This window comes from Cornus florida, unplaced genomic scaffold (genome assembly GCF_030987335.1).
Source record: "Cornus florida cultivar Cherokee Brave unplaced genomic scaffold, ASM3098733v1 CherokeeBrave_3.0.0_Hap2_Chr11, whole genome shotgun sequence".
NCBI lineage: Eukaryota > Viridiplantae > Streptophyta > Magnoliopsida > Cornales > Cornaceae > Cornus > Cornus florida.
In genome coordinates this window covers 78,845,217-78,917,305 of record NW_026775581.1, presented here as the reverse complement: position 1 = coordinate 78,917,305, position 72,089 = coordinate 78,845,217, and the positions used below count along the sequence as shown (strand labels likewise).

The following is a 72,089-nucleotide window of genomic DNA, read 5'->3' as shown; positions in this document are numbered from 1 at the left end:
TCAAGTGTTCATGGTATACTACATTCCGAGATAACGAGAACAATGCTTTAGGAAGTTTTGAGAGGAAGTGAGAACACTTAAGAATAGTTTGGAAGTTTTTAAGGAAGATTTTACATTTTGTCCATCTTGAACTAGTTCAAGAATAATCGAACCGGTTCAACATTAGCAGAATAGTGAAAAGTTCAAGTCTGGCCATCTTGAACCAGTTCAAGAATCACGTCGATTCTTTGCTGGCCATCTTGAACCGGTTTAGCCCATCTGAACCGGTTCAAAGCATCCTGACAGTGTTAGAAACTTTCATTTCTTTCTCTGTTTGATTTCTTTTTGGACTAGACTTCCTTCCAAGTCATGTGCACGAAATTTTCTATATTTTCAAAGGGATTAGGACATTCTAAACTTTATATAAACCATGATAGTCACCTAGGTTTAAACATGACTTTTGCATACAAAACTCAAATTATTAGAAAGCCATCTTTGAGAGATATTTTTATTCAAAAAATCAATCTGATTTTTTTGATTTTATTTTTAAGAGCACACGCATAAACACAAGAGTGATTTAGGAGTGTTGTTCTCTATCTCATCAGAATTGAAGCATAATTGAAGATTCAGAGATTCAAAAAAGCAGAATTCATTCATTCTTCATCAAATTCAGATCTAGAAGAAAAGGGGTGAAGCGATCACACTTTGAAGGGGTTAGAGAATTCATGGAGTGTTATCTGATCTACCTGCAACTCTTCTACAGAGATCAAGAGTAAGCCTGAGGTCGAGAACTGCTGGAACGGGGAATCGCAAAGTCAGGGATCGTCAGCAATTGGTTTTTGGTAGAACGATAGAGTGTGAGACTTAGTCAAAGTTAGGTATACTTTGCTTCAAACATAGTGGATCATTTATCTTAGGACTGCAAAGTCCAACAAGGTTTTTCTTGTTAAAATTGGTCTATTATACCAATTAGGGTTTCCTTACTAAAATCCTAATGTCATCTTTCAAACTCTATTTACTTTACTTGCACTTTATTTTTGTTTTGTGATTTGATTTTAGTTTTATTTCAGTAAAATTAAAATAAGTAAAAATTGGATAAAAGAACAAGTTGAATCTATTTACCATCCTCTCCAGATTATCTATCCATATTATTCCACAACCATTCCACTGTGCACAAACTCAACAAGTGGTATCAGAGCCATCCTCTATACATTGAGTTTTTCCTTGTGAAGTTTTTTTTTTAATAAAAAAAAAATCTCTGTTTTTGTTTTCAAATTTTAATATGGATAGTGTTCTTAAGGAAAATGGATCTATTCAACGTACTCTTTTGTTTAATAGTGATAACTATGCTTTTTGGAAACCTAACATGACAACTTTTCTTATGACTCTGGACTGCAATTGAAAAAGGTTATAAAAAACCTACAATCACAAAAGATGGTGTTACCATTGAAAATGAAGAGTCTGAGTGGACTCAAGCTGAGAATAATGCTCAAGAAGGAAACACCAAAGCTTTGTTTTCTTTATTCAAGTATGTTATCCAATCTGAGTTAGTTCGTATTGCTCATTGTAAAATTGCAAAGGAGGCATGGGATATACTTCAAATTACCCATGAGGGTATAGATGAAGTCAAATCTTCAAAGATTAAGATGCTTGTGTTTTAATTTGAAAATCTTATGATGGAAGAAGATGAAACCTTTTCTGAGTTTTACATAAAACTCAACCATATTATGTCTGGCCTTTGAAACTTAGAAAAGAAAGTGACTGATAAGAAAATTAATAATAAAATTCTTAGGTCTTTGCCTGAAAGGTTTAGAATCAAAGTTGAAACACTGCTAACAACTCAAAACATCACTACCATGCAAGTTGATGAGGTTGTAGTTCATATTAAGAACTATGAGATGAAGTACTATGGAAATTCCCAGAAACCTAAAGACTTAGCCTTAAAAACTTCATAGTCTGAGTCTTCTAAGTCTGAGGTTAGGTATAATAGTGAGTTTGATGAAGAAATTGCTTTTATCACTAGGAAGTTCAGAAATTTGATCAAGTCTGAAAAGATGAATTCATTTAAGAAAAGGGGAGAGTCAAGGTTTAGGAATAGAGAGTTTTCATCTTGGGAAAGTGAGAGACAAGATAAAAGGAGATAAGAAGAGTCTAAAGGAACTGAGATTAAATGTTGGGCATGTGGTGGTATAGGTCATACATCAACAGTTTGTCCAACTCCTAAAAATAGCTTTGTTGCTAGGAAAGAGTCCCAAGATAAAAAGAATGGTAAAACAATGAATATTTCAGTTTCTAAAGATAAAAATGCTTCTTTTTCTGATGATTCTTCTAATGATAATGATAATCCTGTTGATTTTATTGCTATTGTGAATAATGATACTTCTAAAAGATATTGCAAAACCTAACGATAAAGATTGTTACAAGGAAACAACAAAGGAGAATTATGATAAAGCCTTCAATGAATTGTATGTTACATATGTTCAAGCGAAGAAATGCTTTAATAAGCAAGGTAGAGAATTGAAAGAAGTTAAGAAGCAAAGAGATACTCTGAAAAAGGAAAGTGAATAGGAAAAGAAGGAGATTGAAGATCTTCATGGAAAGGTAAGATTCCTATGAGGTGAGGTAAGTCAAGTTAATTCTGTAAAAGAATCTCTTGTTTCTAAATTGGAATTTATAGAAATTGAATTGAAAAAGTCATAAGAGAAATTGATTGGATTTACTTCTGGGCAGATTAAATTTGATAAGATGATTAATGCTGGTTAGAATGTGAATGACAAAACTAGCTTAGGTTTTAATGAGGCTTCATCTAGTAGTAAGGGTAAAACTATTTTTGTGAAATCCAATAACTTGAATGTGCCTAAAAATAAATCTTAGGTTGTTGATTCATTACATGCAAATATGTCTTATGCGCCTATTATTTTGCATTGCACTTATTGTGGTAAGAATGGACATAGCCAATATTATTGTTATAGGGAGAGAAGATAATTTTTTTTGAATTTCATTGATCGGTTGATCAACTATACATCAACCTTCGCAATAGCACGAATCATTGTAAAATAGGGCTATTGGTCGGGTAAGTCGAACCACTGGGACTGCGCTAGTCTTAAGGCAACCTAAGTATCTAGAGTTATTTAAGAATGATAAGGTGTAATAAGGAGTTGTTGATTGGTTTGTCACTAAGCTAGTAATTGAAGTGTGCATAAAACAAGAATGCTAGTAAATGTAAAGGAAGGAGATCTAGGTAGAGAGGGCTAGGGAAGTGAATCCACTACCTATCCATAAGCATGTTAATACATGATTTACTTGGGGAATAATATATACACATAACCATGAAATGCAACAACATAAAATTGCTACATTACCTTCAAGAATTTTTATGAAATCAATAGGCAAGAATAACTTATCAAAGTATTGCATGTTTTGGTTACCTAAACTAGGTTGCAACCTTAGACATACTTACTAAGCATAGAGTTATCAAGCCCTTAATCACATAGTAGAAGCACATGACATTAGGAATCAAGAATAATCTATCAAAAGAGAACCCTAAGCTATAGACTATCAAATTTCCCAAGCATCATGCCAATAAAAACATTTCCATAAACTCATCTTCATTGTCACTATGAAAATGGAAGCAAAATAATCATAAGAGGAAACAATCTTAAGACAAGATCTTAAACTCAAAATGATCATTAATAGACATTGAAGCTCTTCACATCAAATAAAGCTCTAGTTCATGGAAAGGTCATATATATACATTACATCCCCAAATGTAAATAAAAAACAAGACATGCTTACAAGAAGGAGTTTCATCACCTCCCTAGAAGGGAGTTAGTTACCCATTGCCAAGCTAGAAGAAGGAAGAAGCTCCATCTTCATGGCCATTTTCGTGCAACCTCCTTAGAGCTTCAAGAACACCTTTTTTGCTCTCTTCTCTCTCCTCTAATCTTGTAGAAATGTAGCTTATGAAATGTGTGGCTCTTATCCCTCTTATCTACCACCAAACTAGGCTCTCTCTCTCCTCCAAAAACATCCCCAACCACCTCATAAAAGAGGGCCATCCAAAATTGGAAATTTCAGAGCACAAGTGGGCTGTCTCATGGAGCAAACTGCCCAAATTTCGAGTGCTCAAAATAGGGCCTCGAGCACTCGAATTTAGTGTAAAAAGCTCCATGCTTCACTTGCTCCGCCCAGACCTACTTTGATGAAATGGCCATAACTTTGCGCTCTGAACTCCGAATGACAAACCGTTTAAAGATTTGGAGAGCTGATTCAGAGCTTTAAAAACTTCATGTTTTGATAAAGACCCAAATCTCAAGTCTGGTTGGTCGAAAATGGGGAGAAAGGCAGTACTTCAGTGCTGCTAGGCAGGTCTGCTCACCTCTGGTAACAAGGCCATAACTCTCTGCTCCGAGCTCCGAATGATAAACCGTTTGAAGATTTAGAAAGCCAATTCAGAGCTCTAAATCTTTCATGTTATGATGGAAGTCCAGTTCTCGAGGTTTTTGGGTCAAAATGGCGAGCAAAGTCCTGACTCCACTGCTGATCTCGTGAAGCAATCTGCCCTAATTTCGAGCACTCGAAATAAGGCCTCGAGCACTCGAAAATTGGCCAGAATGCCCTATGCTTGGTTTGCTCCGCCCGGACCTACTTTGGTAAAACGGACATAACTTTGTGCTCTGAACTCCAAATGATGAACCGTTTGAAGATTTGGAAAGCTAATTCAGAGTGCTAAAAACTTCATGTTTTAGTGGAGATCCAATTCTCAAGGATGGTTGGTCAAAAATGAAGATCAATTCAGAATTTCATTGCTGCCAGGCAGTTCTGCACACCTCTGGTAACAAGGCCATAACTCTCTGTTCCGAGCTCCGAATGACAAACTACTTGAAGATTTGGAAAGCTGATTCAGAGCTCTAAATATGCCATTTTATAATGGAAGTCCAATTCTTGAGTTTGTAAGGTCAAAATGGTGAGCAAAGTCCTGACTCCACTGTTGCCAGAAATTCAGAATTGTGCCTTTTGATGGCCAAAACTCCACAAAGCCTTGATTTTGCTCCTTTTTTGGCAAATGGACCTAAAAATATATACATACACACAAATGAAGATAATCTACTTAAATAATCAAACGATGGACTTAACTAATGCAATTTAGGGCGCTTGAATATACAATATTTGGCGCTTATCATTCATGCCTATGGTTCTCATGCTAAGAATAGGGTTCATACTAAAAAGAAAATTTTTGTGAATCAACCCAAAAATTCTCATACTAAGAATTACTCAAATAAGAAAAATGTTGGAATTGAAAAGTCTTTTCAAAAGTTGAATATAAAAACTATGTGGATCAAAAAGGAAAACTTGGTTAATTATGTGCTTGGTAATGCTATGTGACTCGTTCCTAATAGGTCTATGGGTGCAAACCTCCTTAACTAATTCCTAAAATTTTTTTATGGTCATGGACTATGCTTTGATGAATATCTTGTTTCCATTGGACCATATATTGTAGTTTAGGATTTAGGTTTTTAGTTTTCATGAGAAAATGATGATTATATTTTTCTTGTCAATGCATGAGTGATAATTATTTCTCTTGAATTAATTATTTTTGAATGCAAATTGGGGACACATGATTATTTGATGAAAAGATTCTTGATGTGTAATCTATATGTTGAAAGACAATTTGCTTTGTTTATTTCTTTTTAGACATGAGTCTCTTGAGTTCATATTTTCATGTACACTATTCCAACTCTGAGAAATTTAATTGAAAATCATTGTAAAGTTGACTAGGTCATATTGCTCATAAAAGTTATAAAGGTTATTGTTTAAAAATAGTACATGTGTTTAAAAAAAATATTTTGCGAAATTTCAGCATGAAAAGAACAGAAAGATCAAAAGAATGTTAAAAATCTTTGCTAAGGAAATGGCTACCTATTGAGACTAGTTCGAAAGCTCTTATTAGACTTTGAAGATGAGCTATTTGAGTAAAAAGAAGGAGGAGACAAGTTGAAATAGGGAATTTCTGTCTACTCTTTAGAGTGAAAGCCGCATTGCTTAGTAAAATTTGCTCAAAACAATTTTATCTTGATGTTTTTCGATCAATATGATTTAGACAGTTGGTCAATGTGATTTAATTGAAATTTGATGAGATTGGATTGCACACACACACATGTGAACTTGTTAGGCAAATTTCTAATTTTTTATAAAAATTGCAAGTTGAATTTCATGTAGTGATTGCATGCTTGAGAATTAATTTGATTGAATAATTTGTGATGTCTAAAAATTTCGTGTTCAAATTCTCTTAAATTCTTCAGAAATTTTTGGATCTCATGTATGCTTGAAATTCATGGAAATTACAATATCATTATTTTTGTTCAAATATCAGAAAAATAAAAAAATTGAAAAACAAAAATCCAAAAAGATTTTCCTTTTAGTTTCTATTAGGAATTTTCGTTTTTGATTCGATGGAGATATCATGTGTGTGATTTTGAGCATGATTGGTTCTATATATCTTGTGGATGGAACATGTGTTATCTTAGATACTTGTCTTTGGTTCCATTGCTCCTATATATCATCATGTTTTTGTGCTTATTGCAATATCTTATACATGGATGATAGTTTTGATCTCTCTTCTTATTAATTTTCCCACGTTATTTCTTTTCCTTCTTTGATTGAGTTTTATTTGTTAATTTGTAACAAAAGGGGGAGAAGTGTGCATATTTGAGGGGGAGTTTCTAGAATTGAGGGAGATATATATATATATTGATATTTATATATGTTGATTGTTTATCTTTTTTAATTAAGCTTCACGGGTAGTTTTGTTGAGCTAATTTGTAGATTATAGGTGGCTACATGTGTTAAAACTTTACGAGGTTCAAGAAAAATTCCGTTTTATTTCTTTGACAATCATTGTAATTTGCTTTTTCTGTTTGAATAGATTACATGTTGTTTTTAGGGTTACGAATTTTCCAAAGGGGGAGATTGTGAAATATATATTTTGGGAGATTATGAAAAATATATATATTGTATAATGGCTAATTTCATTGTCAAAACAAGTCCGATCGAGTTGTAATTTTCTGGTTCACAATTTCAAGCTTGAAGATCAGATGCGGATTTGAAGAAGTTCTAGTGTTCATGGTATACTACACTCCGAGATGATGAGAACAATGCTTTAGGAAGATTTGAGAGGTAGTGAGAACATTTAGGAAGAGTTTGGAAGTTTTTAAGGAAGATTTTACATTTTATCCATCTTGAACTGGTTCAAGAATAATCGAACCGGTTTAACATTTGCAGAATAGTGAAAAGTTCAAGTTTGGCCATCTTGAACTAGTTCAAGGGGGCCGAACCTGTTCAAGAATCACGTCAATTCTTTGCTGGCTATCTTGAACCAGTTCAACCCCTCTGAACCGGTTCAAGGCATCCTAATAGTGTTAGAAACTTTCCTTTCTTGCTCTATTTGATTCCTTTTTGGACTAGACTTCCTTCCAAGTCCTATGCACGAAATTTTCTATATTTTCAGAGGGATTAGGACATTATAAACTCTATATAAACCATGATAATCATCTTGGTTTAAACATGAATTTTGCATACAAAATTCAGATTTATTAGAGAGTCATCTTTGAGAGATATTTTTATTCAGAAAAGCAATCTGGTTTTTCTAATTTTATTTTTGAGAGCACACACATAAACACAAGAGTGATTTAGGAGTGTTATTCTTTATCTCATCAGAATTGAAGCATAATTGAAGATTTAGAGATTCCGAAAAACAGAATTCATTCATTCTTCATCAAATTTCGATCTAGAAGAAAAGGGGTGAAGCGATCACACTTTGAAGGGGTTAGAGCATTCGTGGAGTGTTGTTTGATCTACCTGTAACTCTTTTACAGAGATCAAGAGTAAGTTTGAGGTCGAGAACTGTTGGACGGGGGAGTCGCAAAGTCAAAGATCGCCAGCAATTGGTTTTTTGTAGAACGATAGAGTGTGAGACTGAGTCAAAGTTCGGTATACTTTGCTTCAAACATAGTGAATTTTTATCTTAGGACTGCAAAGTCCAACGAGGTTTTTCCTGTTACAATTGGTCTATTCTACCAATTGGGGTTTCCTCGTTAAAATCCTGGTGTCATCTCTCAAATTCTATTTACTTTACTTGCACTTTATTTTTGTTTTGTGATTTGATTTTAGTTTTATTTCAGTAAAATGAAAATAAATAAAAATTGGATAAAAGAGTAAGTTGAATCTATTTACCATCCTCTCCAGATTATCTATCCATATTATTCCATAACCATTTCGCTGCGCACAAACTCAATAAGTGGTATCAGAGCCATCCTCTATATATTGAGTTTTTCCTTGTGGAAAAATTTCAACAGATCGTTATCTAAACCTTATTGACCGAACAGTGTCAAGATAAAATTGTTTTTAGCAATTTTTCTAAGCAAGGTGGTTTTCACTCTAAAGAGTAGTCAGCAATTCCCCAACTCAACTTATCTCCGTTTTTAGCTTCAATTCGCAGTCTAATAGGAGCTTTCAATCAAATCTCAATAGGTAGCCTTTTCCTTAGCAAAGTATTGAGCAACTTTGAAAATTTTCTTTCTTTTCAAGCTGAATATTTTTCACTTTTTTTTTTAATTTTTTTTTATTTAAGCTCCTATTTTTCAGACAATAACATTTATAACTTTTTTGAACAATAAACCCTAGTCATCAGATTAAAAGATTTTCAACCAAACTTGTCAAAGATAGACTAGTGCACAAAAGTCTATAAATTTAAGAGATTAAAATCTAAAAATCCCCTAATTAATGCAAATCATCTTTTATTGTATAGATTACAGACCAATAATCTATTTTTATCTAAATTATCATGTTTCTCAATTTGCATTCAAAGATAGATCATAAATTCCTTAGAAGAATTTTCACATATACATAATAAAGATTCTGTTTAGAAATTCAAAACCCTAACAAGTGATCCAATAGCAATAAAATTTTCTTTTAAACATAAGCCATGATCACTGAATTTCATAGGACTCAGTTTGAAGGCGAAGTCCTTTTGGAATCTAGTTCTATGGACTCAACAGGCACAAAATTGATCAAATCAGTCTTTTTGATCCACACGGTCTTAATTCTCACTTCCTGAAATTCTCTTTAATTCTTTACCTCTTTCTTTGGCAAATTTTCAGCTTTAGAAAACTTAGGTGGCATAAAATTCTTTTTCTTTTTAGAAAACAACTTTTTCTTAGCTTGAACATTCTAAGAATGAATTTTCGAAGACTTTTTCTTTTTCCTTTGAAAACATGAGTGATACTTATGTCCAGTCTTACCACAGAAAATGCAATGCAACAGTTTAGGCATATAAGACATATCAGAATGCAATGAATCAGATAAACATAGTTTAGGCATATCAGTAGGTTTAACAAAAATTGTTTTACCTTGACTACTAGATGAACTTCTAACAAATCCTAATCCAGTTTTATCATTCACATTATTTCCTATGTTGATTATCTTATTCAAACTGTTTTAACTCATATTGAATCTTTTTAGCTTATTTTTTTTAGATTTCAATTTAATTTCAAGATAATCATTTTTCAAAGCAAGATATTCCTTCAATGAGTTAGTAATACTTACCTTATCCTCAAAAATGGTGATCTTCTTCTCAAGGTTAGTGATGACAGAATTGCTTTCAAAAGCTTTCCTCTTGCCTCCATCAATCTGTTTCCTTAGATCTTCACTCTTTCATTCTGCTTGGATAAGCTTCTTTGCTAGCTTATTGATTGCCTGTTTGACTTCCATGGTTTTTTAGACCATCTTCTTCAATCTTTTATCGTCCTTTTCAACCTCTTATACCTGTTCATCATGAACTTCATTATCTTCATTATCTAAAATATCAGAGTCAGATAAAGTAACGACATGAGGACCTCTTTCAAGAAAAGCGACATAAGAAAAATTATTAGTATCATCATGAGGAGAATCATTATTACTCAAAGCAGAATTTTCAGACATAGAAACTTTCATTGCTTTTCCTTTATTCCTATCCTTTTGTTCTTTCCTAGGACTAGGATAAACATTGGACGCGTGACCTTTGCCACCACAATTCCAGCAAGTGAATTTAGTTTTCTTAGATTCTTCTACTTTCTTTTTACTAAACCTAAATTTTGACGTCTTGTCAAAATTTTGAGGATTGGCCATGTTGCCATTCTTTCTCCTCTGTTACCTTTGCAAGTATAATGACCCGGTCATTTTCTTCCTTTTCTTTTTTCCTCAAATTTTGCGGATAAATTTTTTCCGTTGTCTTTTCTTTTCTGTGGATGGTTTTTCGTCACTTAGTGTCGCCTTGAGTGCTCAGAAATGGTTTCTGAGACTCTTTTCCGTGGATTGACAATTTCCTTCGAAGATCGAGTCATTTTCACAATTTCGTTTTTCGACACTATTCACCTTTTTGTCCTAATTCCTATTTCGTCCATTTCCCTATTTCGTCTTTTCCCCGTTTGTCACTTTATTGGCAAAACCTCACTTCTTGTGCTCAGAGTTGGTTTTTGACTTCACGTATCTTCATCTTGAGTGGTTCTCACGAAGTACATATCTTTACTTTCTCAGAAAGGTACTCTGGTTGCTCCCGGTGTCCATAGGGGCATGATGCATAAATCTTTGGAATTAATTTCTTTTTTTGGGGTGTTTTTCGTAAATATCTTTTGAAAATATTTTATTTCAAGGGTATCTAAGAAAATATTTTTTTTCGAAGATTTTTTCATTTTGGGGTAGTTTCGTAGTTAACCTTTTTTGTAGGGGTCATTGTGCAATTAACGAAAGTTATTGCAAAATGTCTCGTCTGGAACCTGGATCCTCGTATGTGATTCATTTTCACTTTTTGTAGACTTGTAAATTCATAAAATTCTGTTCTGGTCGTTTTTCTCCAGTTTCAGAGTTTCTGGACCCGGTTGCCGCCGAACTTGTTCAGGGCATATCTCTCTACTTGGGATTCAGTTTTTGACGCCGTTTCTTCCGTTGTTCATATTTTATCATTTTGAATCTTTTTTTGTTCACGGTGTTTTTCCGTTTGAGCATGTTTCTGAAATTTTTACTATTCAAAGCGTTTTGGGGCCTTTTTGCAATTTTGTAAAGTTTTGGGGTAAGTTCACGATTATTGAAAAATTGGGAATTATAAATAGGACAAAAATTAGAAAATTCCAGAATGCTTCCTCTTCAGCCGTGGGTTCTCTTCCTCTCCCAAAATCATTTCATTTTATTTCTTTTTTTTGCCTTCAAGCTTCTCTTCCATTTTCCGGCCGATCGGCTGGTCTTTTGGACTTGGTTCCTAATGGAAAATGTTCCCCTCATCGCTCTCTACATCATACTCAAAGGCCTTAATTTTTGGAGGTATGTAGAATATTTTACGAATTTTTGAAGGTTTGAATCTAGGAAATTCAATGGGGGGTTTTGAACCATTTGTAGCTGGATTCCAGAGTGGGTCCTTTAGGGCAGAATGATCTCCTTGGCGTTGGCCATATTCCCACCGAACAGTTTTCCATTCCGCCGTTGTTGACTGGTGTTGATCGGAGTTGACCGGCGTTGACTTTCCGGCCGGGAATGCATTTGGAGGTAAGAGATGTTTACAGGCTTTTGTGCTATGTGATTTATCATTTTTTTATGTGTAGACCATGTTTTTGTATGGAATTTAGAATTTTATTTAATTATTCATTAGTTAAAAATTAATTCACATGGTTGTATATGATGAAGAATTAATTAAGAACTTGATATTTGATTAGGCCTTGTCTTAATCTATGTTATATATTAATTTGGGAATTTTTAGAGTTGTTTTGAAATCTAGAGAATTATTTAAATTTTATGTAATTAAATTTTATTTAATTACTCCATAAATGTAATTAAGCTTTTGACTTGATATTAGTGATTATCATGAATTAATCTTTGTTATAAATTAAATTTGGGACATTTTGATGAATGTTGAAATCTAAGGATTTAATTATTTATATTTAATTAAATTTTATTTTACTATTCATGGCTTAAATTAAAGTATTGATATGACATATGTAATGACCACAATGTGATCTTTGACGTGTATTAATTTGAAGCCATTTGGAATTGGATTGAAATCTAGAGAATTTAATTATTTTTATTTAATTAAATTCTATATAATTGTTCTATGAATTTAATTATATTTTGGAAGTTGTTCCTAAGTTTAAATTATGGATTTGGACTTGTTGTGTATTCACATTGCTATAGTTTATGCATTGAACTAGACTGTTGCTATGTTAGATTCATAAGTTTATGTTTCCAACATTGAAATATATTGTTATAGCGTGTAACGAGTCGCACACTGAAGATTCGACATTTGTCATGCCATAGTAGATGTAGATTTAGAGCATGTATTGTATATGTTTCCAAATTTAGATTGTGCTTGGTAAATAGTTGATATCTTGTATATACATGTTGATATACATACATTGTTGCATAATTTGTTGATTTTGGAAACTTGGGGATGTCGTTGTTTGGCTACGGCTAGGACTTGGTTCTAGTACGGCGGATTGTCCTTCTATATAGTCTAGTGCGCACATAGGGAGGTTACCCATGGGCTAGTAACCCTAAAGTAACTATGTTGTCGGTCTGATCCGGCGTGACGTCCGAGTATCCACTTTGTTTGATTTCGAATTTCATTTCAAATTGATAACTAGATGATATCGTAACTTGTTGTTCCTTATTTGATTTCCTATTTTGTGCTTAAGATGTAGCTTTGTGAAAGCATGCTTCATGCGTTGTATTGGAAGTTCCATTGTTGGTTAAATTGCATCGATATCATAATTTGTGTTTTGATATTCAAATGTAGTTTAGGAATGACCTTATAGATTCATTTTGAACATAGACGTTAGGTGGCATGACCCACACTTGTTGTTTTCGTATTTGGATTTCAAGTTGAAAACTTTAAGAATCTATATCTTGTTGCCTTGTATAACATGTTTCTATGTTGTTTGAATTGCATGAACAATGTGATTATGATATAGATGATCTAGGTAGCTTAGGGTGCTCCCTGGGTCTCATCTTGACATAGACGTTAGGTGGCATGAGCCCCTTTAACATGTTTCACCATAAGGTGATAAAATTGTAAAATGCTAGGTCGATGCATGCTCATCTCCTACGAGTAGCTTTATGTTACTTACCCCTACGATACTGGGGCATATTTCAGGTACATGACTCAGGATTTGAAGATTCCATTGCTCCTTGGATGGCTTACAGTTTCTAAGTTTCTATTTTATGCAAGTATTAGCATAAGATGCCTCTTTGTAGCCCTATTTGTTTAAACTTGTATTCGTTGATTCGTATATGTAAAGTGTACGTAAGTGCACTCTTTTCAATGTATTTAATATGTATGACATGAGGCCGGAGATCAATGACATGTATCTCATTTTCTATGCACTTTTGTTTTCAAAGTTTATTATGAAAATATTGGAAAATGTTAAGTTATTACTTCATAACTTTCGCATTGGGTGTTGGAATTTCATATCTTTTCTGCCCGGACTCAGAATCAGACGATTCTTGAGTCTAATTTTGTTCATTTTTCATTGTCCTTCCAATGGTGTGCACGGTGGCACCCTTTTCAGTGAGAAATGACCATTTTGCCCTTAGTTCATCTCTTTTCGGGTTAGGCATTCTTGCTTCATTTGCTTGGCTCATTTGAGTTCCGTGGCTTCATGGAGAGTCATTTTGGGGCCTTAGGGATGACGTACATCTCTTGAGGTCATTTGGCTTCTTTCGCTTCCGCATTTCGGGTCCGTTATTGGGTCAACTTTCGGTTCATCACTAACGCACCGGGTTGAGAAATTCCGGGTCGTTACAGGTGGTATCAGAGCTCATAGGTTTGAATACCTTGGGACGACGGGTTTTGGGTGCATATCACATTTCTGTTGCTTTATTTTATGTGCTTATGTGTTTCATGATCACATGTTTTGGTTTGATAACATGTTTAGGTGCTTATGTGCTATACGTGGTATGCTATCTGTTTAACTTGTTTTGATTCCAATATAAAGAGCATGACATATGATGTATGCTAGATTAGATTCGCATATACATAACTGTGTTTCATATTTGGCATGACACGGGATTGGTCATTAAGGCACGAATTGAGGTTGATGGTGATTGTAGTCACGGTTGTATTGTAGTTTAGGTTGTTGTTGACCTAGAGTTGGTTTTGAGGTAGGTGGAGAGACACCTTTTGTTTAAGCTCTAGTGGAGTGAGCCATTAGGCACAACCGTAGTACTGGATTTGTTGATTTTAGGCCATGGTTAGGTTTAGGACCTTTTGGGATCCTTGGTAGTTTTGGAAGGTTCCTCTGAGATTGCAATTTTTGTGGGCGGGTACGTTATGGGCGGGTGCATGGCACTGTCATGCTACCGTACTAGCAAGCTACGAGTGTAGTTCGGATGGAATCAGCGTTGGGTTTTGTTCCGACAGGTGTAGTCCTTTTGATCGATAATGATGATGGTTGTTTTGGGGATCAGTCGTAGTGATCGATTTGGTTGTCTGATTGTATGGCTAGAGTAGTCATTTCATTTAAGTTCTCCTTGCGTGATAACGCTTTTGGGATCAAGTTGATTGATTGATGTTTTGGGTAGAGAGAGCATTGCATTGTTAGTGTCACTTATGGTGTCACCTTTAGATTCAGAGATGGATTGTTAGAGTCTTACCATTGTGGTAAGGGCTAACGTTTGTTTTGAGAAAGGTTGTTGTTGCGTTGGTTTTTGGAGATAGTTATGGCTAGGGCTGATCATTCCTTCTACCTAGACACTCTAGGACACGATGTCCATAGGGTTCATTGTTGTATCACTTTTGTTTTCTACAGTTTCATTTACTACCACGTTAGTAGTATGATTTATGTTATTGCGATGCATGAGTAGGTGGAGGTCTATCCACATTTGCTTTCTTGTTATGTGGCTTTAACATGCCTTCTTTATATGCTTAGAGATGTCATGTTGTTACTGAATTTTTGTGACATGACTTTTGTGCTTACGTGGAGACGTGCTGCATGTACCTTTGGTTTTATCTATATGAGTAGATTTATTTATTTGGTAGTTGCATTCCTTGTCATATGCATGACTTTCGTGTTTGATTCTCCTTTTAGTTTCCCTCAATCGTACGTAGTGTGTCCGATTTTGTTATGAGATTCCTTGTAGAGGAGTTGTCACATTTGTTTGGTTATGAGCTGTCTATTTCTTTAAGGTGGGAAGTGGAAGAATGGGATTCCTCTTCTTTCTTGGTTCGTGGTTGGGACTTCACAAGGAGTGAGTCTCTTCTCTTCGTCGCCTTATGCGTAGTTTTAGGGTTGGTTGGTCCGTGAGGATCATTGTTGTCATTTTGAGTCTTTAGCAAGGATTTGATGGATTTTGGTTGACTTACTTTCATGTAGGGGGTGAAGTCTTTAACCTTGTTGTCATTCATTTCAGAGGTAAAGTCGTGGTGTTATCCTTCTTAAGACTGGTGGTTTCCTTTCCTTCGTGTCTTTCCTTGGGGAGTTTTACTATGGTTGTTGAAGGAGTTGTGGTGCTTAGAGTGAGTTGATTGGTGTGAGATCATTTTACGGGGACTTGCGTCCATATCATTCAGGATTTATTTAATTCGTGAGGTGAACTCGCTACTCTTTTGAGAATGTCCTTTGGAGACTTGTTTTATTTTTTTGGAGACCTAGATGTGGTTGACCCTTAGGAGAAGTTTTGAAAGATCGCCATTGGATTTGGCTTGTTTATGGAGTTTTCTCGTCCTAGTTATGGCTAGTCATAGTTTTGAGGAATTGTAGTTCCAGTGATTGATTGTGAATTGGAATTAAAGGATTTTGATTTAGCTTGGCGATACCAAGCACGATTTTGAGATATTCGTTTTGTGACTTTGGTTGTCAGGACTTGATGTGTGTACCATTTAATGGACTTGTATTTCAAGGATTTGGTTATCCGTAGTAGGGATTTTGATCCTATGTTTGATTTCAGTATGGTTTCGTAGTTGATCTGTTGCAGGATGATATCTGCGATTTCGGAGATGATGTTTTGCTTGTTAGACTTTGGACTCTTGATTGAGGTTGTTAATAGGAGTATTTTGAGGCGTTGGAGTTGTTGGTTTTGTTGTATTGAGGACTTAGGTCCTTAAGCTTAGCAGTGCCTATGACATTGCTGTCAGAGTTTTGGGATTAGCTACCCCAACTCTTACAAGATGCCTGGTTGCCGTAGTGCTTTTGGTAATGATGATTCACGACATTGATGTCATTTGTATTGAGAGGTTTCATGGGTAGACCTAATGGGGGGCAGGTTATGAATTAGTGCCTTATACTGTATGCTACCTTACTGACGAGTAAGTGTGGGCGGGTTCTGGTCACTATTCGTACTGCCACATTGTCCTTATTTTGTACTTTGATTTGATCTGTGATGATCTTGGAGTTCTTTTTGGGTTGTTTTTGGATCGGTATGATGGTTCATCAGGAGAAATGCTTACGGTTGTTGTCTTTTGTTCCTTTATCTGGCGTTGGGTTCTGTGAGTAACCTTTGACTTATCGTGTGGCCGTGTGGTCATTTTTCTTTTGAGAGGTTGTCTAGTAGTAAGCACGTGGGTGCAAATGTAGTTGGCTTAAGCGTTGTCTTTCAGTCTTGGGGTTGTTTTTGTTGCATGTTGTTTGGGGTACTTGGAGATGTACTCCGTAGTTATCCTAGTTTCGCCTTTTGCTTTGTTGGGGCTGGATTTCGGGGACGAAATCCCTTTAAGGTGGGAAGGTTGTAATGACTCAGTCATTTTCTTCCTTTTCTTTTTTCCTCAAATTTTGCGAATAAATTTTTTCCGTTGTCTTTTCTTTTCTGTGGATGGTTTTTCGTCACTTAGTGTCGCCTTGAGTGCTCAGAAATGGTTTCTGAGACTCTTTTCCGTGGATTGACAACTTTCTTTGAGGACCGAGTCATTTCCACAATTTCGTTTTTTAACACTATTCACCTTTTTGTCCTTATTCCTATTTCGTCCCTTTTCCTATTTCGTCTTTTCCCCATTTGTCATTTTATTGGCAAAACCTCACTTCTTGTGCTCAGAGTTAGTTTTTGACTTCACGTATCTTCATCTTGAGTGGTTCCCACGAAGTACGTATCTTTACTTTTTCAGAAAGGTACTCTGGTTGCTCCGGTGTCCATAGGGGCATGGATGTATAAATCTTTGAAATTAATTTCTTTTCTTGGGGTGTTTTTCGTAAATATCTTTTGAAGATATTTTATTTCAAGGGTATCTAAGAAAATATTTTTTTTGAAGATATTTTCATTATGGGGCAGTTTCGTAGTTAACCCTTTTTGTAGGGGTCATTGTGCAATGAACGAAAGTTATTGCAAAATGTCTCGTCTGGAGCCTGGATCCTCGTACGGGATTCATTTTCACTTTTTGTTGACTTGTAAATTCATAAAATTTCGTTCTAGTCGTTTTTCTCCAGTTTCAGAGTTTCTGGACCCGGTTGCCGCCGAACTTGTTCGGGGTATATCTCTCTGCTCGGGATTCAGTTTCTGACGTTGTTTCTTCTGTTGTTCATATTTTATCATTTTGAATCTTTTTTGTTCATAATGTTTTTCCGTTTGAGCATGTTTCTGAAATTTTCACTATTCAAGGCGTTTTGGGGCCTTTTTGCAATTTTGTAAAGTTTTGGGGTAAGTTCACGATTATTGAAAAATTGGGAATTATAAATAGGACAAAAATTAGAAAATTCTAGAATGCTTCCTCTTCAGCCGTGGGTTCTCTTCCTCTCCCAAAATCATTTCATTTTATTTCTTTTTTTTGCCTTCAAGCTTCCCTTCCATTTTTCGGCCGATCGGCTGGTCTTTTGGACTTGGTTCCTCAATGGAAAACGTTCCCCTCAGCGCTCTCTACATCATACTCAAAGGCCTTAATTTTTGGAGGTATGTAGAATATTTTACGAATTTTTGAAGGTTTGAATCTAGGAAATTCAATGGGGGTTTTGAACCATTTGTAGCCGGATTCCGGAGTGGATCCTTTAGGGCAGAATGATCTCCTTGGCGTTGGCCACATTCCCACCAAACAGTTTTCCATTCCGCCGCTGTTGATATTGAAATGTAGTTTAGGAATGACCTTGTAGATTCATTTTGAACATAGACGTTAGGTGGCATGACCCACACTTGTTGTTTTCGTATTTGGATTTCAAGTTGAAAACTTTAAGAATCTATATCTTGTTGCCTTGTATAACATGTTTCTATGTTGTTTGAATTGCATGAACAATGTGATTATGATATAGATGATCTAGGTAGCTTAGGGTGCTCCCTGGGTCTCATCTTGACATAGACGTTAGGTGGCATGAGCCCCTTTAACATGTTTCACCATAAGGTGATAAAATTGTAAAATTTTAGGTCGATGCATGCTCATCTCCTATGAGTAGCTTTTATGTTACTCACCCCTACGATACTGGGGCATATTTCATGTACAGGACTCAGGATTTGAAGATTCCATTGCTCCTTGGATGGCTTACAGTTTCTAAGTTTCTATTTTATGCAAGTATTAGCATAAGATGCCTCTTTGTAGCCCTATTTGTTTAAACTTGTATTCGTTGATTCGTATATGTAAAGTGTACGTAAGTGCACTCTTTTCAATGTATTTAACATGTATGACATGAGGCCAGAGGCCAATGACATGTATCTCGTTTTCTATGCACTTTTGTTTTCAAAGTTTATTATGAAAATATTGGAAAATGTTAAGTCATTGCTTTATAACTTTCGCATTGGGTGTTGGAATTTCATTTTTTTTTTGCCCGGACTCAGAATCAGACGATTCTTGAGTCTAATTTTGTTCATTTTTCATTGTCCTTCCAATGGTGTGCACGGTAGCACCCTTTTCAGTGAGAAATGACCATTTTGCCCTTAGTTCATCTCTTTTCGGGTTAGGCATTCTTGCTTCATTTGCTTGGCTCATTTGAGTTTCGTGGCTTCATGGAGAGTCATTTTGGGGCCTTAGGGATGACGTACATCTCTTGAGGTCATTTGGCTTCTTTCGCTTCCGCATTTCGGGTCCATTATCGGGTCAACTTCCGGTTCATCACTAACGTACCGGGTTAAGAAATTCTGGGTCGTTACATGAAGATCTGATTTAATTGTCTTAACAGAAAAGTAAAATCATCATTAGAGTTATCAACCACAAAATTCTCAACCTGTGTTGATTTTAAAGCAAGATTTTCTCCTTCTGATTAAAATCGAAGTTTTGCATCTTAAAGCTTTTCAGTGAACCTACAACCTCGTTAACTTTACAGGAAGTTAAATCCCAATGTTCAGTGATAGTTTCAACCCTAATCTGAAATCTTTTAGATAACGACCTTAAGATTTTTTCACAGATTTTCTTATAACTAACTCTTTTTCCTAAGTGACGCAGTTCAGAAATTATTTCATGAAAACTGGAATAAAAATCAGAAAAAGATTCATCTTTAGGGATGGCAACGGGGCGGGGATCCCATTCCCCATCCCCGTACCCTACCAAAATTTTTACCCTCATCCCCACCCCCATACCCGTTAAAAATGTCAATCCCACCCCTATCCCCGCCCCCGTCCCCGCCACCATCATCCCCGCCCCCGTCCTCGTCACGCCCCGCCTCCGATTAAGTTTTCCAACTTCTTAATATCACACATATACAGGAAAGAAAAAATCACAGTTCCAATTGTAAAATATATATATATCTTAGTTCCAATTGTAAAAAAAAATAAAAATCACAATTCAATCAAAAACAAAATGATCTGATCTATTATATACAAATATATACACACATACAGACACGTTGAACAATAATTTCTTCAACCACTTTCCAAAAAAAAAAAATAGATGTGTATGTGTATGTGTGTGTATATATATAAATAATAGATTAGATCAGATCAAATCAGAACAAGAATTTCTTCAATAAAAAAGGAGACATGCTTATCCTCAATGAGATTTGGATTATAAATAGAACTTAGAGCAAAATCAATATATACATATACATATATATATACACATACACTTGCATATGTAGATGAACAAACTTAGACATGGAATCAGACGGGGAAGAGCCGGTGCCGGTGAGGGGGAAGACACGATGTCGGAGACAGATTGGGAAAGAAGCGGAAGAGCCGATGCTGTCAATTCTTAGGAGAAGAAAGAGAGAAGATAGTGAAGGAAGGAGAAGGCCGCCGATTGGGCTATTAGGATAAGGTTTCAGGGTTTTAACATTTATGGTATTTATATAGTATAAGCTAGTTTGGTAATTATAATAACAAAGGCAAGGGTATCTTAGTAACTTCACACTTAATCGGGGTGGGTTTACCCCATCCCCGGCCCCGGCCCTGGCCCCGACCCCGGTAGGGATTCATAATTCTCCCCCATCCCCATCCCCGTTTAGCTAAAAGGATCCTTATCCCCGCTATAAACGGGGCGGGGCTGGGACCCGGCAGGGATGGAGAATTTGCCATCCCTATTCATCTTCTTTTATCACGATGTTCCCAAAGTTATGAGAAACCATCTGAATTTTGGACAATTTCACTTTTGAAGTTCCTTTATGAGTAACTTGCAAAATATTCCAAGCTTCTTTACCAGTTTTACAATCAGAAATTCTAGCATATTCATATGGAACAACAAAATTAATAATTACATATAAAGCTTTGCCATTAGCATCATTACGCTCAGTTGCAATAGCAGTAAAAGCAAAAGCATCTTTTAAGACCTTGACTTCTTTTTACCATCTATAGTTTTATCTTCTCTAGGTGGTGAATAGCCAGATTCAACAATAGCCCAAGTTTTACAACTTGAATTTTGTAAATAGGCTTTCATATTTGATTTCAAAAAATTGTAATTATATCTTTCAAACAAAGGACCACGTTAATTAGAACCGCCTTCTTTCAACGCATAAGACATGGTTAAAAACCAATTTTTGAAATCAAAGCAAAACTTTCCAACAAGGATCAACTCAATATGTGGAGATTGGCTTTAATACCAATTTGTGAGTTGTACGCAACGGAATATTTAGAAAGTTTTGAAGTTTTAAAAACAGATCTTATGTTTTTCTAACTTTCTTTATTTTAGCAATTAATAAATTAATATCATGCAATATAAAATAAAGCAAAGTAAAAGTTAGAGATGACACCAAGATTTTTAGCTTGGAAACCCCAGTTGATAAAATACATCAACTATTTGCGTGGGAAAAACCTCGTGGACTGTGCAGTCCAAAATAAATCGATCCACTATGCTTGAAACAAAATGCACTGAACTTTGACTCTGGCTCACACCCTATCGTTCTACCAAACACCAATTGCTGACAATCCTCTGGCTTTGCGACTCTCCGTCCAACAGCAACTTGACCTTAGGTTTATGCTTAATCATTGTAAAAGAGTAGTAGGTAGATCAGACAGCACTCCTCGAATGCTCCAACCCTTTCAAAGTGTGATCGCTTTTACTTCTGTTCTTGAACTTCTGAATTCAATGTAGAAGTAGATCTGCTTTTGTCTGATCGATGTAGACGCAACTGTATGATCACGATCAGGATTCGAACAACACAATTCTAAAATCACTATGTGAATATGTGTGTGTTCTAGAAAGACAAACAAAAAAATCTCTAAGATTTTTTGAGATAAAAATCTTCCTAAGGCTTTTAAAAATAATAAACTGATAATGTAAAAGCCGTGAATAAACATATGTGTATGACAAGGTTTATATAGAGTTTAGAATGTCCTAGTCTCTCTGAAAATATGGAAAAATTCATGTATAGGACTTGGTACAATCTTAAACCAACTAGGAAAGAAATTAGGAAAAAGAAACTGAAAACTGTATTGTGAACAAGACTCCTTGAACCGGTTCAGGGGGGCTGAACCAGTTCAAGTATGGCAGAAGTTTATTTCGAGGCCAACTGAAGACCTTGAACCGGTTCAGAGGGGCCTTCTGAACTAGTTCAAGTATGCCAGACTTGAATTTCCTGGTTCACTAAGGCTGAAAACACTATATGGTAAGATTTTGAAATAAATACCAAGTGTAGAATGTATCTTAACCTTTTAAAATTCCTTCCTAATGTGTTGTTCTTACCTGTCTCGAATAATCTCGGTTATGGTAACTTGGAATAATCTTTCAATTCTGCAGTCGCTGTCGATCCTGATATAGTAACTTCTAATTACAACTCGACAGGGACTTGTTTTGTTTTCAATAATTGCCAATTACAAAATAATATCTCATAATACTAACTGTAACCGATCGGGTGCTTCGCGATCCGACCCAAAAGCTTAAATTGTTAGGTGGTGATAACACCCAACTCATTAATTTTCCATCCGAATCCGATGCATTGTGGCTCGGGCCACCCTGCCTACTGGGGTAGAGGCTCAAACACCTTCTTGCAAGGCGCTTGGCGTAAAACTGGATTAATGATTGGATCTGGCTCTGATAACATATACAATATAAAAGAATTGGTATATTATATTATATTGCATATGAAGTTATGAACCGTATAATAATGTCCTATATATAGGAAAAAGTTAAGAGTAGGGAAGTGGTGAACAAATAACCTATAAATAATAATTCGGTGATATAATCGATCATATGGATTTTCTTCGTTGTGGAGCCTTTCTTGGACAGCCAAAGGATTATTCCAAAAGCTACCATCTTTGATAGTTTGATGAGGTACTTCCTTACTACATGTTCTGCTCTTTGTCATTGAATAAAGAACCAAATATTATATCTCAACAATGCTGCTTAATTTTTCATGAACTAATGTTGGGAGGTCCCAAGCCAGGGTTAACAAACATTTCTCCAAGAAACTTTTAACACCAAACTGTTTTGGCTCACAACCATACCACAAAAAATTTCTAACGAGTAGTTCCAATTGTGATGACTTTAGCAGGGAAAATGAAACATATGGGACAAAAAAAGGACGGAATGTTGAGAAAGGATACACAATAATAATTTATATTATACAATTAAATCACTAGACTTTTCCAATCCTTTCACATGTATCATACATTCATATATATATATATAGAAAGAATTGGAAAAGTTGTGAACATATATGTATGTATGTATACATGTATACACATATTTTCTTCTCACAATGATTTAGAATCATGATTGCATTGTTGTGGAATATTATTATTTTTGAGAATCCGGGCTCATGCATTAGTCCTTTCTGCATTTTATCAGAATGCTTCTGCACAAAATGCGTATTCATTTGTTTGGTAGGTTGCATAAAATGTGGGTTGTCTAAAATTTAACTTCTTCATATTAAGTGCACATTTTTCTTCATAATCGGCCATAATTCATGTACAGTTGCATTTTTCAGGCAGTAGGTTGAAGATGGATCATACTATAGTGGCTAAAAATTGCAGGTTTTGTGGGACATACAAGAAAGGAAAAAAAATTGTTGGACAAGAAAAACTAATTTTACAAACTGTCTTACTGTAACTATGCAAATTATCAAGAGTGTCAACAAACCAACAAACTAAAGCATAGGTCAGGATTTCAAATAAATTTGTTTTGTACCCTAGTAGATCTAAATGATCATGACTCGTTAGACATAATATATATGGTACTACTAGAGGTTGTGACTAGACCATATTTAGAACCCACAACTGTGACTCAATGTTTCATATGTAAATAAAGGGTCCATTAAGCATCATTATGTTTGTATTGATTGCCTTCTCATAGAATATAGATGTAGGTCCAATCATTTTCATATATAACGTCCTTTATATATATATATATATATCTCTCTCTCTCTCTATATATATATATAAAGGATAACTATCATCATTAGCAGCTAAAGGGAATGGCTGGTTTAATTTGGCTAAGCAAGGAAATTAAGGACAGGAAAAAAAGATTTTAATATATGGTACCATTTGCTTGCATGTGGGGTAACAAAAGCACTTCAAATGATAAAGATTATACACTAACTCGACAATGCATGTTGGTGATATCATTTTCTCTCTTGCTTTCCTCTCCCAATAATTCTATACATCACCTTCAATTTCTTTGATATTTCATGTAAATATATATTAAGGAAAAATAATTAAATAAGTAATTATATGTAAGGACCATCACTCTAATCAGACACAATATTATCCGTTTTTGGCTCACTGGGATTAGAGACTTCCTAAGGGTCACCCGTCCTGATACTACTTCAAGTTAAGCAAACTTAACTCTGGAGTTCTGGTAAGTTCACAGCCATCACGGTTTTAAAATGCGTTGTGTTATAGAAGGGTGTTGAATCTACATATAATACTTGTCCCATCCATACCGAGGTGATGTGGGATTGTGCACCTATAGCTCGCCCAGTGTGGTAGCCTGCCAGTGCCTCGCACCCACCCATGCACACCCGCCCACATTGGGTTGCCACAATCACCCCCTTTGGGGCCCAACGTCTCCGTTGGCCACACTTCCGGCTGGGTCAGACTCTGTAATTTTCCATCATGGTTAAAGTTTGTTACACTATTGGATTTCAGTTCAATCATTATGGCCGATCTTCGATCTGAAAACTGATTTCACTGATGAAGTTTCATCTGCAGGATTGATTTGGTCACGTTAGCCTTTGAGTCGAGTCTCTAAAGAATTTTAGTTTGCCCTATTTCGATTAAAATCGAATTTTTTACGAATTTTTGATTGGGCACTTCGCAAAATTTTGTTCCAACCAGGATTGCTGTCCCAATTTCTTTTTATATCATAATTTATCGCGCTTTATAAACTTAGGGCGTGACATTATATGTGAAGAATGAAAAATTCAAAGTCATAGGATTTTAAGGTCACATATATTAGTGGAGGACACTTTTAAGGTGAATTTGGCATGTACCCTTGCCTATATAATGAGCGTTCCAAGGGGGGCCAAGTAGTAAACAATTCCTAGTTTCCAATCTTTCCCTAGGCTTCTTCCATTGAAGAATTCTAGTTTTATACTTTTCTTTTAGCTTTCATCAAGCTCTCTTTTTCATTGAATCTTGAAGCTATTTATGGTTTGTTTCTCTAGTCCTTAATAGTCTTTTTGTAGATGGTCAATTCTATATCAAAGGGTTTTCCATGAAATTCAATATAATTTTTCATTAAATGATATTTTAAATTTTGCAAACAGGAGGAGAAGATGAGTCGGTCCATCGCCAACGCGATAGACTACAAGGGCTTCCCAGCTGACAAGTCGAAAACTGGTGGTTGGGTGCCTGCTGCTCTGATCTTAGGTATATGTTACACAATTAGCTTTTCAAGTTATATATATATGTGTGTGTGTGTGTGTGTGTGTGTGTGTGTGTGTGTTCACTTTGCACATATATATGCTCCATTTTGCATCTGCAACCAAGAAGCTCCTTTCAGTGTATTAGAGCTCTATTTATCAAGTGTGCAAAATTGTTCCGCAGTTGACTCAATTCAATCACACCCTTGATCAAGAAATTTAAGAAATTGAACTGCAAAGTTTGGAAATATTGATTTAAATAACCATTTTATAATTATGAGTTTTGAATATTCTTTAAGTACTTCTATTGCACTAGAAATTAATTTTTATTTTCCATTTGTTCATAGCTTCATCATTGCCACTATCAGGCCAAATGGTATCAATAGACGAGTACATTGGATAATGTTCGGATCAATCCACCCTCATAACATGAAAAAAGAACAACAAAATCCATGTACAACAACAATAAGTACTGCGCGCATAAAAGTAAAAAAAAAAACAATAATATACACAACTTTTTTCATAAAGAGATTTATAAACAATTTTCACTAAATTATAGAATTTCACAGGCATTGAATTTTGTGAGAGGCTTTCAACAATGGGTATAGCAGTAAATCTGGTGACATACTTGATTGGAACCATGCATCTCTCAAGTGCCACTTCTGCAAACATTGTCACAGATTTCATGGGAACCTCTTTCCTCCTGTGCTTGGTTGGTGGCTTCCTTGCAGACACTTTCTTAGGCAGATATAAAACCATTGCCATTTTTGCACTTGTTCAAACCCTTGTAAGCATAGCATTCCAATACATTTACATACTATTAGTGTAGTCACTTTGATTAACATTCTATTTATATATTTTTCTTATATATATGTATATATGTTGCTCACAATGATATATATAATTCAGGGTACATGTATGCTAGCCATATCAACTAGGCTTCCACAGGTTCGTCCACCTCCTTGCGAGGGTAATCCAACAAACACATGTAAAAAAGCGAGCACGTTTCAGATGGGGATTCTGTATATATCTTTATATCTTATAGCACTGGGGACTGGTGGTCTAAAATCAAGTGTTTCAGGTTTCGGAACTGACCAGTTTGATGAGAATGATGAAAAGGAAAAGGCCCAAATGGCCTATTTCTTTAACAGGTTCTTCTTCTTCATTAGCATAGGGACTTTGATAGCTGTCACAGTACTTGTTTACATACAAGATGAAGTCGGACGAAGCTGGGCTTATGGAATCTGTTCTGTATCTATGTTCATTGCCATCTTGATATTTTTATCAGGGACTAAACTGTACAGGTACAAGAAAAGCTTGGGAAGTCCCATAGTCCACATTCTTCAAGTCATCGTAGCGGCTACAAGGAAGAGGAGGTTGCAAGTTCTTAATAAATATGACAAGGGTTTAGTGCTGTATGAAGATTATCCAGAGTCTTCAAGAATCCGTCATACAGATCAGTTTCGGTACGTTAGTGTGTGTGTTTATACACATCTATATATATATATATAATTTCTTGCAAACTTTGGTTATTCCTATTTTTATCTATAAAATTGATATTAAGACATTGAAGTCATAATAATAATTTCCACTCTAAGATCAAAAGTGCTACTTTGATTTGATTACAAATTGACCCCTCAAGGATGACCCTTCTAGAGTAGGGATATTTGTTTCAATATGACATGATTTATGCTTGTTTTTGTTGCAAAAGATCTGTGCCATGATTCTGCTCACCATTTTTGCATGTGTCACATGTGTATATATATATATATATATTTTCCTAGTTGGTACTCACGCACACTTATCTCTTCTAAGACTTGAACCCTTAACCTTCCTTTGGGAGATAAGAGGCTGATACCGCTAGGCCACTGACCCGTTGATCACATGTATATATATATATATATATATACATGTATATAATCATGGTGCAGTTTTAAATCATGTGGACTTGAGTATTTTCTTCTTCGTTTTTATAAAAAATTATTCTAATAAAAAGAACTCACAGTAGAATTTTTATGCTAGGTGTTGTAATTAGGTAATAATTCCATTTGTGCGCGCTTTGACTAATTTCTTCTACAGTTTCTTGGACAAGGCTGCTATTGTGACAGATGAAGACTACGGATCGAATGGGTCAGTGGCTCCGAATCATTGGAAGCTATGTCCAGTGACAAGAGTAGAGGAGGTGAAAATGGTGATCAAACTACTACCAATATGGGCTACAACAATCATATTTTGGACCACATATGCACAGATGATCACATTTTCAGTTGAACAAGCTTCTACCATGGAGAGAACTATTGGGGGTTTCCAAATTCCTGCTGGCTCTCTCACTGTCTTCTTTGTTGCAGCCATTTTGATCACTTTGGCAGTTTATGATCGTTTGATTATGCCTCTTTGGAAATCATGGAAAGGGAAACCAGGTACTCTAACAACCTAGTTGTCTAACACTATATAAAGATTGAAGGATTAATTGGGAGGAAAGGAAAGGAAAGAAAAAGAGGGATATACAGACTAAATAGTAGTGTTTGGTTTAAAAATTAGTAAGGAAAGAAAAAGAAATAGGAAGGAGAATGAATGATACATAGGAGAAAAAATGTTCGACTTATTTATCTTTCCAAAACATGATAGAAATATTGACTGTGTGTTTTCCACCATTTCTTTTTAGCAAGTAAAAACTTATTAATTAATTTGCCTTAACCACTCACAAAATAAAACAACTATTTTTATTTTATTTTATTTATTTATTTATTTTCACTATCTTTTCTAAGTACAATGAAGTGATCCTGTCAATATTTCTTTTGTTTAACACTATCCTCTTTTTACTTTTGTTACCTACTTTTTAAAACTATAGAACATTAAGTCATATATGAATTCATCTAATAAAGCAATTGAAATTAGTCCCTCTCTCTCTTAGTTTATTCAGTATCTATTTTAGGATATAAAGAAAAGAAAATAAGTAAACTAACACAATTTTTATTCAGAATTTTATCCAAAATAATGTGGGAATATAATTATTGAATTCACAAGGCTAAATGGTCTTTTGTAAATAAGTCTCATCATATACTCAGTGTGAAAATTATGTACATATACTTTTTGTTTGTAGAACATTAATTATAACCCTCCAATAATGGATTAAACCTTGGAAATAATATCAGTTTGGCTTGTTAAATATTTGGAACAGGTTTCACCTATTTACAAAGAATAGCCATAGGTCTCTTCCTCTCCACAGTGGGCATGGCAGCTGCAGCACTCGTGGAGGTGAAGCGTTTATCGGTGGCAAGAGCAGCCGGTACTCAAAGTACTACTTCAACACTACCCATAACTGTCTTCCTTCTGATCCCACAGTTCTTCTTGGTTGGCTCCGGTGAAGCATTCATATACACCGGACAACTGGATTTCTTCATAACACAGTCACCAAAAGGGATGAAAACAATGAGCACTGGCCTCTTCCTCACAACCCTTTCGCTTGGTTTCTTCGTTAGTAGCTTCATTGTATCAGTCGTGAAGAGAGTGACCAGAAATGGTGATGGACAAGGATGGGTTGGGGATAACATCAACAATGGCAGACTTGATTGCTTTTATGGACTGGTAACCATATTAAGCTTCATTAATTTTGGATTGTATCTTCTTTGTGCTGCATGGTACAAGCCACAAACAGGTAGACAAAAGGAAGATATGCAAATGGAGTGTGCTGTTAAAAGTTCCTTGGATGAGGAGTGCTAGAGTGATAGTGATTAGTTTGGAACTACATGTTTAATTTGCTGGTTTTCTCTACTGTTAATTTAACCATGTATAGAGTTGGTGACATAGTTAGATTAACTATGTTTATATCATGGGGCTAAACCTTTTCTTTTCCCTTTTCTGTTAAGCCAAGTTATATAATTCTTCTCAATGGTTGCCGCTCTCATGCTTTGAGCGTACTCACTCTCTCGCTCCCATTACAATTTTATGTGACTTAAATTTTGCTGCTTTCACTCTGTTTGATTTAGCTCTTAAGGGCCCTTCTATTCGCGTTGACGTTGGCTAGGCCAATACATACGATAGTATGCGAAATCCACCTCAACTGTGCTGGTCCCAACACATTGGACCCTATATGTATCGGCCCTAGCTGAAGTTGTTGTGAAAAATCTTTCTTTTTTCAAGGATCGGACAATAACGAATTATCTTTTTGAAATTTACATTTTGTATCCTTTGTGCAATATTTTCTTTTTTGCATTGTAGAAAAAAATATGAAAAATAAATGGTTGCGATGGTCTTGTTATTTTGTTGCTATTTTGTTATGCCCATCTGCTTAGCGTACTTTATAATCTACCACTTGACTGGATGCTTAAGACACAGTTATGAAAAAGAAAAGGAAAGACAAAAAAACATATGAAGCAAAGTAGCACCACACTATTTGGTTAGGAAGGAGAATAGAGGGGGAATTCTGAAAATCATCCCCATCTTCCACACTTTGGTTAATTTAGTTAAGACAGAAAATATGATAATGAAATGATACTCAAGAGAGATAATACATTTGTTATAAAGTATAAAACGAAAGCAGAGAGATAAATAAAACTAGTAGAACACACAGATACGTAGTTCAATCACTAGAGCCTACATTCACGGCACAAAGAGCCCAAAGGGCTACATCACTTTTATAATACTCTCTCAATTCATATACAATACAATGGTGGATGCTCTTTTATATATTATGAGAATAAAAAGAATTAAAAAATAAGAAACAAGGAGAATTTTTCTTCACTAATTCCGTCATTAAATCTTCAATAACATTATTAGACCCAAAGCCATAGAAAATATCATCTCAAAATTTAAGGTTATCTGCAATGATTTTTGAAATAAGTATGAGTTGTTTGATTTAATTATCTAAAAACAACTTTCAAGAATTTCAAAAAAAATGGAAGAACTAATTTCATATTCATTAGAGAAATGTTTTGTAAAATTATCAATGAGATGAATTCAAGAAATGTTTCGATTCTCACAAAACGCAACATAAATTTAGACTTAATAATATATATAATTTGTGAGTTATTATACATATCTAAATATCAAATTATTTTAGAGTCTAGAGTTAACAATGGGTGAATTGTTTCTTTGTAATGGAAAGAAAAAAACAAGTACAAAGTAAACAAAGGAAAATTTAACCTATATCGGAATATTTTCTTGAGGTACAGAGCCTCAGAATAGGTTTTCAACTTTTCATGCATATGGTAGATTATGCAAAGTAGTGAGACATTTTGGCTAAGATATGGTGCCTTAATTGAAAATTAACCTAGATCCATAACCCTATACAGTAAATGATTACTGTAAAAGTCCGCCACATCTTTTGTCCTATTTTTCTTAAAAGACTAGAATTTGAGAATCACACCTTTTGTATCAGATTTCTTCATAAAAAGTATTTATGTTGTCCACACGTCACTGCAACAATTCCAATTCCTCACTAAAGCTTTACCTTTATCCTTGAATATTACATCACATCATCATTACGTTTTATACAGGCCCAACAATGAAATCTATCACGCATAAATAAACTTTTTCTTTGTAAAGGAAGTTTATGAACTCTGATGTGAGGGAAAAACGAGAGAGCTCTCCAATAACTAAAGGCCGACCACTAGGTAATGGTGACAAACTTAATTTCAAACCTAGCATAATCTTTATCAATTATCATCCAATCTTATTAAGACATTTTCAGCCTAAAGCAAAACTCAATAAGGCAGTTTTTATGTTTAATCTATTAATAAAAATAAAAATAATAATTCTATGTATTATATATTATGTTTAATCTCTTGGAATGTGCTCACACTAAAAAATTAGAGAGAATCATTTTAATTAATATGTTAAACCAACAAAGAAATCTTACTAGTGTACCACATAAAATATAAAATAAAAAATTTGTTTGGACATCTTTCGGAATGAAAGATTTTAGATAATCATCTTAATTGTTTTAAAATAAAAAATAAAAAAAATTGTTTGGACATCTTTCGGAACGAAAGATTTTAGATAATCATATTAATTGTTTTAAGGTGTAGCTGACCTGATAGTACTATTAAACACACCTTCACAAGTATAGGATTAAATTAATATATCTATAAATTAGATAACTTGTTTATTTATAAGAGCCATGATATATTCTTCGAAAATAGAAGATCCGAAGAGAAATAGATTCCATCAGATCCATTAGATATATTAGATTCTATATTAACTACTTTTAAAAAACGGAATCCAATCCATCCTTTGGATGTATTGAATTAAGAACACTATATTGGTCCTCCATTTGGAGGACAAATCATTATTCTTTCTATAATGTTACCTCTTCTGTATCCTCTTCAGATTCCTCATATCTTATATGGGTACCCTTGGTGGTACAAATGTGATGACAATACGTACAATTCCTCATATCTTATATGGGTACCTTGGTGGTACAAATGTTAGATGAAAATACAATGACAATAATGTAAGTATGTGGTCAAATAATAGTAGAATGATTTCATTTGGCTGGATCCTTGTTAACCAATTGAAGGGAAGTTGTGGGATTCTAATAAGTAATGCATCAAAGATGGTCATAGATCTCATTATTACTAATTAATTGAAGGGATGGATGATTATGCATAATAAACAGCATCACCACAAATTAAAAGTCGGCACAACATGTCAATTAGTCCCAACAATCACTAGTATAAAGTGGAGAAAGCATGTCAAATCAACCCCATCATGCTTAGTACACATGGTGTCCAACTAAGGTAAGAAATTTGAGTGAAATTCAAATTCCATCCATTCTAGAAGCATCAATTGTATATAGCTTGAGAATTGATATTTTTATGGAGAATGGAGTTTTTGTTTTTCAATTGATGCATTTTGTGACATGATCTTGCGCCAAAATTTTGTTTTTATGGAATTTAGAAATAGGAGAATGTTATTTGTTTGGTTTGTCACTCAAAAAATACTTTATGTTTAATCTCTTGGAATGTGCTCACACTAGAAAATTAGAGAGAATCATTTTCATTAATATATTTGTAGATGTCTAAAATTTGTGATAGACTAATCACCGTCGGATTAGTCAAGAAGTCAAATATTATTGATTAATCAAATTTCTTGATTGCGAGTCTCCTTAATGGACACGTGTCAAAATCTTAAACATTCAGACCTTTAAAGAAAAGTTTGGTTAAATTCAAATTAATTCAGATTCAAATTTGAATTTACTACAAGAAATTAGGGTTTTAGGGACAGTCGAAACTATCCCTAAAAGCTCTGAAACCGTCCCTAAAAGTCAAATTGGTCCGTCACTAAAAGTAGTGTGACAAAAGATTTTTAGGGACGGTCAAAGTTGACCGTGACAAATAATTTAGACCTTTAGGAACAGTCCGAACTGTCCTAAATAACACCGTCCCTAAAATTTATTAGGGACGGTATATACTGTCACTAATAAAGTATAAATTAGGGACAGTTTTATAGACTGTCCCCAATACATATAGTATTAGGGACGGATGGACTGTCCCTAATACATTATTTTTTAATTATAATTATTGTATTAGGAACGGATAGACTGTCCCTAATACATTATTTTTAATTGTTTTTTTTTTAATGCTTGATTTGTGGGTTTAACCATTCCGGATACATTAATATTATTACATGCAAAACATAAACAAAATAGATCCACAATAACATTCAGAAAGCTATTACTAGCCATCAAACAAAATAAATCCACAATAAAATTTAAGATCCATAAAATTTCCAATTTCTAAACAAAAACAAAAAGCATCTGCTAGCACAAAAAATAATTCCATCATCTTCAAACAAGATGCAAAGTCATCAATATGTAGCCTAAAAAAGATAAAGAGTAGAAATCAACTAAAAGCTCCAAAATTTGTGTACCAAAATATTCAGCAAGAATGCTCAAATGTCTTTAATACTCAATTAACTAAAGAAAAGAAAATCAAATTGGTCATTCAGGTGGTTGTGGCAATGGTGCTGACTGCCGCTGAAAGATGAACAATTGAGCTTCCCTTCATAAGATGATTGTACTTGCAATCAAATCCATATTTGCAGCTCTTAGTGCTAATGAAATATTGGCATTCAGGTTGATTAGGTCGTTCAGGTAGATGAAGAACTGATGTAGACAACATATGCAACTGTCCACGGGAACCTGAATCACCTTGATTCTTGGAGTTGTAAATAACATTGGGTGCAAGAACACTACTAGAAGATGGCTCATGCTTCACTGATTGAAATTGTAAACATGAATTAGAAATACAATAAATGACACTTAAATTAACTAAAAAAAAAAGCCTCAATCCCAACTAATTACAGTAAGTGATAATTTTGTAGACTTCCAGAGATAATTGAACCAAACCATCCCCAATATATAATGTAATAATTAAACCTGCAGTTTCCTTTTACATCAAAATTGTTAAAGAAGACATAAGTATACTTCTAAATAGGTAGATCCTTACTGACTCCCTGGCGTAGACAAGAACCATGAAAAGAACTGCAACAATCCATTTTTGCTATATAAATCTGGTCTCATTGAGAATAAAGATAAGATACACATAAAGATGAATCAAATATCTGGATCATATAAAAATTTCACAAGGTAAATTGTAGAAGTGCTGGTACTCCAAAAACTGCCAATAATGTGACTCATCCAAGCAATAAATTTTGTTCCAGATTTAAAATAAATAAAAAAACATGGAACAAGATCAAATTTAAGTGAAATATAAATAGAACTTAAACATTAAGAACTGAAGGGACCAGCAAAGAAAACTATAAATGAAGGCTCCACGATAACTTTGTATTTTATAATGTTGAAGCAATTGCCAAGTAGACGAAAGTACAAACAATTCTTTTTCTGGAAAGAAGTACTAAGAGTTTTGTTTACATATGTAAAATTAAACAATAATGATAGCTGAGTAAACTTAAACTTATTTAACAGGAAACATTTCAATCACTCAATTGTTTTATAGGTGCCTATATGTTCAATAACACAAGGCAACAAAAAAGTGGGAGCAGGAGTTCTGGAGTGAAGTTAAGTTGACTACAACATCAACTGCACTTTGTTGGACCAAATATGAGGCAGCAAAACACATGCTAATACAAGGAGCACAACAAAAATATAAATACTAAGAAAATTGTGTAGTAAGACAAAGAAAATAAAAAAAAAAATTAGATCATTCAATTAGGGCTCATCCCAAATAAAAGGTTCTAAAGACCTGATTAAGGAAGATAAAAGCATAATAAGGGAACAATAATTGTTCTGAATTTATTTTCTGCCCTTCATTCTTAAAGTTTATTTCTAGAAGTATGCCTATCTTACAATATATAATAGGAAGATGATCTATTCCCAAATGTCACTCTGTGTTTATTCAAGAATGGTCCTAATCTATATATCAGAAAGTTAAAAGGCTATTAATTACAATACAACCTTAGCTATTTGACATTAGTACTCATTACATTTACATTTTTTAAATTCCGCAAATTATATATATATTTTTTTAACCAAAATAAACATTAGAGTTACATCAGAGTTACCAATAATAATTCTTAAACAAGTAATAGAAAAGCAAAATAGAGGGTAAACATCAAAGTCACCCTTTAATTCAGACTCTACAATCAAGGCAAAGAGATTGGCTGCCACATTTATCCCTTCTGGTGAAAGTAATATATTTTGACCAGTAGTACACAATGGCTGCGGATGAATGGCAAAACTTTGAGTTTATGAGCTGCTATTGGACAAGTAGAGGAAGAAAAATGTACTTAATAAAGCAACTGTCATATTGTTCAAACCTCATCTTACACCAATAATACTTGATAATATTTGCCCATAATAACAATCCTTCTAATGCAGAATGAGGATTTGAAAAAAAATAACCATCAAGCTACCCTACGATTCTTTCCAAATATACAGATAAATAAAGGAATGAAAGTGTTTTCAGAATTGCCATGCACATGTGACAAGATACTGAAAAAGTAATTAATGGAACATATAACCCAAGAAGTGCCGCCTAGGTATCTAATAAAATATCACGTGCCACCCAACTCCATGTCTCCTTTTCAGTGTAATTTACCATAAGAACTTTTTTAACTTCACACATCAAGCCAGCCAACAGGCTAAGAGTGCTAAAAGGGCTAAACATCAAGGTAAAGAGTTAACTTGTGTAAAATTGTGAACAAAATAAATTATGTCATAAAAGGACATTGTAATGTGAATGCAACTGTAATTAATAAAAAACATTAAATTAAAGATATATATTGAAGGGCCACAAGAGAATATTACAAAGCAAACCGTATAGATTTCAAGAGTTGGTCAAACATAAGGGAATTAGTTACAGTTGCTATTGACAGAAGTGCACGGCAACCATCAAGCATCTCACTGAACATAACAAAATAACATGTAAGACATCAAAGGACAAGTAAACACAGAAAGAGGGTTGGGACTATAGGAATACAACCTTTCATTTTTTCCACAATCAATTGCTTTTGAAATGGCATCAGGAGGATCAATCCACTAAATAATTCCACATAGCAGTTACCTAAGGTGCTGCTCTTGCATACGCCCATTATCTAGATTTAAAACATTATAATTAGTAATTATAGGAGACAATATATATTAATAACCATGTATATTTTATTTTGGATCCAATAGAGAAAAATCCCATACAATATGGGTATTGGTCACTTTCTAACTATTTTACAGGGCGTGGTATTAATTGTGGAGACCTAGACCTAGACGCTGTATGCAAATCTTTAAACCTGATAACTTCATAAATCTCAGCTTAAACCCTAAAAACGCATAATTTCATAAATTCGTCCTTCAATAGTGATCGAATAAAAAGTAATTGACGGATTGAAATCAATATAATAGCATATATATTATAAATAACACTGACGGTTGGATCATGAGAATATAATGTTTGAAGGGTGTTTTGACTGTTCAGGAGAAAATCAGGCGATCTAATTAAACAGAACATGCAATAGTGATTGAAAAGGAAACTTACAGATTAGGGTTTGGAAACCAAAGTCTTCAACCCAAAATTAAGACTTATAGATAAGTCTCTTTCTCTGTGTGTCGTCGCTGGCAAAGAGAGACCAATTTATGAGGAGGAGAAGAGGGATGAAGAGAGGGTGTTTCTTATTAATCCAAATGAGTCTTTGAAAGATAATACCTCACCAATTATCAATATGGATGATCATTTGAATGTGTTTCAAGAACACAACAAAGAGGCAAGCCTAACCATGATTGATTTTGTTTTCAAGACCGTGGATGAGAGGAACAATATCATCTCTTTTATTTCTTTTCAAGTCATTCTTTTGGAGGATGATTTTATTGTCATAAGTGGGACATTAAATGAGAAAAGTGAAAAGAGGGTCAATAAGGATGTTTCATATCCAGTTTTTGATTCATTTGATTAGTGAGTTGACCTAACGTCTTGCTAAAGACGTTAAACACTAGTATTCGTAGAGTTTCACAACTCTATTCCTCCCTCATTTCTTTTTATTTTTCATTCTTGTGTACATTCTTCCATCTATTTTTCAAATTTTCATTCTTGTTACCATCATTGGGGCTTAGCATAGGATTTTCTGCACTTTCAGTTCAAAATTAGGCATTTGGTGCCAATTCGATCGATCACAAGAGCACTTTCGATCGATCGAATTGTTCTTCGGTCGATCCAACTATGGATTCGATCGATCGAACTCCACTTGAGTCCCAACACTTAGAAAAATTTTGGACCTGCATCCAAATTCCAAAATGCATGCTCTCGGGATCTCCAAATTTTTGAAAGTTCAATCGATCGTAAACCATTTCGATCGATCGAACTATCTTTCGATCGATCCAACATGTGGTTCGATCGATCATGAGTCCCAACACTTAGAAAAAATTTCAGGCCTCATCCATTTTTCAAAAATGTATGCTCTCGGGACTTTTCAAAATTTTACATGTTCGATCGATCGAATTTCATCTCAGATCGATCACAGTTATGTTCGATCGATCGAACTTCATCTTCGATCGATCACAACTTTGCCCCTTTGACCCTTTCACTTTTTGACTTTTTCCTATTTCTATTTTTATTTTATTTTATTTTATTTTATTTCATTTAGTTACCTCTCTCTCTTGACTAAAAAAAAAAAGAAGTTTTTGGAAATTTGTTAAAAACACAAAAATATTTTTGTTAATTTTATTTTATTTTCAAAAATTCCCAAAAGATTTTTATTTTATTTTCATTTTTACTTTTATTTCCAAGCTTTATTTTTATTTTTATTTCAAATATTTAAAATTAAAAAAAAAAAATCAAATCCCAAAAACATTTTTTCTTTTATTTTATTTTATTTCCTTTTATCTTATTTCCAAAAATCCAAAAATATTTTGTTTAACTTTAATTTTTAATTTCGAAAAAAATATATATATATATATATCTTTGCATTCTTTATTTCCTTACATTTTTACTTCTTGCATTTGTATTTTTATTTTTATTCACTTGTCTTTTTATTTTTGTTTGTGTACATATTTGTTTTGTCTAAAAAAAATAAAAATAAAAAAAAGACGGTTTTTCAAAGAAGCATTCAGTTTTGCTAGAGACGTTAAACTTAGCACCCATTTTGCATATTTCTTACATTTTTCATTTTTCTTTGCATGTTTTCACATATATATTAAAAAAAAAAAAAAAAAAAAAAAAAAAAAAAAAAAGGATGAAAAACAAAAAGTAAGAAAATTTTGTATATACTTGCATTGTACATATTCTTTCCATTTTTTTTGCATTGTACATGTTCCTTTTCATTTCTTGCATTGCACATATTGTTTTTTATTTCTTACATTGAACATATTCTTTCATTACATTTTGCCTTATTTAATTTTCTTTTTTATATTTTGTTCATGCATTTTATTCTTTGTTTTTCTTGCATTTTGTATATACTTGCTTTCATTAAATGAAAAATATAAAAAGATTCATCATTGTGCCCTTATGTGTAGTCATGCATACTTTATACTTTAGTTAGGGCTTGATCTTATATCTCTCTTGCATCATATGTTACATTGCCTTAGAATGCTTGATTTGATTATTCTTATCCCATTTGATATTTGATGTGAGTTTGCTAACGTGGTTATTCAAGTAGGTTGTTGATTCTAAGTTTGGGGGAGACGTCTTTCGAATTGGATCATGACCGGGCTTCATGTCTACACCACCACGGTATACTCTTTCCACTTTTTTTCCATTGTTCTCATTGCACATTGAGGACAATGTGCGGTTTAAGTTTGGGGGTAAGGTGTCTTGTTGCATTCTACTTAAGATTTGAGCTTTAAATGCATGATTGAGATTTGAGATTGATGTTAGCTATGATTTTGATCTTTTGAGGACTATATTGCTTAAAATTTAAAAATTGCTTGACTTGAGAGTCCAATACTCCTTGTATGCCTTGAGGATGCCATTTAGGAGTAAATTTTTCAAAAGATTGATATCTTGCTTCCATTTGTGGTCCACATCATCCTGAATTTGTGATTGTTTTGAGATTCATTCTAAGATTCTACACTAGCACCGGTGCACACTAGCATTCATTTGTGGGGTACATGCTTTGTTGATTATTGAATTGGTTATATCCCAATTGGGCTAGTAGTGCATTGAAAGCTTTTATTCTTGATAAAGGTGGATAACAACCCCTTTTCATTGAGTAGTCGAGATTCTTGCCTCATTAAGCAGTGAACTTCTCGCGCCAAAAGGTGGAGGGCCCAAACTCTAGGTTAATAATTGATTATTTAAAAAAAAAAAAAAAAAGTTGCAAAAGTAATAAAAGTGAGGACTTCTCCCAAAAGGTGAGAAGTAGGAAATGATTAGATGGTTGTTGTCTTGATTTGTAGCCTAGTTGATTTGAGTTTGTAAGTCCGTAGGGGTGTCTTAATACCTAATGCCCAAAAGCCATCTGGTTTGGGAGTCATTGACCTAAAGCTCGCTACATGAATCTTCTAGAAAGCTTAAGAGATCAACAAATTGCACAATACTTCCATCTTTGATCCTCAATAAAAAATAAAATAAAATTTGAGTGAAAAGAATAAGCGCACCTAGAACAATAAAGCTTTAATAAAAGGTTCACTCTCTTATCTTGATGATTGGTACTAGATTTGTGTGCTAGTTTGAGGGTAAGGATGTGATTACTTCTCTAGTTGGCTAAGATAGCAACACACTTGATGCCGGACCTCTCACATGGATTCTAGACTTGTTTCGATTTTCATGATCATTTTCTTGATATGTGGAGGACCATACTTGCTTGCTTGATATTGAGATTTTGGGAGATTGCTTAGAAACGGTTGAAAAATTGCATACTTGAGGTAGTTTTCTCCCAATGCTTGTTTGCAATATTGGTGCCTCTTTTGAAAGAATGAGCTTAATGTTTGTGGATACCATTTCTGGAAACCCTCACGAGACTTTACTCGTCCACTAGGGGTAACCTAGGGGTTTAAAAGGCTTGTTGCATATGCTAAATGCAATCGTGTTCCCTACGAAAATGGTGTTATCATTTTACTTGCTTTCCAGTTTATACTTGTTTAGTTGTTCATTTCATTCCTTTACTTCTTAGTTCATTGCTAGAGACTAGCAATATTTAAGTTTGGGGGTGTGATGAGCGCTGAAAAGTGCGCATTTAAACCCGTTAAGCTTAAGCATTCTAGTACCTTTATCGATCTTACTTTGCTGTTTTAGACTTATTACGTGTTATTTATATTTTCAGGCACTAATCCCAAAATTGAGCTAACTTAGCCAAATAAGAGCTTAATTGAAGCAATCTTGAGATAAACCAAAGGAGGGAGCAAAGTGGAGAAAGAAATGAGCAAAAAGGAATTAAGTTGTGCAACTGAAAAGTTCGATCGATCGAACATCTATGATCGATCACAGTACTTCTCGATAGATCCAACCTTGGCCTTTGCTGAAATTCCAAGTTCGATCGATCAAACATCACCTTTGATCGATCGAACCCTATTTTGTCCTATTCAAATGATTGATCTTATCCAAAGCTGTACGCCTACCAACCACTTTTGTCCTTTTCCCCATAAATATCTTCGAAATATCTCAGCCTTGTCTTTATCCGGAGGAGTCAGACCACTTCGATCGATCCAAGATGCAGTTCGATCGATCGAACCCATCTTCGATCGATCCAAGTTAAGGTTCGATCGATCGAACTTCCTCCAGCGAGAAAAAGTTAAAATCCAGCTCATTTATTCCGTCCTTCACCCAATCATTGGGGAATATGCCTTGCACGACCACAGCTTATCATAGGGTGTATTTGACCTACCTATATAAGGAATATGATACACTTTTTGGAGAGGAGTCTAGAGTCTCTTGTCACACATTGAAAATCATCTTGGAGACTATTCTTGGAGAGGAAGAAGGGAGGAAGCTAGAGCACCATTGGAGGAGATCTTCACCAACAAGGAGCAGCCATGGAGTTAGCCCTTGAGGGTTATATCATCACTACCATGAGTGTCTAGACATCCTCTTGGGGCTAGAGTTAGCCCCAAGCATGCTTTCTATACTCTAATCTTGTGTATTATTGAGGGATTAGTGTTGTATGATATATCTTGATATTCATGTATATATAAATCTTGATTATTTCATGGTTTGTATGGTTTAATGCTTCCAATTGACTATTCTATTCTATCCATATGTCTATGTATGCTAGAGTAGGATATTCATGTGCTTATCTCTAGATTTAGTGTTTTTGATGCATGTCTATGTGTATTGATGCTATAGATCTAGAGATTATCAAGATGATATGCTTAATGAATGCTATTTTGGTTCATTTGATGGTTTATGCCTATTCTTGATGGTTTGTGCCTCTCCCCTAGTCTAGATAGCTTTATTTTCATGTTAGTCGTGTAGATTTAGTGTAGTGGTAGTGTAATATTAGATGGGAGGACAATCTACTCTTGATGTTTGATGTTCCATGCTTGTGAGTCCAAATGGCATATTCCTCTAATATTGTGTTGTATGTGGATTTTGAGCTTAATGAAGGATTAATGACTAGTTATGATATGTTGTATCTTTCACATGTGTTTAGACAATTTATTCATCTCCCAATAGATATTTTGTACCTCTCACATGATGTTTAGATAATGCATGTTTAACTAAATCATCCTTATGGATTGCTTGGACTATGAGCTTAATGAAAGGTTCAATTACTTGATTTGATATTTTGTTCTCTTCACATGATGTCTAGACAATATATTCCTCTACCAATAGATGTATTGTGGCCTCACACATGTTGATTGAGACAATTTGCACTTGTTGAGTCACTCTTACCAATTGAATGTCTTTTACACACACAACATTGTTGCAACACATTCATTTCCCTCATTAGTCGCTTGATTATGGTTTAGAATAGTATTGTTTGGTGGTGATCTCTACACCCCAAGACCTTTCCTTCTTACTTACTCTTTATCTTATTGCATTTTAATTAATTCTTTTCTAGAAGTAATCAACCAACCCAATTCTCTTTTGCAATCATTTGGTACGCTAGAGTCGAAGTTGAAATTCCAACACGTATAATCCCTTGGGACGATCCCTACTCACTCTTGCTACGTTAGTAGTGGTGTTGGTAGTGATTTTTATAAATTTAAATTTGACATAAAAGGCTTTTCTTGAACCACACATTCACTACATTTAGTTTGACGTATTGGAACGGCCGTCGTCACTTTGAATGATGGTGCTCGATCCTTAAGGTCTGGCATGAGGCCCTAGGAGCTTGGTTCTTCCTTTAAAATCAACTCTTCAAATTTCGATGTCTTATGCTCGAGCTTGAAGGCCAAGGCTCAAGCACCCTAAGGTTAGGCTCGAGCACCACTGAGTAAGGCTCGAACTCTGAAGGTACAAGACTCGAGCTTTGGTACTTGAATTCTTCCAAACTTCACCATTTAAGCTCTCAGCTTGCTTTGAATGACCGGCAACGACTCTGTAAGCTTTGATATCAGTCTTTTCATCATAAAGTCCCAATTTTAATCGTTTCTTTGGGAAAGTACCTGTGAACACACATTAAACATAAATCAGTCAAACAATGGATAGAAGTATCACTTTAGGCCTTAACATGCATATATTTAGGGGCTCGAATATGCAATATTCAGTGCTCATCAAGGGACTAATAAAGATGCGTTCCAACAGAACAACGGGTCAAGAGGGACAAGTGAAGATGTATTCCTAAGGAACAATGGATTTGAGAGGGACGAAAAAAAAAAAAGTGTGAAGGAACGAATTAAGAAAGCAATTTAATGTTGTACTATATATATCTTGCAATCACGGAGAAAAAGATACAAGATAGCAAAAGAAAACGAAAAGGAGTATCAAATTGATAAACTTTGTGTTGATTTTGTCATGGCCATATGAGAGGAATCTACTGATAAAAAAAATAAAAAATAAAAATCTTGTTGTGTGAAATATATGATTATGATGATGGAGGGCAATAAAGTTGTTGGGTGTGTATCAACGAGAAAAAATTTTTTAAAAAAAATGAAAAAATAATAATAAAATTGTGAAAAAAAAAATTGCAGAATGAAAGTATACAAGAAAAAGAAGGAAGAAAAGAAAAAATGCTTATTGAAGATGATACCATGTGATAGGATTTTGCTAAGAGGAGGAGGCTGTGAATGTTATTTGAAGCTAAAGCCAATGTATGCAATATATATAGACCTAGTAGTTTAGCAAGAAAGTCAAACTTTGATTTCCTATTCATGACAATTTTAAAAGATGAAAACGATTGGAAGAGTGGGAAAGAATATTCTGAAAATATATATATAAATTTTGGTCAAAATACCAACATTGATTGATCTTTTCCTATCCAAGTTTTGACCCAGTTTTGGTAATGCGCAGCCGACTTCAATCGGGACAATAAGAGGAGATTTTGCAATCCATGGAAAGAAGGTTAAGAGAGTAAAGAAGGAACCATGCACCTCTTTTGTTAAACTAATCAAGGAAAATTCAACTTTTCATGATAATAGCCCGTATATATATAGGACACAGACTCTAACTGGGTCAAAAAAAAAATTGATCAAGCCATACAACACTTCACACACACACACACACACACGTATATATAGGACGCAAACTCTAACTGGACACACACAAACGTATATATATAGGATGCAAACTCTAACTGGGACAAAAAAAAAAAAAAATTGATCAAGCCGTACAACACTTCAAAACTCGCTTTCCCATGCAAGACAATCATGCACGTCACCAAGTTCTGAAGTGGGGGCAATTTGTAGATGTCTAAAATTTGTGATGGTCTAATCACCGTCGAATTAATCAAGGAGTCAAACATTCTTGATTAATCAAATTTCTTGATTGCGGGTTCCATCAATGGACACGTGTTAAAATCTTAAAGGTTCGGACTTTTAAAGAAAAGTGCGGTTAAATTCAAATTAATTCAAATTTGAATTTGAATTTGAATTTATTTCCATAGAAAATGTAACAAATCTTTTATTTATGGAAAATTTGCATAATCATTGGGGAGTTTCCAAATCAAACGCCCCATTTTTGGCCTATAAATACAAGACCACCCTACACATTTCAGAGACACAGACAAACATACACAGACAGAGATACGAATAAAAGATCGAAGCTCGGAGTTTCTGAAGAAGAAGAACAAGCGTGCCAGATCTACGCCGTTCTTCATCAAAGGACTTCACTCACCGTTCGAGATCAAGCCCTGCCAGCCCTCATTCGAAGATCCATTTGAGCCTTCTTCAACTTTGAAGAACTCAAACAAAGTTCAACCACCGGTTCAAGATCACGCTCCCGATGCCCCTGTACCGATTTCCTAAGGAGATTTAATCAAAGGGGATTCTAGATTGTAAGAGAATCGTCAACAGAGAATTGTACTTATTTTTCTTGATATTTAATAAAATTATTGTTTGTTGCATTTATTTTCGTTTTTGAATTTTTGGATAAAAAATTTGTGTGTACAATATTAAAACAACAAAGAAATCTTACTAGTGTACCACATAAAATAAAAAATAAAAAAATTGTTTGGACATCTTTCGGAACGAAAGATTTTAGAAAATCATCTTAATTGTTTTAAAGTGTAGCTGACCTGATAGTATTATTAAAAACACCTTCACAAGTGTAGGATTAATTTAATATATCAATAAATTAGATAACTTGTTTTTTTATAAGAGCGATGATATATTCTTCGAAGATAGATAGAGAAATAGAATCGATTGCATCCATTAAATATATTAGATTCGATATTAAGTTAGATTTGATATTAAGTACTTTCTGGAAAGCAAATTCAATGCATCTATTGGATGTATGGAATTAAGAACACTATTTAATATATGTATGTGGTCAAATAATAGTAGAATGATTTCATTTGGTTGGAGCCTTGTTAACCAATTGAAGAGAAATTGTGGCATTCTAATAAGTAATGCATCAAAGATGGTCACAGATCTCATTATTACTAATTAGTTGAAGGGATGGATGATTATTCATAATAAACATCACCACTAATTAAAAGTTGACAGAACATGTCAATTATTGGAGCCTTGTTAACCAATTGAAGAGAAATTGTGGCATTCTAATAAGTAATGCATCAAAGATGGTCACAGATCTCATTATTACTAATTAGTTGAAGGGATGGATGATTATTCATAATAAACATCACCACTAATTAAAAGTTGACACAACATGTCAATTAGTCCCAACAATCACTAGTATAAAGTTGAGAAAGCATTACAATCAGCCCCATCATACTTGGTGCACATGGTGTCCAATCTAAGGTAAGAAATTTGAGTGAAATTCAAATTCCATCCATTCCGTAAGCATCAATTGTATATAGCTTGAGAATTGAGATAATATATTATGGAGAATGGAGTCTTTTCTTTCAATTGATCCACTTTGTGACATGATTTTGTGCCGACATTGACATTCTGTTTTTATGGAATTTAGAAATAGGAGAATGTTATCTGCTTGATTTGTCATTCAAAAAATACTTTTTTATTATTATTTTAAGAAAATTGCAAATCAAAAATTTATACAAAAACTCTACTTAATTTTTTGAAACTATTTTATGAAAATTCAAGTTATAAAAATATCTATTTTTTGATAAACTGTCTTTTATAATTATTTTAAAATACTTTTATGAATTATTTTATCAAAAAATACTTTTATAAGTTATTGAGAACTGTTTTTAAGTAACAAATCAAACAGACATTTAGTGTAGCAAATGTACTAATTTTGCCCTTCGATTATGAACCAGAGCTGAGCTTACACAGATGCAACTGTGCTAAAAATATGATTGTATACATGGCATGACTTTCAATTTAAAAAGAAAAGGAAAGAACTCTCATATATATATATATATATACACATGGTGGGGGACCCATAAATTGCAGGATGCCTATATATATAGTAAGTTTGTTTTGGGGTTTTGTTGCTGGAAGTGAAGGCATCCTGCAATTTATGGGTCCCTCACCATGTAAGTTATTATTATTATTATTATTATTATTTTATGGCAAAGTTCAAGTGGTGTCTCTTCTTTCTTTTCTAGCGAAAGTTGAAGGCTCAGGTACCCAATAAAACAAATGGTGTGTGTGAACCAAAAAAAAAAAAAAAAAACACACTCCCACACCCCATTACCCTAGTTCAACTAGCTTGAATATTTTGATTTCTCTCATAACCTTGGTTCATAATTGGACTTGATTAAAAATTAAACATTGATTATTTTAGTCCAAACAATCATCAAGATCATTATTGTCTTAATTCTACATGAATAGAATCCGCAATATGAATTTTTTCTCCTATTTTTTTCATTGCATGCTATTTCACTTGCTATGTTTAATTTAAAGAGTCATTTTTAGTAATCCATTCCATATTACTTTTGGACAACCTATTCACCTCTTTCCTTCTATTTCAAATTTACAACTAGTCTTCCTCAGTTTACCGGTGCGTCCCTACTCCCTAGGTATCCGGTATATGCTCACTAATGGGTAGCACCTATAGAAAACACACAGATCTGTGCCATTAATGAGTTTTTTTTGGATTTTTATTTTTCTCTGAATTTCCCTAATAAGTTCAATCTCTTGATGATTAACTTTAGACACAAAACGTATATCAAACTCATTAATTTGATTAATGTTATGTTCCAAAAAAAAAATAGTTCATTAAGAAGAAACAATTTTTCGCTATTCAACAAGTCTGTTAGACTCCGAGGCTTCAATATAAATTTCTCTATCAAATTCAGTTTTTTTACAAATATATATATATATATATATATATATATATATATATATATTAGAAGAATTAGACGACTAAAAAACTCACAAATTCATCATTAAAGGCATCAAAAGACAAATGATCACCACAAATAATATGTATTCAATAATTGTTTCATTGTCAGAATCATCAGTAAACAAGTAATAGTCTTGAGCTCCGCAGTTTTTCATGGGAGACCCAATTTCAATTTCCATACTTTTCCTCTAATCCATAATATAAAGTGTTTCAAAAACCAATATTCTAAATACCATTTTTATCAAACACATTCTTAAAAAATATCTCACTCACTACTTTCAATACTTTGAACAACTTGCTCTTATACCATGAAGGAGTCACACACCCACAACATGCCCTTCCCAATTGGCGGCTTGAATTTGGAATGCTTCTTGTGTTTGGGAGCACGGCGCCTTGGATTTAGAATTAAAAAATAAAAATAAAATAGTTTAATGTCTTCATTAAATTTTTTAAAATTCTAAATTCAAACGGTCAATTTAGTGCTTCCACACGTAATCAAGAAAAACAGTGAATATCTCTAACTTTAATTTGATTGATATAGTATGTGATACTTTTTAATTTGAGAGGAAGAGCATTGGTGATAATGGGCCTCTTTGTCCAGCCCACTGAACTAGCATGAATTTGCAGTTGGGCCTCCCAAGGTCTTGATCCCACCATTTTCAGGGTAGGCCTACAGGTTTGACCAGTATTAAGTGGAATGGGACCAGTGTAAAATGATCCACTTAAAGCCTTGAAGTGAATCATTGTTGGTCAAATCCATAAAGCCATACCTCCAACAACAACAACCAATTCAATGAAACAAGGGCCACAAAAACCATATGCTTACATCATTCCATCTACATCATCGACTAACCAAGATAAGATCAATTATTATCACATCGGTAACAAAAATAATCAGTTGGTAACAAAAATAATACAAAAGTTAGCCATTATAGTAGTAGTAAGTAGTTTTACCGGCTAGCTTAACCCGGAAATAGTCTGTAACAAAAATCAATCCACAAGTTAGCCATATAGTAGTAGGTTAGCCATAATAGTCTGTACCGGCTAGCTTAGCCTGGAAATTGTCTACAATCGTACCAAAAAAACTGTTATCGAATTCCACCATTATCAGACCCGGAGAGTTCAGAATATGGAAAGGGTTCCGGGTATCCCATCTCTTCGGAGAGATGACAACAGGTTCAGAGGTTTGGAACAAGGGACTTCAAACAAATGGAGATATGACCTGATTGCTTCATTCTGAAGTTGTAAAACCTTGTCCAAAAATAAAGGTTTCAAATGGATCATCGAATCTCTTGATGTCTTTACATCATTTTAGATACTTAAGAACTGCAGAAACTTCAATTTTATTTATAAAAAAAAAAATTAAATTAAATTAAATTAAATTCCCCAATTATGCCACAAGTTTTTTCATTAACAATTTGGATCAAGTTCAACATCTGTATTTAGATTGTTAGAATGTCTAAGGAGCTCGTGTTTTAACTGTCATGCTCAGTACTTGGAGAAAAGATCAGATTATTACCTAATTGATGGATCATATACATTCAACTGAGCACTCACTCAAATACCCATTCTCTAGTTTCTGAAAAGAGCTTGATGTGACGAGTTTTGGAGTCTCTCTCACATTAAAGATCTTGGATTTCTCAAGGGGGAGAACCCCACAGTTATTTAGGTCTTTTCAATGTTTAATTGCTCGCGACAGTGGGTATCAAAACCTGCCCAGGCAGCATATGCTCATGAAACTAGACTGAATCTCTAGGCATAATCTCCGTAAACAAAATTACAATTTGCTAATGATTCTACTCTTCGGTAGAGCATTGAAGTTCAGTATCGATTTTGATGATCCTAAAACATCCAAATGACTTCTTTAAAGGGAGGAACTTCGAATGATGGCAATGGACGAAGCGACTGTAGGTGCAGCAACCATGGCGGCAGTGGAAAAAATAGTGGTGGTGGGAGACAGCAATGTGTACTAATGACATTGTAGGCAACAAGATTAAAAAAAAAATACAGTATAACAATTAAAATAGTAAACGCAGCAATAGAAGAAATGGCAGTGGAATGGTAGTAGCAGCAGCCGCAACAAAAGGCAGAAGCTGAGGTTATTGTGGCAGACGTACTGGTAAGTTGTAACTATGGTGGGTCATCACTTCATCTAGGTGGTTGAGAACCTGTTCTAGGGAGTAACTGGTGAGTTTTTAAAGCTGTCGCTTGAAAAAACAGAAGATAAGCTTCATAAGTCATTTTCATGATTCCCGGAACCATCAATATCATAGTCGACTTGTGAAAGCATCATCTACAACTAATTCTTCAAAAAAAATAATTTTCATTAGAAAGACTTTTACAAGAATCCATCAATGGCCATGCCAACATAAGCAAAAATCCAGAAATAACCATGAGGGAATGAGTTTTACATTAGCAGTATTCAGATGATTATAGCACCTTAAATCATGCCAGCCCAGTACCACGAAAATCACACAAGCAGGCAAATCATGTATAGTTATGCAAAGCTCTAATAAGTTCACAGAAAAAACAAAATGCAGTACTCATTTTGGATATAGTGATCCATTGGTATAACGGATTTACACACTTTGCCGAACCACATAAAACCCCTTGCCTCCGTTCTCATTGTTTCTCTAATGGTACAATGGTTTAACCTTTTGAACTAAGGGCCTGCTTACTAACAGAAATGATTCCTGATTTCTGCTGTCAATTCCTAAAATTGAGAATCAAAAGTAAAAATCATGTTTAATAAAAAACTTTTACTTTTTAATTTTAAGAAAGTACTTTTTAATTTTGTGAAGGGAAAGTGAGAAATCCTCACTCTCTCTATTTTCTACATTGTTTGTAGAAATTACTTTCTCTACTGTAGCACTATTTATCCAAAATAAAAAATAAAATCTAACTTGCTATCTTTATCACTCATCTTCTCCACCCACCTCCTCCCACCATAGCCACTGCCACAGCCATCTCTCTTCTCTCTCATACACATCAAAAGCCGTCAACAATATATCCAAATCAACTTCAACCAGTCACAGAAAAAAGAAAAGAAAAAAAAAAAAACTGAAAGAGCAGACCCTCGCCGTCCACAACCACCACCATCATCGCCACATCCGAAATCTTCTTTGGTTTATGTTAGAACGCTCTCTCTCTCTCTCTACAAACACTCCCGATAAAAAGAAGTGAACAGAATCTTGAACTTGCAAGCTCCCCAGTTCTATATGCACTTTCCAGATGACAAAGTTTCGGTCGAAATAAAATGCTTCCCCTGTTCCTTCTAAATCAGGAATCAAGGTCTTGCAGTGATGATATATATATATATAGTTAGTATATAACATTGATTATCAATTTAGAAAACAAAATCAAAATTATAATTATTAAACTTGCTTTGTAATTTCTTGTTTTGAAATATTGAAAGCATGGTAAATTAGTAAACATATTTTTACTTTATATTTCAGATTCAGAAATGAAAATTATGATTTTACTTTTGGAGAAAGCAAAAATAAGATATTCGGCTGAAGACAGCTGCAAGCGAAGTTTACTAGTGTGGGATCCGAAAGGTCCATCACAGTTGCAATCTTTTATACCATGTAACATTAGATATATGTTGAAGAACAGCCTAATCACTACAGGCACTAACACAAGGGTCTGAAAGCTGGACCAAACCACTAAACTGCAAAAGGCAACTTCAATGGGGCACTAATCTCCTTCAGAAAATATTTACATGATCATCAAAGAATAAGAAAAAGGTCTTATTTTGATTATATTTAGTACACTGCAGTATCAGAAACACTATGATCTCATACTACTTACTAATCTGTCAGGAGAAGTATTATAGGATCTATTTATCGAAAAAAGAAACCAGTTTCATAGGACCAACCTTATCACGATCCATTCCCCAATATTAATAGGATAAAGTCAAGTTGACATCAAAATTTAGTCACAAATTCCCTGATTCCTATTCCAATTCCAAATTTCCAATCAATTAAGAATGTTCCTAAAGCCATTAATCCCTTCAATCTTCAATCACACACATACGCATGAAGGAAAAGATAAAGAATAAATAAGCATTAAAATTTCATAATTAGAAATGGTTCCTACATATGCATAAGTACTCTAAAACAACAACAAAAAAAAAACATATAGAGAACATAAAAATAGACTTTGGGGCATCCAAGATTCTTACTCTACTAAGATACATGATTGGGCACATTACGCAACAGCTGCTGCGAACCTCGAATCCCTAACATCAGCATTGAAACAGCCATAACTTGGCATCATATATAATACCTAACACCCAAACACCTCCAAAGATCAGCAGAAAACTGAGCACCAATTCAATCCACTCACCTCAATTCCCTTCATTCCCTTCCAAATCAATTCGACTGTGAATCGCTCTTCCTCCCATTTCCATCCCCTCCTCCTTCTCTCTCCTCCAACAACCTTCCAGCTTCTTCCTCATCCTGCTGAGCTTTCTTCTGCCCATCTTTTGCCTTCAAAGCCTGCAACTTCGAATGATTATAATATCCCACACCCAAAAAGGCCAACCCATATCCGAACAAGTTAATCGGAGTCACTGTATCCTTAATCACAGACCACGAAAACGCAATCAACAGCCAATCCTTCACCACCCCAGCCACATTCATAGTCAAAGCAGAGGTCTTCCCAACAAGCAAAAACACAGCCAAATTCAATGCGAATGCACAGAAAGAATTGGTACCAAAAATCACAAAATCGAAATGAAACCCAGAAGTCTCCTTCAAAACAGGGTATTCAACAAAAACCCATGGCACAAACAAGAACACCAAGCAACACGGAGCAACATAGTAAAGCGAAGTAATAGGATTCAATGTGATACCCTTTGATGTGAGCAAGATCTGAATCATCACCAACCGAGTCGCCTCGAATGCGACAGCACCCAATTGGAGAAACACCCCCCACGAATCGAATTTGGCCTCTCCGTAGGCAGCGATCGCAACCCCAATTGAGATCGACACCATGTTCGCCATTGTTTCCGATTTGAAGCCTTCTTTCTTGAAGAGAATTCCAATGGTATACACAGCGACGGGCATGAGGGCTTTGAGCATTTGAATGAAGGAGACGGAGAGGTAGATGTAGGCGGAGTTGGAGAGCCAGAGGCTGAGGGAATAGAGAGCTCCGATGGGGACGACGGAGGAGAAGTACAGGTCACGTGACATGGAGACGGGTTCGACGAGCGAGAAGACGCGGACGCAGAGGACGGCTAAGGTGGAGCAAAAGGCCATGTGGATCATGGTGAGAGAGATCGGGTACGGCCAGTTGTAGAGCTTGCGATCGAGGATATACTTGTTGTAGACGATGACGGTGAAGCTGAGGAAGATCCAGATGGCCACGTAGGTGTAGGAGAGGAGGATCTTCTTGATCACGCCGTCGGTGAGTGCGGACCCTTTGCCCATTGTGTGAGGACGAACGCAGAGGAGAGAGAAACAGATATATATATAGAGAGAGAAACAATGGTGGGTCTGTGAAATGGAGTTGGGTTGAGGAGGGTGTGCGTAGGATAAGCAGGAAGGGAGCGTTGGATTAGAGGTAGAGGAAGGAGTCAGAGCTTGTAAAGAGAGAGAGTTTTTCAGTATTCAGGCGTCTTTAGTTTAGAGAGAGAGGGATATGTTTATGTGGAAAAAGGGTACAGTTATAAGCAGAAGTAGTAGCTTACTGGGCGTTTGATGTTGGGCTTGGTCAAATATGGACCCACTAGAGAGGGAACTAATAATAATCTCCGTTTCTATAATAATTCTTTTTTCTTTGTTTTAAACGTTTTTTAATTAGTGTTTATTTACATGGAAGGATCAAAATAATGAACATACAAAGGAGTGGGATTGGAGTATTTTGAAATATTTAGGGCATGTTTGGGAAGTGTATTGTGATGTAGTGTACTGTTCTAACTTAGAACAGAATAAGTATTTTATAGTGTGATGTTTTGAAATGAGGACAAAACATGTTTGGTGTTCCAAGTTTGCTCTACCGAATCATGGAACAAAAACATATTAGAACATGTTTGGTAATGTATATTGTTCTAAGAAATATGAGAATAAAACATGTTTGGAAGACTGAAAGTGTAACCAAAATCAGTAGAATGAAAAAATAATTAAATATATTGAATTAAAAATATTTTTAAATAATATTTTCTTAAATACATTTTTCTAACTTTATTAACTATAAAGTTAGAAAAAATGATTGTATAATTTTAATATACAATTAATATAACAAGATGTGTGTGTATATATATATATATTGTTCCTCCATTTATCTTAATTCATTATAAAAACCATCAAAATAAATTAAAAACTCCAAATATAGAACTGAAATAAAGTTTCAACATATCATAGTTTCATGAATTTTAATATATTACATACATGAGTATCAAAAATATTACAGCATTCGTCAACAATCACAATAATAGTTCATGAAATAAAATATTACTCTCAATATTACATCATTTTTCAACAGCCACAATAATAAACAACAACAACATGAGCAAAAACAATAAAAATATAGTTATAGCAAGATAACAACAACATCCATAGATAATGTAGTTTTGCCGATTTTGTTGAGCTTGCATAACAGTAACTACATCCTCCAACTCTTCCTGCACATGACCACCCACTTGCAGACGTTGGTGCATGTCATCCAACCATATAAATGCACGATCATGTGACTAAATTAAAAAAAAAAAAAAAAAAAAAAAAAAAAAAAAAAAAAAAGTTGTACATTATTAGAATGCACTTGTAACATTAAGATGTAGTTAAAATATTCTTATTAATGCAAAGAAAATTGTATACCTCCCAAGCTGGACATCTATAGAATGATCGTCCATAATTCTTAGAAGTTCCAGCCGTATAAAGATTCATTCGACCCCTTCCACATGCACAAGGTGGCCCGTCACCCTGTATCTTATACATGACTGCATATGTAAACTATAAGACTGATCCAAAAAAGTTAATAAAAAATATAAAGTTAATCAAAATAGTTATTACAGTTATCCAAATCCTAAGAAATAAATAAAATAAAATAGTTGTTACAATTATTCAAATACTAACAAATGGAACACGTATTAAGTAATTATTACAATTATCCAAACATGGTAAACATGTAAATCCTATTTCAAGGGTGATGACTTGCATTCCATATAGTATCGGCAATATAATCGCGTACAATATCCATTGGTTGCGAGCGAGACTGCGACACATTAGGTTGAACATCAACTTCATCATCTCCAAAAATTTCATCTATCATTGCCTCTACAGTTGCATCATTAAATATTAGATCTACATGCGCCTCCTTTCTTATAAAGTTATGAAGTGTGTAGCAAGCTAAAACAATAGCAACTTGAGCTTCAAACTTATAAGGGGGCATTTGCTTCAAGATGGAGAATCTCATCTTAAGCATCCCAAAACAACGCTCAATTATATTTCGTAATGATGAATGCCTGTGATTATAAATTTCCTCTCTACCTTGGGGTTGCCATAAAACCCGGTTGATTGGCATACCCGGAGTCCACTAAATAATATTTCCCTACCATTTTACAAACTATAAGGCACGTTTGGGAACCATGATATTTAAAATAAGTATTGCAAAATTATTAGATGAATGACGTTTACCTTCTAGAGGCATTGGGAAATGCAAATCCTCATTCTTAATTGTCTCGTTCAGTATCTTAGAATCATTAGCAGACCCCTCCCATCCAGCTACGATGTACGTGAACATCATATCAAAATCACAAACAGCCATTACATTTTGTGTGGTATCCCCCTTCCTACCACGAAATGGTATTTGCTGGTCCACAGGCACATTCGCATGGACATGAGTTCCATCAAATGCCCCAACGCAACCCTTAAAAAAAGGGTGGTACTTTTTTGACTTCCTTATATGGTTGAGAACTTGGGTAAAATCTGGGGCGACAATAATCTGTTTCCCTAAATCACAGACTTTTTGTAAAACCGCGTGGAAGTATTTTGAAATTGTATAGGTAGAGTGATGAAATCTTTCTGCGACCGCACGATTCCTTTCATTATGAGCTAAAGTAAACAAGAATATGCCAACTTGTTCATAAACACTTACACCTGTTGAGTCTTTCAACCCTAATCACTTAAGCTCCCCACACAACTTCAAAAAAACAGGGGTAGACATCCTGAAATTTTCAAAACATCTACTTTCATGTCCATGCAAGATCTCCATTATATATGCTTCCCCGATTAAAAGAGAATCCCTATAGGGTCGTTTCTCGTAATGTTTCTTATAATAGTCCAACATACAAGCCATTATGATGACACACTCATTCTCCCCATCACCATCATCATACAAGTCAATTATTATCCTAATATCCATCTATATAGTATAACATTTAACAAACATTATAAATTACAATAATCTCAACCAAAATACCAAATAAAAAAACAAAGCAAGACAACAACTAAAATCAAAACAAGCGAAATAGTTATATTGTCATTACAATGAAACCAAATAGCATATCAACGAGTGTACTTAATATTACAATCACCCAAAGTCATAGCAAAAGATAATAAGAAATAAAAGCGACGCAAAAAAAGTCATAATACGTAATAGTACAGTCATCTAAAGTCATAATCAAACCAACATGCCAAGTCAAATTCCATTGATCCAACCAACACTCTTATCATCAGGAAGGTCATTAAGAAAGAAATCCCTCCAAAGTTCATCATTACGTAACATCTGGGTGACCTTAGCATATTATTTCATATTAACGCCCTCCAACTTATTCAAAATGTAACAACATAATTTAAAATCACCCTTTGTCTTATCCGGAGAATTGACTTCAACCTGCCCAGCTTCATGCCCTGTTTTCATATTAGATGATGAAGAAGCGACTATGGCCCTTTCAATTCGATCTGTTTTCTCTCTACAAGCCTCACTCATTATCTCCATGACACGATCCATTGTGGAGGCAAAACTCTCTTTCTTTGGTTTCTTACCACGAGGGTTAGGAGAAGGATTGAACTCATGACCGCCTAACTCAGCAAAATCATCATTAAGGTCAAATGAGGTATGTGTGCCTTCATGGTGTACGGGGGATTGGTTGAGAATGGGTGGACTGTAGGAAGTATGGACATGTGCACCTGTAGCGTGTGTGCCTCCAAATATGGTGGTGAGCTTATCAAAATGATTGCATGGCTTCTTTCGATACTTACCATATTGGGAATTCACCTACAAATTATTAAATTACTATCAATATTAAGTTAAGTATAATTTTTTGTAAAATCAACATAAATTTATTTAAAAAACTAACCTTGATCAATCTAGTCCATCTTTCATTTTCAACTATAACCATGTCCGTCTCAGCATTAAATCCCACGCCTGTTTCTCCTAACAAACTCATAAAGGCTCTGTAGTCTACCCTCATGTGGTTGAATTTGCTCTTAACTTGTTTCAGTTCATAGTTCTTGCCTGTACGGATAGTCATACCTTTCCGTATATTCTTCCAACCATTTGGAGTAAAAGTTGTGTTATTCCGATTACCAACATAGACTTCTTCCTCCATGCAGATGATTAAAGCTTCAAGATAAGATTTATCCCATACTAGTTTTCCATCATCGGTATTGTCTGTAAGGTCCTCTATTTCGGAGTCCACCACATTGTCAACATTGATATCCATCTAATTAATAAAAATGTGTTAAAAGGGTCATTAACAACTGTAATATCATCTTAAGAAAGTACGAATACATATATATAAGTTGTCATAATAATATGACTCAACATGACTTCTACAACTTCAGTATCAGTAGAAGTTTAATTTAACCATAATTGAATAAGTATTGAGTAGTGCTTACTTCAATGGTCTTGTTGATGTACTCTATATTATAATACCATGAGGATGTTTTGTGCATTTACACTTATAAATTTTCAATTGAGGGCAACGAATACCTCGTCTACTATAATTTTCAATTGAGGGCAATGAATACACTTATAAAAATTGTTAAGAAAAGCACAATCACCCAATTGTGCTTGTTACTGTTTCGCCTATTCTTATTTGTTCATTAGAATCATATCTTTACATGCTACTGTTTCGCCTATTCTTATTTGTTCATTAAAATTATATGATGCAAAATTTTTTGGTAGTTTTTGTCAATCATACACCTTTACTGTTAAAAATGATTATTATGTATATATGTTGTATATTCTTAAGATATCTAGATGGAAGTGTTACGAAATGTATCAGGTTCAAATCTTCACCTATCTATAAAAAATTTTTAAAATTGCATTTTGTCGCTCGATTTTGTGTAGAGTTTATTTATTTAATTTTCTTCTGTTGTGATGAAACAAGCCTCTGCCATGGCAATTTTGGTGCCCCTATACCAATGTAAGAGATGGATTTGGAGTTTTTTATGCATAGGATCACTGTCACACCCCAAGTTTCGCATAGTACTTCCCATCTAATACTCAAATATGAATGTGTACTAATAAATCCTCTTAAATATTGGAACGTTTGAGTGAAAAGAAACCAAAATTGGTATTCTGTAATTCTGGGTGGTTGTTCAACAAATTCTCATGTGACAGCCTTCATCTTTTCATAGTATACTGTTGGTGGTTAGCCGTTGTCCTACCATAAGTTTGAGAATGTGCAATTTAGGTGAGGGTCAAATTTTACATTTGTAAAAGCCACTACTACCTTTCACTATAAATATAACTAAGGCGAGTAGGGATCGTCCCAAGGGATTGGAGTCGAATTTAGTTGTGGAATCACTATTAGGGCTAATAAGTCGAGTGATCAAATAATTGGTTGGTGATCGGTTGTCAATTATACATCAACCTTCGCAATAGCACAAATCATTGTAAAATAGGGCTATTGGTCGGGTAAGTCGAACCACTGGGACTGCTAGTTTATGGCAACCAAGATCTTTAAATTCACTTTTAGTTTGATAAAAGATGTATAGAGTTTGATTGGATTGTCACTAGAATTCGGAATTAAAACGTGCATAAAACAACAATTAATGCAAGGAAATTAAGGAAGAGAAAATGAGTAGAGAGGGCTAGGGAAGTGAATCCACTACCAATCCTATAAACATGCTAAATTGCTATTAACTTGGGAAACAATTTCACTACATGGCAATGATAAGTAGCAATACTAGATTGCTACATTATCCTCAAGAAATTCATTGGATCAAAACTTAAGTATAATCTCTCAAAGTGTCACATGCTAGAACTACCTAGATTAGGGTATAGCCATGACATGCTCACTAAGTTAGGGACTATCAAACCTCTCAATCACTATGGTGAAAGCACATGGAGCTAAGAATCAAGATAAAATCCATCAAAGGAAAGCCTAAGCAATGGACTACAAACTTCTCATACAACATGCCAATACAAACCATTCCACAATCTCATTTCCATTCTCACTATGAAAATGCAAACCATACAATCATATGAACATATAATCTAAGACAAGATGATAGCTTCAACATAATCATTTATATAAATTAAGATCTATTACAAAATGTAAAATGTTCTAGATCATGGAACCACCATATACATGAACCACTTCCCAAATTAAATGAAATTAAAGCATGCTTATAAGAGAGTGCTTCATCACCTCCCTAGGTAGGGAGTAGTTACCCATGGACGCAAGGAATGAAGGAGAAGAAGAGGCCTCACCCTCCATTTTCGCACCTAGGGGCTCCTTAGCACACAAACCCACTTGCTTACAATATTTCTCTCTCTAAAACCTTGCAAAATGAGAGATATCCATATACATGGTCTCCCCCCTCTTATCTTGACAAAATCCTCTTTTTAACCACACAATCCCGAGCTCCAACTCCCTAGAAGCCATTATGACCACCCAAAATGCATAGGGGACAAAATGCAGCCCCAAAACAGGGGTAGGTGGTTTGCTGCCTGCAGATTGGCGGGCGCCCGCGGGCGCACGACCTCGCAGCCCATGTTGGCGGGCCCCTGCGGGTTTCTCGCGGGCTCCCACGGATGTTTCTCAACTCTGCGCGCCTTCAGTAAAAAGGCCATAACTCCCTTCTCTGAACTCTAAATGATGAACCGTTTGATGATTTGGAAAGCTAACTCAAATATCTAAGTATGTCATGTTTTAATGGAAGTCCAATTCTCAAGTTTGGTGGGTCGAAAATGAAGAGCAAAGTCGAACTTCATTGTTGTTAGGCTGTTCTGCGCACCTTTGGTAAATATGCCATAACTCTCTACTCCGAACTCCAAATGAAGAACTATTTGATGATTTGGAAAGCTAATTCAAGGCTCTAAGTATGCCATGTTTTAGTGGGAGTCCAATTCTTAAGTGTGTTGGGTCAAAAATGAAGAACAAAGTTAAACTTCACTGCTGCCAGGTTGCTTTTGGCTTGGTCCACTTTGGTAGGCATCCTCCTTAGCGCTTTTTGCAGGGAAAACATGAGATCGCTTGGCCAAAGTGAAGATCCCCGGCAACGGCATGCTTTGATTCTTCAAAAACTCAACAAAGCAACGCTCTTAACTATCTTTAAGGCACCAACCTGAAAATGATCAAAAACACACAAATGAAGCTAATATGTATAATATGATCAACGAATGGACTTAACTAATGCAAATAAGGGCGCTTGAATATGCAATATTCGGCACTTATCAGTTGGTTGGTTGATTAAAGAGCAACTAAATTAAACTAAGTAATAACAAAAGAGTGCAATTAAAAGTAAGTAAGAGAGAGAAGAGTCTTGGGGTTTAGAGATCACCACCAAGCAATGCATTTCTATATTATCGACAAGTGTTTAATGAGGGCAATTAGGGTGTTGCAATGTTGGTGTGTGTGTGTATTTGGTTGATTCAACAAGTAAGGATGACTAGTTAAGCATGTATTGTCTAAACATCATGTGAAAGGCACAATATATCTAAGCAATGAAGCATATATTGTCTAAACAACATGTGAAAGACACAATAAATCAAAACAAGTCATTAATCATTTCATTAGGCTCACAATCCAAATACAACACAAGGATAGAGACATATGCTAATTGCATTCACAAGCTTGGATCATCAAACAACAAGCATAAATTGTCCTCCCATTTAACACTACACTACAACTACACTACTAGCATGAAAATAAACTAGGGGAGAGGCACAATCCATCAAGAGGTAAGCATGAACCATCAAGAGAATCACAAAAGCATTCTTTTAAGCATAATATTTTGACAATCTCTAAATTTATAGCATCAATACACATAGACATGCATCAATAACACAAAATCTAGACATAAATATATGAACATCTATTCTAGCATACATAGACATATGGATAGAATGAAATGACCAATTGGAATCATTAAACCACATAAATCATTGAATAAACAAGATCTATATATATCAAAGTGTCAAAACATCAATTACAACACTAATCCCTCAATAATACACAAGATTAAGATATAAAAAACATGTTTGGGGCTAACTCTAACCCCAAGAGGATGTCTAGCCATTCATGGTGAGGATGCTCCAACCCTCAAGGGCTAACTCCATGGAAGAGGTTTGCTCCTTGTTGATGAAGATCTCCAATGGTGTCTCTAGCCTCTTCCTCCTCTAAACTTCCTCTTCAAGAGATGATATCAAAAATAATGTTGGCTCCCCTTTGAAAAAGCAATCCTTATCCTTATATAGGTAGGTTAAAATGACACACAAAATGAGTTAGGGTCGTGCACACAATATTCCCTAATGATTGGATAAAGGACAACTTTCAATGGGATAGAATTTTAACTTTTTCGCACTGGAGGAAGTTCGATCAATCGAAAGGAAGTGAGATCGATCGAAAGTAAGTGAGATCGATCGAACTTAGGCTGGATCGATCCAACTGGCTGAGCTTTTTGGAAAAAGACAAATCCGAGATATTTATGGGAAAATGACAAAAGTGGTTGGTGGGTGGTACAGCTGTGGATAGGATCAATCATTTGGATAAGGACAAAGGTGTTCGATCGATCAAAGAATGATGTTAGATCAATCGAACTTTTGGACTTAAGTGTTTTGGGTCAAGGCTTGGATCTATCTTGAAGTGCTGAGATCGATTAATGTTTGTTCGATCGATCGAACCTTGGACTTGGATCGATCGAACTTGCTGATTTGCTTCATTTTGCTTCTTTCTTTCTCCACTTTGCTCCTTTCTTTGTTTAATCCCAGAATTGTTTCAATTAAGCTCTTATTTGGCTGAGTTAACTTATTTTAGGGATAAGCGCCTGAAAATGGAAATAATACGAAATCAATGTAAAACGGTAAAGTAAGATAGATAAAGGTACTAGAATGCCTAAGCTTAAGGGGTTTAAATACGTACTTTTCAGTGCTCATCAGATACGGCTTGTAGACTGTAAAATTTGTGAACAAATTCTACTACTATACTACATTTCTCTTCACTATATCACCTTCACCGACTCTGACCTATTAGGGTTGCACTCGCGCAACCAAGTTTCAAGATTCTGTTCTTGAATCTTGGAGGCCTTGGACTCGTCGAAGGTGGTAGATCAAAACTGGTGATGGGTCCAATTCAATATAATTTTGCACCAAGTCCTCACCTAAAAAAACAAATATCATTACAAAAAAAGAGAAAAAAAGGGAAAAAATAAATGCAGAAGAAGCATACGAACTCACCTCAAACAATGTGCAGAGAGCAGCGGCGAGGTATGGGTTCGCCGGAAAGAGCAGAGCAGAGGTGAGACGGCCTGTTTGGTCTTCAAATCTGCATGGAGTAGCTTAGCGATTTGAAGCCCGAGTATCAAACAACTACAGTTTAATGTAACAACAGAGCACAACGAAAATTCATGAAAAAGAAGCATACGAACTCACCGGTGATTTTACAGAGAGCAGCGGCAAGATATGGGTTCGCTGGAAAGAGCTTCATAAAGGTGAGATAGAGGGTTTCTCTCTTCAGATCTGCATACACAACTCCCTGATTTGAAGCCTGATCTTCAAACAACTAGACTTTAATTTTATACACAACACAACAAAATGTGATGAAGACTCGGCATACGAACTCACCTCAAACAGTGTATGTCGCCTCTGTGAATATTATCCGGAGAACCCTAGAAATGTTCCACCCAATCTATTTATATGTGTTCTCAGAATGCTCCACCATGGCCCTTGTTGTTCTCCTTTCTACAGTACATAGTGGGCCGCATATATTTTGGGTACACTTTGGAACACCAATTTGTTGTTCCGGAAATTGGCCCATTCCTCCAACTTATTCCTGCACTGTTAGGCACAATATAGCCCATCTCCAAGCAAGTTGGTGTCCTCAATAGTGTCAATTTGCACTGTAGGGAACAGCCCATCACAGCATGGAACATCCCCCAAACAGGCCCTTAGGGTATTCTTGGTTTGTAATTTTGCAAAGGGGTAATTATACTTATTTTTCCTGGAGTTAGGGGTAATTACAGGCAATATCCCTTACGTTTAAAAAATTACATCTCCCTCCCACAAGGTTTGCTCCGTTGTAACACTTAGCCTCCTCCGGTGAAAGTCAAAGCCGGTCAATGATGATTTTTGATAACATTATCTATTTTTAACCTTGTAATACCACATTTGCCCCTATTATATTTGCAAAGACATTTTAACCCTTACTTTTGAATTGACAATGACTCATATATCCTCAATCAATGGAAAAACAATCACCCTTTATTTTTATGTCAATGGGAAGACAATCTCAATCAACGGGATTGCGCCGGAATCCATGGATCCACATAGTCGTCGATGACACAAGTGCGGAGATGATGACAACATTGAATAAGTGAAGGTTATGTTACCGACAAACCCATGTATATATCCAAAACCACCTATTTTCAAAATCCCCGCAAAACAAACACACTGGTGTTTGTTAACTCATTGAATCGGAAGTAAGTACAAGTAGAATTTGGTTAACTCATTGAAGGATTTATAGCCACCACGAACCATATATATGTGCAAAGATGGTATCAATTCCAATTGATTGCGATAATGATTTTAATTGTGAAATCATTAAAAGAATTGACACAAAAGCTTCAAACAAGAACCTAAATAACAAATTATAAAATCAAATACACTAAAATGGATTTTATTTAAATATACCCAATACCCACCAAGACTGCCAATACTCATTCACTTCCAATTGATTGCAACAATGATTCTAATCGTGAAATTGTTAAAGAATTAACACAAAAGCTTTAAACAAAGACCCGTATAAAAAACCACAACAAATAAAAAATTCAAATACACTAAAAAAAACATCTTTCTCATCATATTTGGAACTCTATTCAAAATGAAACTCTGTTTAATTGTTGCAATCAACATGTAAAGGAATCAAGAAATGTATTGCACAAAGCGATCGCAAATGATTTCGGGTTAGAATTTCTTTCTCTTTGCTCTGCCAACGTGAAGCTAGCAGTTGGGTACACAAGCTTTTACGGTTTGGTTGCCGTTCTCAAACTCACCCGTCGGATGAAGGAAACCACAAGAACTGAAGCACACAGAAATTGAGGTTAAACCGAGAAGAATTGAAACTCACAATTTGGGTATTTGAAGACGGGGAATATTTCTCGAGGTAGTCGATGCAGAGGACGAGGAAGGTTGAGAGACACGTCGGAGAGGAATTTCTAGGTGGCCATAAGTGAGTCGACAAAGGGTGCGAAGGCGCGGTGGACCCAGAGGACGAAATCGCCATTGCTGGGGCAGGCGTTGGTGATCTCGGCGGTGAGGAGGGCCTCTAGGACGGACCAGATGAAGGGGAAGAAGAGGAAGCCGAGGATGGTTAGGAGAGGGTCGACGATTTGGACGGCAGTTTCTTTGCTTGAAATGTAAGAAGGGGGTAAAAGAGAAACAAGAGACCCAGTGGTCCACGAGATGAGGAAAAAGATAGTTTAAGGCAAAGAAGATCAAAGGGTAAGACTGTCATTTGGCAAAATAGTTTGTTAATATTTATTATATCAATATAACAATAGAGGGTATATTAGTACTTTCATATGGATTTTTACTGAACTTAACGTTGGCCACATTTGGAGGGAGGTCAGTGTAATATTTAAAACGTTAGGGGTATTGTCTATAATTAGGCCTAACCTCAAGGGAAGTAAGTGATATTTTCCCTTCTAAAAATTGTTATTTGCTTTTTGAGAACTGTTTTCAGAGAATTATAAAAAACTGTTTTATAAAAATGACTTTTTCATAATTTGGTTTTAACAAAACTTTTCAAAAAAGTGAACCAAACAGAGTTTTTTTTTGTATAATTTTCTATTTTTAGTTTTTCGAGAACAAAAAATTATTTCAATAGTTACAAACCAAGCAAGTACTTATTTTTTCAAAAAAAAATTAAAAAAAATTAGTTTATTAATTTTTTTTAAAATAAAATAATTTTTGTTTTATTTCTCATTTTTGAATTAATTGTATTTTTATAATTATTTTAGGAAATTTGAAATTTTGGAAATTGTTTTTGAAGTAAAATTAATAAACATCTCATTAAATATGTTTAACTTCAAAACTTGACAATGAGATCAATGTCTTAAAAAGAAGCTTTAGCCCTCTCCAAAATAATTCAAAAGACTTTTATCCAACTTAGCCATGCAACATGCCGGATTCAACCATTACTTGCATCCTAGGATGATGGTTGTGCCCCTGTTTAAGTCGCACAGTTCTTCTAAATATATATTACTTTTCCGGCTCACACTTTACGTGTATTTTTAAAGAAAAAAATATATTTTTTAGAGTTATAAATCAAATACAGTTCATATATTGGATAAATTCATATGAATTTTACTTATTGTTATTTATGCAATGATGCTACACAAAGCGAAAGTTTAGGCCACTAAACAATGTGAATTCAAATTAAATTCAAACTAGTCAATAGGTATCTTCATGTGAAGTCTTAAGTGATATACTCACTTTAAAATTCAATTAGTTATTTTGAATTGGCATTGTTTAATCAGTTAGGTATTTCATTTTTAAAAGATTTTTTCACGTTTTTTTTATCACTTTTTATCTTGCCATTTAATGTTCCAAAACAAATGTCATTTATTTATTTATTATTATTATTATTTTTGAGATTATAAATTTTTAATGCTTGTCTCCCTTTCAAATTTTAAAACTAGCATTCAAAATTTAAGAAGTTTTTCTTTGAAAAGTTTTCAAATTCTAAAATAATTTTGAGAAGTTGTACAACTTTCTATATTGGCTTTTCAAGAGGATATACTTATTTTAGGACAAGCTAAAAAATAAAAAATAATTTTTTTTTTTTGAGAGGTAGAATAAAACATTTCTCATGCTAATGGAAAGAGTAGACTATCGAAAAAGTCCTCTCATAACTATAGTAGCGGACCTCAAACATATAATAAATAGGGTGATACACGAGAGAAATTTTTATATGGTCTGAGATTATATGGTGCTAACCAATCATAACTTGATATGCAAATAAATGTGTTAATTTTATTCATATTTTTATTTGCGTGTCAAATTGTAATTGACTGGAACTATATAATCTCGAACCATATATTAATTTCTCAATATACCTAAGAAGTAAGGGTGACGATTTTTTCCCGCCCTGCCTCAAATAAGATAGATTTACTAGGCCCTTAAACGGGGTGCGAGCATAAATGATATTTTGATTTAAAACCCGACTCAAATTCGAGGGTGGATTTATAGTTAAACCCTCCCGCCCGTCAGATTAAAAATATAAATGCACGTATATTATAAACTAGGGTTTTGTGTAGTTAGTTCATCATTTTCAACCTAAACCCAGAAAACGGAATGAGATAGAGAGAGCACCAACTTTGCCGCTGTCCTTACTGGTCTCTCCCTTTCTCAGAGTAGCCTTTCGATTAGGATAACGATCATTTTCAGCCAAATCTCTCCCATAAACTCCACATACGTTAATTATGAAATCTAAATTCAACTACGTATCATCTTATTCAACTTTTCAACTTTACAACTTACAAATTCAGCTCTAATAGAAAATTTTAAATTATAGATTTTTGAAATTTTCCAACAGTTAGACGGGCAGTATTTAGTGAACCAAATTTTGAAATTTTAGATTTGCAACTGATAAAGTCGCATTTTATGGGATTCAAAAGGAAATTTCAATTTTTGTAAAATTATTCTTTCCTTTTTGATCTAGATGTGTTAGGGAAGTCTGCCTACAATGACAAATTTATTAAGTTAGTTTAGGACTCTCTAATAACTATTTAAACACTTTTTCTCTCGTAATTAGATACTTTTGAAATAAAAAAATTTCTGCAATTAGTATTTTTCGTGTAGAAAATAATCTCTAATTTTTTTTGTATGTTTGTTTTTATTTGAGAGCACACACTGCCACGCATTTCAACCTTATTCACTAACAATATTTTATTAACTTAAATGCTAATTATATTCTAAATTTACATTATTTTCACTAGTGTAATCTATACATCTGACAAAAACTACTCTAGTGGGTTTGTTTGTTTGTTTGTTTTTTTTTTTTTTTTTTTTTTTTTTTTTTTTTTTTTGGTGAACTACTCTATTGTTGCGTTTGGATTATCTGATGCTCCCAAGTATGCGGATGAAACTGGAGAGAGAGAAAGAGAGAGGAGGGGTTGTCCGGCTTGAGAGGTCAGAGAGAGAGAGAGGAGAGAGACGGGAAGATTAATGGATTGCGCTTATGTGCGCATTCTTTTTTGCTAGTAAAATGCCACCTTGGATTTTGCGTAATAAATCGGCCAAATCCATCTACATAAGTATTATTTCTCTTGTTTTTTAATTATGTTGTCAAGAAAGATTAGTCTCCGCAATTGATTATTTTTTTTTTTCCTTTAAGGGTTAATTTCATAAATCTTCTTAAAAGTACAAATACCCTTACGTAACCGAGCCACGTCGATGCTCTCTTTAAACTAATTTTTTTTCAAATCTAAATTTAAGTTACCGTTTCAATATTCCCAAACATAACATTTTGTTTGTTTCGTGCATTAACCTTCTTTCTTTCTTTTTTTCATTTTTTTTCTCGTCAAATAAACACCTGAACTATCAACTTTTAAGTCAAAAACCCTAGCTAGACATTAATTTGGTGCTTAAAAATTAACAGGTGACATTATAATGTAAATTTTTTTGTTAATGAAAATGCCCTAGGGGCAAGATAGGGAAAGAATGTTTACCTATATAGTTCAGCTTTCATGAACTAACCCGAAAAATTATACTTGTTTATTTATTGATTTTTTTTTTTCTCTTTCTTTTTCTGGTTACGGTAGAAATTGGGGTTTGTTACACACTAATACGGAGTAACTTTTTAAACTTTTAACCAAAAAATTACATAATTACCACGGACGAGTTTAGTCTAACATAAGCGTTTGTGTCGACCTACCTAACCCACTCGTGTCTCACCCCTTGTTTGATCCCCCTTTGGAGTACGAATGTATTTGACGCCAAAGAAATCAACTCATAGTCTCATAATCTCATTACTACTAAAGTTGGAAAATTTTGGAAATTTTCCAACTAACACGCTTGTGAAGTGCTTTTAACCTTTAAAAAAAAAAAAAAAAAAAAAAGCTACATTGCTTTTAGCTCAAATAAAATTACATAATCATGAAGAAAAAAAAAAAAAAAGGTTTTTGCATGTATTTATTCGACTTATATAGATGGTGTTTGATACTTTTAATTATGACTTAAAATGTAATCTCCACTTAAAATGAAATAAAATTTCAAGTAATTGTAATTTAAAATTATCAATTATTACATGTAGTGTGTGACTTCGTTAAAAACGTGCATTATAGTTTTAATTATTTTCTTTCTTTATTTATTTTGAAATTTTAGGGTTTGCTAGTTTGGACATTATTTAAAACAGACAACTCCCAAGCTGCATTTGAACTTAGGAAACAAAATAAAAAGATGCCAACAAATATAAAATTAAAAAGAGGTTTGGTATTTGGAATATTCCACAATAATATACTTACCAAAAAATAAATATATTCCACTAAAATATCAAACAAAAGAATGTATTCTAAATTCTGTTAGTATGCATAAAGTCTTCATTTGTGTATAGAACAGTCCATGCTTGAGAAAGACTTTTTTATTGGTGAAATCACTGAAATGTCTTCTTTTTCTTTTTCTTTTTTTTCTTTTTTCCCAATTCTCATATCTCTTGTCTTGATGTCACATCTTAGACAATTCTATATGTAAGTTAGAGACGATATTTTTAAATCCAATATCACAAAACACGTACACGTGTATACATGTATATATATATATATATATTGATGAAACGTCATTGTAGGGCAAGTCTGAATGTCTTTTTGTATAAATGAGCATATAGTTAGGACATGCCTGGGACAACTATTGTTGGTAGTATATACCTAATAAGATTGTGTCCGGATTCTATCTGTCTCGTAAAATAAAAAAAAATAAAAAATAAAAAAAATAAAATTCAACAAACTTATTTAATCTGAATGCATTTGTTCAAAATTTCAACAAATTTATTTTAAATTTCAACCGTTATTTAATGCGTTGAAATTGAGAACAAATTTATTGAAACATAATTTAAGTGCATTAAAACTATAATATTATGTTGAAATCTAGAATAAATAGTTATAAGAATCTAGAACAAATGTGTTTGGATATGATTTAAGTGTATTGAAATCTATTTTCAATATTATTATTGTTTTGTTTTAACGCAATTAATTCATGTTGGATGTATTGAAACACAATTTAAATACATTGAAAAACATTACAACACATTATACTCAATTTTCACAATTTCATAAAAAATACTTTGAAACCGTTCTCAGACCCTTAAACTTTTTTATTTTTATTTTTAAATATAAGGTACGTTAAAATATTCTGCTAACATTGTCGACCATTATTTAGTCACATCTCCGTATAATATTTGCAAAATCGAGAAAGTTAAAGGTGGTTAAAAAAATTGAAGGTGGATTTTATTTTTTACAATTATTTTTTAAAATAAACCCAAATTATGAGAAATTCACTCCATATTTTTCCAACATGACACGAAAATAAAGAGTACCAAATTAAATTAGGTAGTTTTCCATTTTGAGTCACCAAATGAAAATTTCAATTTGGCTATCTAAATTGACCACATGATTAATGGTTGCGAAATGCCAAACTAAAACTTTTTGACTCTTCCCTCCCTCGTGTTTTCCACCACATCGGTTGAAAACTTGAGAGTGAATTTGACATGAAACCAACCTCCATCTACTATCACGTACCAATTCCAACCCTTATCATTCGTCAATCACGGTGCATTGACTTGTAATTAAATGGTCTTTTCAAAAAAAAAATTCCTTTCTTTTGATTGGGCAAAATTCTAATCAATTCCAAGCCCATTACATTGGAAAATTAATCACAATTTTAAATTACGTGCCATAACAGGGACGAAATTTAATTTCTCGAGCAGTGGGACATTTTTGTTTTTGTCATCAGGTTGGTGTGATCAAAAGTTAAAACCTAGTGAGATTTGAACCTCAAGCACAAAGTATCAAGCACAAAGTAGTCTTTACTTGTAATAAACTCCATTGCACATTAAATTTACCATGAAAATAGTACTCATAAAAAAATAATAATAATAAATCATTATTCAGTATTGATGTGATAATCTTGTGAGTGGGTGTGTCGTGGGCGGGTGCGCGAGACATTGTCAGTCTACCATACTGGCAAGCGACGGGTGCACAGTCTCACATCGCTTGGATAGAGGAAATGTGAAGTACTTATATGTAAGTGTGTCATCTTCAATTGGTATGAGACCTTTTGGGATAAAGTCTAAGAGTAAAACCGTGCGGGCTCAGGTCCAAAACGGACAATATCATATCATGTGGTGGAGTGGGTCGTTACAAATGGTATCAGAGCTTCACCCAGCCGGAAGTATGCCAACGGGGATGTCGGGCCTCAAGGGGGGTGGATTGTGATGACCTTGTGAGCGAGAATGCCGTGGACGAGTGCGAGACACTGTCAGGCTACCACATTGGTGAGTTACGGGTGCACAGTCCCACATCGCCTGGGTAAAAGAAAGAAGAAAGGCGAAGTGCTTATATATAAGTGTGTCATCTCTAATTGGTATGAGACCTTTTGGAGTAAAGTGCAAGAACAAAACCATACAGGCTCAGACCCAAAACGAACAATATCATACCATGTAATGGAGTGGGTCATTACAATTGATTCTTGATAAGATATTAACTTCATGTAGCTAAACTCATCTCATCCATCACATTAACGTGAACTTTTACTAGTATACCAAGTAATTTGAAGAATTTTCAATCCTTCGATTTTTTAATGAATTACTTAGTTATGGAGACCTAGTGTGATCTATTATTTAAATTTAATACTTTGATATTGCTGTTTTTTTGGTTTATATTGGAGGAAAAATTCTCCATTGTTTTGAAGAATAGTAAATAAAAATTTGATGATGTGCTTTCCTAAGCATGTCCACTAGACGTCCTTAGCTTGAAGTATGGTTCACTCAAAAGGCATGGGAATGTGGTATTTGCCGTGGGAGAAGAACCTAGTATTGGGAATTGGGGGCATTTATGTAATTTTACTTTGCTTTTGGTTCTCCTAGTTGACTGGGTTGATTATTTTGATCAATGAAGCACCTATCGGTTCGGTTTTTTTTCAACAGAAAAATTGTTAATATGATTTCATATGGTCATTATTAGAATTTAGGGTTGCAACTTGAGCTGGTTAGGGGTATAATTCAACTTTAATATATGAAAGGTTTAGTTATAACTTAATCTTCAACTTTAACTATTTAATCCGAACTTTAACTCATTATATTATTTTTAAACTCAAATTAAGATTTTGGGTTCATTCAGGATATTCATATGACCAATCTCCGTAATAAAAAATTAGTGTGATCTTGAATTTGTTTTAGATTTATTTAAGCCTAAATATAAAAAATTATTAAAACTTATTGCAAATTTTTAATAAATTAAAAATTAATTCTCTAAAGTGTTAATGTGACAATCTTGTACGCAGGTGAAAGACATTGAAAGACTGCTACACTGGGCAAGTTATAGATACACAATCTTACATCGCTTGGGTAACGAAAATATAAAGTGCTTATATATGGTGAACTACAGGTGCGCAATCCCACCTTGGGTAAAGAAAAAGTAGAATTCTTATATGTGGCGAATTATTGATGCACAATTCCATATTACTTGTGATTTTGAATTTGTTTATTGTGCATTTTTTTTTCTTTCTAACAATGATATTTAACGGATATGCATCACATGAGCTTATAGCCAATTTTTTTTTTTGTTTATTTGGTAAAAAAACCACCACCAAATTCTAGGTCCAGTTGGTAGCTCTCTTCTTCTAATTGCATGTCAAAGAACAGTGTCTTCACCGAGAGGATTGCCTACAATAAATAAATAAAATTATGAAGATAACAATAGGGATGACAATGGATTAGTAGTATTATATTACATACATACATACATACATACAAACATATATATATATATATATATATATTATGCGTGTGTATTATAATATAATATGATTGTGTTTGATTGTGTTTGGCCGGTGACTGACTTTTCCACAAGGACTTTTATATACCTCCACGAACGGTCTTTTTAAAATTTCTCCGCTATCCCACCTACCAATGATTTCAAAGGTATTTTAAGGTTTCTTTTTTATCTATTTGTTTTTTTAAGTTCTCTTCCTTTTACCTTTTTCAGTACAATCATCATGGTGTAAAGGAAATCGGTTTCTTTGATTGGTTACCAACTTACCATGAATAATTGGGAGTGTCATTAATTCTGATGCGACTTAACCAAGTCAGATTAGAAGAGTTTTCACAAATTTTCTTTCAAATTGCCTATCATTATTCTTATTTAATTTTGTTCAAGCAAGAGGGGATGTATGGGAAATTTTTGTTTTATTTTTTATTTATTCAATAAATCTGTAAAGCAAACAGACCCTAAAAAATTTACCATCCTCCTCAGTGAGAAATTCTACCAAAATTTTTATAAGTTGCAGTATTGGAAAATAATATGACATGTTATATAGGACACTTTTATGAATACCACTCTAGCTGCAAAAATATAAAAAATATGCTCCCAACACATTTACATCCTTATGAGCCAAACAAGTTAGACCCATCATCATTGGGCTGGGGCACATGAAGTCTGATTAAAATTTCCAAATTGTTATTATTTTATACATGACTTCGAAATAATTTTTTTAAAAAAATAAAAATTCTGAAAAAAAAATAGTTTTATACAAGCATGACTTAGTAGTTCATCACTGAACTAACATGTTGAATGTACAGTATACTGCATATCTCTGAAAGCTATTAGTAGGGAGATAGGAAGAACAGAAGAAAGTAATTAAAAAAAGAAAAAGAAAAAGGGACACGTCAGGACATCGGAGAACCGGACTCTACTCTTTCCCAGTCCATTGAGCACTTGAGGATGAGCGATAAGCGAAGCACCACTAGGCACATGTCTGGACGTCGATACCAGACATCTTCGACACAGTCCTTGGCTAAGAGGGCCATCTTAAACAAAGTCAAGTAAGAAGGAAATTAGTTAAATGCATCATGAATTAATGTCTTTTAAGTGTTTAGAATACTAGAACAAGACCCTGACTACAGATAGCATGTTGAATTAAGGTTGATCTGGAAGTGGTCAGGGACCACAGCATGAGCCAAGCAAATAATTTGTCCAAAATCCAACGCCTTCATTAGTCAATTCTTAATAGCGACGCATGCAGCTTCACT

General features: G+C 34.4%; 3 protein-coding genes across 6 annotated transcripts; 1 reads left to right on the top strand and 2 right to left on the bottom strand.

The window, feature by feature from the left end:
- The first annotated feature begins 24,794 nt into the window (after window positions 1-24,794).
- LOC132283554 (protein NRT1/ PTR FAMILY 6.2-like) lies at window positions 24,795-29,313 on the top strand. 3 transcript variants are annotated; one of them, XM_059785517.1, is made up of 7 exons: window positions 24,795-24,927; window positions 25,044-25,146; window positions 25,709-25,926; window positions 26,049-26,290; window positions 26,444-26,605; window positions 27,219-27,559; window positions 28,321-29,313. In XM_059785517.1, the coding sequence occupies exons 1-7, from the start codon at window positions 24,925-24,927 to the stop codon at window positions 28,860-28,862; spliced, it is 1,611 nt and encodes a 536-aa protein (XP_059641500.1). In that variant the 5' UTR covers window positions 24,795-24,924; the 3' UTR covers window positions 28,863-29,313. The 3 variants fall into 3 exon arrangements, with proteins under 3 accessions (XP_059641500.1, XP_059641499.1, XP_059641501.1); XM_059785516.1 differs by having other exon boundaries at window positions 26,049-26,605; XM_059785518.1 differs by lacking the exons at window positions 24,795-24,927; window positions 25,709-25,926 and having other exon boundaries at window positions 26,049-26,605.
- Window positions 29,314-32,819: 3,506 nt separating this feature from the next.
- Window positions 32,820-36,245, bottom strand: LOC132283991 (zinc finger CCCH domain-containing protein 34-like). 2 transcript variants are annotated; one of them, XR_009472176.1, is made up of 3 exons: window positions 36,131-36,245; window positions 35,585-35,696; window positions 32,820-35,505 (listed from the first exon to the last, which is right to left on the bottom strand). XR_009472176.1 is itself a non-coding variant. In XM_059786056.1 (3 exons), exons 2-3 carry the CDS (start codon window positions 35,691-35,693, stop codon window positions 33,086-33,088), a joined length of 381 nt encoding a protein of 126 aa, XP_059642039.1. In that variant the 5' UTR covers window positions 35,694-35,696; window positions 36,131-36,244; the 3' UTR covers window positions 32,820-33,085. The 2 variants fall into 2 exon arrangements, 1 of the variants encoding a protein (XP_059642039.1); XM_059786056.1 differs by having other exon boundaries at window positions 32,820-33,357; window positions 36,131-36,244.
- A 14,198-nt stretch (window positions 36,246-50,443) lies between these two features.
- Window positions 50,444-52,051, bottom strand: LOC132284354 (probable sugar phosphate/phosphate translocator At4g32390). The gene has a single exon (XM_059786451.1). The coding sequence runs from the start codon at window positions 51,823-51,825 to the stop codon at window positions 50,767-50,769; it is 1,059 nt and encodes a 352-aa protein (XP_059642434.1). The 5' UTR covers window positions 51,826-52,051; the 3' UTR covers window positions 50,444-50,766.
- Between the last annotated feature and the right edge of the window lie 20,038 nt (window positions 52,052-72,089).

What these genes read in the sequence shown, in the direction of transcription:
- LOC132283554 (XM_059785516.1), top strand. An exon ending in GCCTGCTGCTCTGATCTTAG is followed by an intron (nt 25,147 to 25,708) that starts GTATATGTTACA and finishes AGAATTTCACAG; the next exon opens with GCATTGAATTTTGTGAGAGG. An exon ending in TTGCACTTGTTCAAACCCTT is followed by an intron (nt 25,927 to 26,048) that starts GTAAGCATAGCA and finishes TATATAATTCAG; the next exon opens with GGTACATGTATGCTAGCCAT.
- LOC132283991 (XM_059786056.1), bottom strand. Translation starts at nt 35,693, where the DNA reads ATGGGCGTATGCAAGAGCAGCACCTTAGGTAACTGCTATGTGGAATTA. An exon ending in GATTGTGGAAAAAATGAAAG is followed by an intron (nt 33,358 to 35,584) that starts GTTGTATTCCTA and finishes AATTTCAATCAG; the next exon opens with TGAAGCATGAGCCATCTTCT.
- LOC132284354 (XM_059786451.1), bottom strand. Translation starts at nt 51,825, where the DNA reads ATGGGCAAAGGGTCCGCACTCACCGACGGCGTGATCAAGAAGATCCTC.